Here is a 72,089-nt window from a genome sequence, read left to right as displayed (position 1 = left end):
AACATAGTTCAGAAAATTCACATATCAATAGGTCATGGTGGTAAAAACAAAATGGTATTAAAAGTACGCATATAGAAGGTGTGCAAATGTTTTATACAAAGCGTTAGAACTTTACAAGGAACTTTGAGAGGAATGCCAACTAAAAAAACGTAGAACTGCTAGGACAGGTTGATTTGATACAGAGATTCATCGAAAAGCAGGGCAATTATATAACAGTAACTGTCACCCAAACTTGCCATGCAAAACAAATAAATTCACAGTGATCTAAATATCCGTTTATATGCCTTTTGGTCATTATCATTATACACAAGTTTTAGCTCATAGTGTTTATTAAAAATCATTTGCGATCATTTTGTGTATTTCTTATTAAGAAAAACACATTTTTAATAGCAAGTTATACTTAATTGTAATCAGGGATTTTACAAAATCCCTAGCTCTATTTTCAGTGATTTTGTCAAATCCCTAACAATTTCAGGGATTTAACAAAACCACTGAAACTGTTATTGATTTTACAAAATCACTGATTAGTCCAGTGATTTTACAAAATCCCTGATTTTACAAATTCCCTGTAACATATATACCGAGTCACGAAAAAGGATATTACCAACAATGGACTACATAAAAAAGGTTAAAAAAAATCAAAGACACTTTAACACGTTATTAAGATGATCACTAATGTGAGTATATGGAATTTGTACTTCAAGACCATCATGAATCATTTTTAAAGTTGATACTGAATATTTATCGACATGGGCTTGGTATATTCTGATCCGACAGTAGTCGTTTTTGTACTTTTTTGTTTATTCCTTATGATAATGGAATTAGTTCATCATGATAACCGGAAATAATCATATGCTTTTTTTATACAAACATATCTTATAACCATTTATCTCTAATTCAGTTAATTATTTTCTTTTGACACCAAAAAAGTCTTTATTTGAACCCACTATTAAGACCTAAAGTATTAATGTGTCCATATTTGATAACAAAATTACAAGTTACTATGCCAAAAATCGGGACATATAGTTTAATTCATTGCAATGGCGAAACGTTAAGGAATTTCCACCACGCCTTGGTTTCATAAAAAGTAAATACCAAAAGTACTGAACTCCGAGAAAAATTCAATCGAAAAGCCCCTAATCACATGGTTAAATCAAATGACAAAACACATAAAAAACGAATGGACAACAACTGTCATATTCCTGACTTGGTATAGGTATTTTCAAATGTAGAAAATGGTGGATTGAACCTGGTTTTATAGCTCTAAACCTCTCACTTGTACGACAGTCTCGTCAAATTCCGTTATATTTACAACGATGCGCGAACAAAGTCACATAACACCACTACTCATCATGTATTTAAAAAATTACACGGTATCCAAGTGTTCAATATTAGCCAATGATATTCCTGTACAAATATCAAGCAGGTAAGATAAAGTTGATTCAGTCCAATCTAATGAATATCTTTCGGTTTACGCGTTGAATGTAATCCGCAAAATATAAATTTGAAATAGGAATCAGTTGTTTTCTTCTTTTTACTTTTTAACGTCATGCAAAATAATAAAATTCTGTGTTTTAAAAAACCAGTTTGCGTATCAATTTTGGGTTATTAAATAATGAAACGTTTGAAGTTTCTTTTAAAAATTAAACGTAATGAGTAAACCATGATCTTAAAAACAAGAAACAAAGGTATATGTTTACAACATCGTATGGTTAACATATCAATGAATAAAATTTACGACTTGTTGAAAGAGTTTCGAAAAGCTTGTCATTTACAATAAAAAAAATATGTTAGTTGCCAGTAAATATGTTGATCACTTATTAGCTTATGACCTAAAGGAATTCTAAATTTTGTTGCTACATTGTTGTAAATCATAGAAAATGTTAACATTTTTTTTATCAACAGACGATCGTAAAGTACAACAAAATTTAGAGAGGAAACTGTCACCAACTATGTTACCAAATCTCCCCGAAAGCCAGTTTTGTCACATTATTCTTTGTTTGTAAGCGGAATACAGTGAAATGCAGTGAAGTTTAGCATTTGATAGTTCATTGATAACATTCTGGCGTATCATAAACAAACAACTTGTGACGTCTCATTTCATTGGCCGAAAGATTCAAATACAAAAACATGTAGTCAGTGTGCACGTGAATTGACACAGGTGACCGACAATGGAATGTACTATGTTACTACGAACGTAAAAACAAGGATTTGTTTAATTTACAAACCTTTGGTCAAAAGAATTAAATAAATCTTTTGTTAACTTCAAATAGTGGGGTCGAAATATTATACTGGTATTTTGTATTAAGTAATATTCTAAGTTCTTTATGCATGCAGCAACTCAATTATCGTGTACCGCATAATGAGAAATATAAGGATAAAATAAATGCATGTGCCACTTTTATACAAATGAATATATGAACCACTTTTAATTTCTTTCATACTGACGTTAGGTTATAACCCTAACAATGTCGTAGTCACTTATAATAAGTATCTCATAATACTGATCCATTACAATAATTAATGATGGGTTGCACTGACATTCCTCTTTTATTATTTTCATGCTATAAAACATACACACAGTAGCTAAGCGTACCATAAACGGAGGAAATTGTCCCCCAAAATAGAAACAAAGTAACTTTAATCGTATCATTTGTGCACCTGAATGAATTCAGTGAAGACATGTTGTTGTAATAAATTATAAAGTGACATCGGCGAAGATTATTCAGTTCTTTTGTATGTGTTGAAAAAAATAATGAATAAATACTTGTGAGAAATGTCGTAGTTTACAAGGAACAATTCCCGTTTGATTTATTTTACATTGTCATTTCGGGGCCTTTTATGGCTGACTTTGCGGTATGGGCTTTGCTCATTATTAAAAGCCGTACGGTGATTTATTATAGCTGTTAATTTTTGTGTTATTTTGTTCTCTTGTGGAGAGTTTTCTCATTGGCAATCATACCACATCTTCTTTAATATATGTATTTATAGTATACAAGGTATTATCCCGCAGTTAAGATTTGTCCACTTTTTAAGAACACATCCGTAAAAAACGGACGCCCACCGGACAGAAGGGGTCAGAAGGGCAATCTTACCACATCTTCTTTTTTTAAATATAAATGTGCTGTTTTCGATTTTAAATGGATGAATATTTATTTTTTAATTTTATACTGTAAGAATAGAGCTACATAACATTGTTGAACTATTCGCTAAAGTACATGTAGTATGTATTCGTCTTTAAAATGAAATACAAAACGAAAGATGTATGATAAACTGATAAACAAAATATCAAGAAATTAACCTTTTTCATCAAAAATTTTTATGAATAAACACTTTTTTTTAAAAAACTGATTGTTTCTATTTACATGTACATATTTACAATTATTATATACAATTTACGTTCGTTTTTCAACCGAGAATAGCAAAACCTCATGAAGTATATCGTTGGAGTTTATAAACTACATTTAATTCCCCTGTGCCATGGTTTGCCATCTGCGTTATTTAACAAAGCATGATTGGTTACATGTTATGAATTTACTTACAGTTTCGGAATTTTTTTTCTCAAGTAAACGGAATCAGAAAAAAAAAAAATCACTATCCTGTGTCGAATACCTAAAACTTGTCAAAGAATATGAAGAGTGTTTGTAGAAAAGTACGGTTTCATTTTTCAAGTACAACGCTAATTCATCGAGTCCATTGAGTGAAAGAAAAGGCAGGTTGAGCAACTTTTGGGGGGGGGGGAGTCAATGAAAAAAATATGTGGATTGAGTTTTTCTAGTTTTTCATTGAACTTTTGATGTCGTCCCTTGATCCAGAGGACAAATTTGAATTAAATGTTTGCATGTGAAAACTGTTAAGATTTTAAAGTTTAAAATTTTACTATCAATTGCAGAAAATTATAAAACCAATGAATTTCATATGCACATTTATAGAAGCTAGAATTGTGATTGCTTAATCAAGAACACAATCATGTACGCAAATACGACGATGGAAGCTTTAAACGACCTTGACCAGCTACGTGAATATTGATCAGTCCATTCAACGTTATAGTACGTGTGTTCTATTTCCGCAGGTGTGAGGTTGAAGGTTTGAATTGACCAATGAAAACGATCGTTCCTTAAAGAGTTAATGTAATAAAGTTTGTTTGACTGATTACGTCGCAATACCTTTCGCTAAGCTTTACCGCATATGAGTATAACTTTTAAAAAATATATGAAAATGAAAAATTCAAGTATTTTGTTAAGTCTTCACTTGCAGACTATTTGTATTAATTCAAACAAGTGTAATACGCTAGCATGGCTGTACAATAAGTACCTGTCAATGAGATCTATTGCATTTATAAATCACCCAAAGTAAAAAAATGTGAAAAACGGCGATCAACAAAGTCCAGACATTGCAAAATATTACATTGGTGTATAAGATTTTGGCAAGAGAATATGAATAATAATGGTTGCTAGCAAAAAAATTCTATCCGACTTAAAAAATGAAAAGAAGCAGAAACATTGTTGCGGTAATTCTGATTGCACGCAGAATTATTATTTTAAATGGATTTCATCGACTTGTACATCAAAGAAATATATCAAATGGTGATTAAAACATTTAAAAAATTTAAATACGTAAAACTCGTAATACAATTCAGTTTTATGAATATATGTTCTCCTTCTGTCAATGAATGGCCACACATTCATTTAGATAAAGTGACTTGTTATAATATCTCTTGTTTCAACCATTTTTCTTAGTTTATTCACAGGGTTGCTATAATTGAAACGTTTGACTATCATTATTAAAAGTGCATTTCATCTGTGATATAAAGCCGGAGAACTATAATATCAACACTTTTAAAAATATTGTTAATGATTATTGACGATGCAATTTCTAATAATTCAAATGTGTTGTGTGCCTCATATTGAATCTTATTAAATATACATTTACAAGGTAGTTTTAGTAGACATGTTAATTGACTGGAAAATTTCCCAATACTTGTTAGCACGAAAGTCGAGTAACTGTCCGTCCTTAGTTAAAAGTCAGCTGACCAATAGTTAACTGTTTACTAGCTCAATGTGTGCAGTTAAGAAAATCATTTTGCAATTAAAACAAAATGACGTCAAAAAAGTATAACGATAGAAGTATACCATATTTGAAAGCAATTTGGGTCTTAATTGATCATCATATTGATCCCGAGCGTGTACCACCCTAATTGTAAGGGTATGTCTATATCTTATAAAGTTATTTTGAGTACTCTCTTTACGTGCAAGATCTCATGTTTATATGTATTCTACATTCAAAAGAAATTCGTGTTGCCTTCTGGTTGTTCATAATTGTCAATATTAGACGATCCCATCTAAATATACGACTACACAAACTAATAAATGGGCTTGATTCTCATATTTAATATATAATCACGGCTATGGGAAACAAACATCTGCAATAATGAGGATATTTAATGATACATTCTTTTCATGAGGTAATTTGCTCAAATAGTTGAAGAGAGATGAACTTGAAATTAATTATTTTCTTTTATAATAAGTTAAACAGACGGGTATATTTCAGGTACTTAGTATAAATATCTATTAGTATTATTTCGCTTTTGTTTGATCTTATTTTGTATTTGTGTCAGCTTATTTTGTCTTTATGTCATCTTATTTTTTTTTTATTTATGACATTTTAAAAAAGTATTTAATTAACTCTCTTGTGAGGTAAAGTATGTCGTCTGCCAGATGACACAGAACATTGAGTAAAATCTAAACTATATATATATATATATGAACGACTTTTCAAAATCGATACCTCGTGTTTCCCTTTTGTCTGACTAGTATTCAAAGGATAAAATGATAGTTATAATCAGATGTTCGATACCTTGCTGATTTTTTTGCAAAAGAATGGAAGAGCAAATTGAATCATTTATTTGACTATGAAACTTAACATGTTCCTATATATTTATCGAAACAAAAAGTCTTCAAATTTACAAAATTATTCCATTTGGTCAAGAACTCAGAGACAGATCTAGAACTTGAAATAAAAAAAATCATTGAAACTCTTAACGCAGGTTACAACCCAAAACTAAATGAAACTATAAAAAGCTTATAAGATTAAAATAAAACTACTTTAACCATTTAAGTACAGAGGGGAACCAGTTGGAGTTGTCATTCACAAGGATATTGTCACCAGTCCGTATGACCCTAATAAGGCATGTCATTGCCTCATATACTATACCTCCACAACAGAAAGAGCCAAGCGCCTTATGATCGATTTTGATGAAGGGTTTGACATCAATGACCCTGACCTACTAACCAAACCACCGCATACGTCGCCCTAAAACATCGAATTTAAAGAGGCAATGTAAGCAGTCATCCTGTCAGAACGGCTTAATACTCCGTATCAGCAACATCACCGCAGTCAGAGTTAGGTGAAAGCGGAAACACAGACAGATCCAAATCTGTAACCTTAGTACATTAGTCTGCAATACCCAGAAGGACAGATGAACAGTAAAACCTAGCAGCATCATACTCATCAATGAAGCTAACACTTTATGAATTCTGTGCTTGCGAAGCACTTTCATAGATTTACCTTCCTCGGGCAGACTCAAACCACGAATCAGGTATGTATAATTACACATTTGCGTGATACGCTATTTCAATAAAAAATACATCATAGATAACTTATGCACGATTAGAATTTGAACGCCAGACGCGCAAAAGGGATATAAAAGAATTGAAACTATTTAAGTTTAACTATGCCTGGGGTAGGTGTGGTCTTTGTGTCTTCAATTCTCTAAATATATCATCGGGAAATTAACAACACGTATGAAATAATGAATACTGTTTTATCGAAGCAGATGATGCCAATCGGAGTGGTATAACTGTATAGAACTATTATGAATAGTTCATTATCTACAGCTGTGTAGTCTTTAATTAATAAGATACATGCATTGTAAATTATACATTTTTAAAATTAAATTTTTATCATATTTGTCATATTGAACGTCTGGAAAATTCTGGTTTTCTAATTTTTCTTATTTCTTCAAAATGAGTTTAATCCTACTGGGCCTCTGAATGCCAGACGTTTTAAATGATTATTTATCCATCTTGTATGCAATTATCTTGGTTACCCCTATTACGTGCAAACTCTCGGATAAAATGTATGCATCTTTAAAAGGAAAAGGGTTTTCCATTTATAATTTTATGAGGAACAACTAAATGAATTAGGGACTACTTTCCTCTGTTTATATGAAAAAAGAAAATGGACAAGGTGAACAGACAGTTGTCAATCTCCAAGCGCAGTTTGTTTTAAAATATAATTTCCTATGGAATGAAAGCACATTCTAGCCGTACTCAAAAACATATGCCCTTTTTTATTTATTTTTTTTCAGTTATTGGCTGACCTAGTTTTATAAAATTGCATATTAAATTATCATCAATAAATTGAGCAAGCTGTCTTTTTACAGGTCTGTTTCCAATTATTGATAATAGATCTATACAAGATTTAAAGTCAAATACAAAAACAAGTTCATATTTATTTAGTATATTTGTTAACAAAATTTAAAATATCAATCATATTCGGAAAATCGTCCGACTTTAAGTTTTTAAACCGTTCACACGTACAAACTGATCCAAATAATGATAATACATTCGTTGAACTCTGTTTTACAATACATTGAGGGTAAAGCAAATAAATAATGTGTATAGTATGCTAGAAATGAATTGAAATTGTTCAATACAAGTCAAACTATTCAAGTCATAAGAAACCTCAAATTAAAAAAAAATAATGCATATGTTTTTTTTTATAACTCAATGGATAGTTTTCATTATAAAACTTATGTACCTATACTTTTTTCTGAAGAAAATTCTTTAATTTATTCATATTTAAAAGAAGTTTACTTTATTTTAAATTGCTTCTTTCCAGGAAGCAATTCCCCCGACATATTTTCTGTATGCAAAGTGACCTCTGTGTGACCCATATCGTAAAAATCCGGTGATCGCAATACGCATGGATGTCCTTAAAATAAACTATTATCTGAATTTACATGTCAAACACATGCTCAATTTCCATGCTTTTTTGTTGATTTTTTGTTGATTGTTGACAAACAGGTGACAATAGTTAAACTTCGGCTTCAAAACACGAACTTTAATTGCCTGCCATATTTTCACAACAACACTGACTGATTGAAAAAAAAAATTGACGATTATACGAAATTTATGCGAAAAAAATGATAAATTCGTGCACATAAGACTAAGTTTAAGACAATGTTTGTATGCATTGGTTCAAGAGTTGGAAGAAAATTATTTTTCACCGGTCACTCGTTTCTTATGACTTTAAAATATGTTGAAATACATGTATGCTATTACATTTACAAAACTTATCAACTCCAATGAGAATAATACGTTTCCTTAAATAGCGATTACTATTCCCTTAAACATGCATCAATCTGTTCCAGTTTTAATACTTATGAATCGCCTAAGCTATATTTAATGTTGATCTTTTATCAATTTTGCACTAAAAGAAATTTAATTAGCGTATTGTTGTGATCGTATATTTAAAATATAACAACTATAGAATGAAAAGTTACATAGTTTCCATGTAAAAGGGCAAGAAATCAAGAGAATACATAATTTTCAACATATGCAGAAATTTTTTTTTTAAAATTCAGTCCTTGATCTTTTGTCTTTGATAGATAATTCCGCACGTGCATGTTCCATGTTAGAAAAGGATTCAATTGTAAAACAGAAGAAACAAATAATGCTTAAGATAAATCATAAAATCAAAACAAATTTAAACTTTTTGGTAGGTAATTTTGCAAATACATATATAAAGAATTTAATCTCAAAGAAAACGTTAAAGCTTACGTTGTATTATATACACTTCTTATTGTAGACATGACTTGCGAGAGTAATTTTGCAAAATATAAAAAAATCTATCTCACGTAATAATTTACGAAATATACAAGGACAACTAAAACTATTCAGTTCGGTTTCCACACGAGTAAAATTGTCCAAACCCTAAAAATAATCAAATTGTTTCGCCTTTATATGTGTCAACATTTAATTTCAATATGAACTTATGCCTGTAGTTTTAACATTTTGTTATTCTGTTTTCCAGCCTGTAATGCTACTCTTTTTCTAATATTTTGTAGTTATCATTCAATTTTTTCTACTCGTGAGTCTTTAAAATCCTGCATTTAATTTTTGTTCTGCAAGATATCGAATAAACATTTGATATGCGTTCGAAATTTACAACTCTCTTCAAGCCGTTTTACCTCTTTATCTATATCTTTTATTTTCCCGAACACTTCTTTTCTTATTATGTAAACTCTATCTTCTTTTTGTACTATTTGTTTATGCGGTAATCGGTGTAGTTTCTCCAAAACGCAGGCGTCACTTCCGGTAACAATTGTACATAAACAAAAAAAGAACTAGACTTGCAAGGTTATGTTAAATAGACATATTTAAAAATCAAGTACCGGTAGAAGAAAAAACGTGTAGCCGTATCGGATGAATATTCATTGTGACAACGGTAGTAAATTATCATGATAACCGGAAATGCTCATTCGATATAATGTTTTGATATAAACATATTTAACCTGAAGCCATTTCTTTCAGATTAAGTGAATTATTTTCTTCTAGGTCAAGAAATTTCTTGATTAAAACCTAAAGCAGTATCGTGTTCAAATTTAGGAGACAAAACTACAAGTCACTAAACCAAAAGAAATTGTGAATAAAATATCAGTTACACAAGTACAGTAAACTAGTGACCACACATGATTTTTAATGACCACGTATGTATTGTTTTAGCATTTTTCATGTTGGCGACTATCTAAGCATGTAGAATTCATACAAGTGACATATTAATGTACTCAAATGATGTAACCTTATATCATTAGTCCATATACGAACTCTTATAATTTGTTTGCATTTTATGTGTTTTCTGCATATGTTTTCAATAGTTTATCATTAATTTTATCATATGTTGGCTATGCGATACGTTTTAGATTCTTCATCGTCATATTGATTTGCTTTGCCATAGTCAACAAGATTGATGCAAGATGTGGAAAAGGATCTTTTTACTTTGTCGGATACCCAGTATTGGTGGGGTTCGTTGTTTTCTATGCTGTACTTTTGTGTGTCGGTTTGCCATTTTTTGTTTTAGCCATCGCGTTTTCATTTTATTTTCGACTTGTGCGTTTGATTGCTATTTGGTTTCATTTGCCTTTCTTACAAAAGGGATGTAACACTACTACTACTACCAGGAAAGCTCGTCGGACGCATATAATTATTGAACGTGTTGTGTTAAATTTTTTTACAACAGGGTAAATAAATAATTACCCAATATTGAGTATACAGGGTCTTCGCATATAGGCGTTTATAAAGTAATATTTCTAGAAATGTTTAAGAGGTATAATGAAGTTTAATTCAGTACAACTAATGAATATGTTTGTGACATCATACGTGTTAAATATATTGAACAAAAATGATTTGTGAATTTGAAATAAGAAATGAATACTATTTGTTTTTTTTATTTTTTTTTTCTATTTCGTCTTCTTGTTCTTTCTTTTTTTTACTTCTTCTTTATACATTTCTTATTCTTAAAATGTGGATTTTATCTGTAATTAGTGAACGTACACGCAAACACGTTTTTGGCTTAGAAAAGGGGGTCATTTCCGCCATGAATGTACGTACATGCAAACGACGGTCAGTAAGATAGAAAAATATGAATTTTATATTTTGTAATTCCAATATCATATTTCAAATGTTTAATGTCACTCTGTATTATACACGATTCAGATATATATATTTAAAGAATGGAAGTGTCCGCATGGTTCATAAGCTATTGAACCAAGTGGAACAATTATAAGTAATGTTTGAAAATTTTGTTTGACTTTATTGGATTTTGTTTAAAGTGAAAAACAGAAATGTGAATCACCGACCTCACTTTCTTGCTTACGAGCTAAATATAGGATTTCTGTTATGAATACGAAAACATTTAGCTTATAAATTTAGGAATAAGACTTATTTTTAATTCATGACCAATGAATAAAGCTGGACCGTATTAACAGAAAACAAAGATGTATTTATTAGTAAATTATTAGTATTAGACTATTTCCTCTCAAAATTTGCATATGCTAAAAATTGGTTTTTAATGTGGAAACGACAAATTAGAAAGTTTCAAAAAGGGCCATTATCATTTACAATAAAAAATGTTATATGACAGTTATTGTGTTAATCCCATTTTAACTCAAGACATCAAGGACGTTTGAGTATTGTCGCTACTTTTGTCTAATTTATAAAAAATGACTACATTATTCTAAACAACAGATGATTGTAAAAAAAGAGAAATCTACTACCAATCTCCTTGAAAATCAAGATTTGTTTTAGATTAGTCAAAGTGTAACGTGAAGAACATGTTTTTTTTGCTTGAGGGTAAGAAATCGACAAAGCAGGCGGATATATCAAGAAAGGTCTGTTTGTATAATAAAGTGAATACAGACCATAAGCCTTGTCTTATTTTTACACATAAATTCAGCGAGAGACCGACGGTGCAGCTATTACTTATTTCAGTAAAGCATTAAAACCAGGTAACAAGTCTGTTTAACTAAAATTGACTCTTATGTACATTATTGTAAACCATATCATTATTTATCGTAACTATACACATTTTTTTTATTTATGAAATAAATTTGAACTGGATTGTTCATCGTCTCGCTTCATGAAAAAAATGTTGATTAGCAATCAATAGTTATCAAAGGTACCAGGATTATAATTTATTATGCCAGACGCGCGTTTTGTCTACATAAGACTCATCAGTGACGCTCATATCAAAATATTTATAAAGCCAAATAGTTATCTAAGGTACCAGGATTATAATTTAGTACGCCAGACGCGCGTTTCGTCTACCTAAGACTCATCAGTGACGCTGAAGAGAATTGAGGATCCAAAATTCCAAAAAGTTGTGCCGAAAACGGCTGAGGTAATCTATGCCTGGTATAAATAAAATTCATAGTTTTTCGAAAAATTCAAAGTTTTGTAGACAGGAAATTTATAAAAATGACAACATTTTTTATATTCATGTCAACATCGAAGTGTTGACTACTGGACTGGTGATACCCTCGGGGACGAAACGTCCACCAGCAGTGGCATCGACCCAGTAATGTAAATAGTTATCAAAGGTACCAGGAGGTCCGAGACCACAATTGTCGTCCCTTGATTTTCGTTGTTCCGTTGTTCACGAATATAGTCCCTAGTGTTGACAGTGGGTTACTTGTCATTTATTTTTATACCCCTTCCAAATTTATTTCTCCATTTTTAATGCTCAAATTGAAAGTAGGGGGTGAAATTACACTGTAAAAAAAATTGGGTCCAGAATTTTAAAGGAAAGTAGTGATTTGGTCCAGCTGAAAGGTTAAAAATTAGCACTTCGGAAGCTGTCAAAAGATTTCAAGACGCCCCAAACATAAAATAGTCCATATTTTGAGTTAGAGCCGATGAATTTTTCTATAATTTTGATATAATTTGTCCCAAAAGTAGTACAACACACTGTAAAAATTTCATTGAGAAAGCGTATGTGGGATTTTTTAAATTTTAATTTATGTTCAAAAAGAAATGCACTACGAAATAATTGTGGTCTCGGACCAGGATTATAATTTAGTACGCCAGACGTGCGTTTCGTCTACAAAGGACTCATCAGTGACGCTCAAATCAAAATATTTATAAAGCCAAACAAGTAAAAAATTGAAGAGCATTGAGTATCCAAAATTGACATCAACATATTTATGGCAGAAACGTTATGACAATTCCCGGGGCAATTATCAATATCATGAAAATGTGTAGCTGCGCGTAGGGAGAAGTCAGATGAGAAATATTTTCATTGTTTACTAGTTCAGTGTTTGTAGTTTAGAAATTGATTTTATAATTATAAAAAAATGACGTTAACAATTAAATTAAATGGTAAATCATTCTATATTTATTGTCTACACACTCAATTTCAATATCTAATGGCATATTTATTCTTAATTGAGCGTCATGTTAATCCTAGTGGGATTTTAAACGCGTTTTTTTCCTAGTTGTAAAGGTATGTTTATCCTTCGTAAAGTTATATTGAGTACTACAATTACGTGCAAAATCTCAGATTAGTTACATTTATCATTTATAAGGATTTCTATGTATTGCTCTTTATAAATGCCAATAACAGACTGACTCTGTAAATAATCAAGAACATGAACGTAATACTGGGCTTTATTCTTTATATTTGATATTAACTATGGGTGTGGGAAACACACAGCTGTTATTCTTAAGGTGACAACTGTAGGTCATCGTTCGGCCTTCAACAATGAGCAAAGCCTATATCGCATAATCAGCTATATCCATTTATATCAATTCTTTTTTTGACGTATTATTTTGTATTTTTATCATACCAGTTTGTATTTGTGTTATTTTATTTTGCATTTGTGTCATTTTGTTTTGTATTTGTGTGATGTAATTTTTTTATTTGAAAATTTGTGTCATCTTGAAAAAGTACGACCACTCAAAACCGACACCTTATGTTTTTCTTGTGTCTGATAAAATATACTAATATACAAAGGATACAAACAAAGTACAGACCAACCCAAAATATATCTGACATGCCTGATATCCTGCTGATGTTTGGTTAAAGAGTGGAGCAGTAATATGTATTCATAGTTTTGACAATGAAAAGTAAGAGGTCATACTATTCCTTGAATTCATTAAAACGAAATGCCGAGAACATTTACCAAATTTTGGCATTCGAAAAGGATCTTAGAGAAAAACATTTAAAACAAGATAAACAAATGTTAACACTTATTACAATAAAAAAGAAATAAAAGTATAGTTAGTTGTAATTATCAAAATGAAAATGACTCTTAAAATTATCTGCTTCAAAAGTGCTTAACTGGTTTAACCTTTTTAACGCCAACATTACAAAACCTTAAGTTAAGTACCTACAAGTACACATTCGCCTGAAATGTATAGGATCCAAAAGTACCTACACATTTACATATTCTCTTGAGTTAAATTTTGAAGGAGGAAATTGGAGCCTTTGTATTCTTGTTTATAATTTCTCTCTATATATTAAATACAAAATTCACTGAAGTTATGTTATAAAGGATGTTTGTACTATCAAAGCACTAACTACAGAGCTTCTGATACCCTCGGTGACTAGCAGGCCTATAATTTAAACCAAGAGTTCATAATGATGAAGTTAAAATCATCCTTTCGTTAATTTTATGGACGCCATCACGAGTTCATTGACCATTATGGATTATTCGTTTCACAGAAAATAGCTGACATATTCCTAATGTCTTAACTACAATCCGAGGAGTTCTGGATTTATCTTATCGTTTTCTTATCCATTTTTACATGCGTTTAGTTCTTACAGGCTGTTGAATGCTACACCTCGAAAATATTTGTTTATCCTGTGTGAAATTATCTTGGTTACCCGTATTACGTGCAAACTATCAGATAAAACGGATTGATCTTCAATAGGAAATGCTTTTTGCGTCATGGTTCTTCATAAATGTCCATAATAAAAGCAATTTTATAGTAAACAACAATATGAACTATATACCGCTTTATTCTGTTTAGATGAAATAAGTCATGGTAAAGAGACAGCTGTCATTCTTTAAGGCGCAGTTAGTTCTAAAATAAACATTAAAGGATGCTACTTATTAATGAGATATTTGACTTAAAATTAATATGGCAAAATCTGGACTTTTGAATTTTGTTTGTTTTATTTAAACAAACAGAATGTCATTTGTTTTGGTATTGATTTCAGATACTAGTACTAATATTAAGCACAAAAACCAACTTTAATGAAATAATATGATAATACGATATTCACATTTATACCGTACTAAGAACCAACATGATGATATATTGCTTTTCCAATAAAAACGAGCGAACATGTATGGTCATTCCAATTCAAGTATAAATTCTCATGAACTGAAACGTAATTCCGACAGAAAAAATATATCTATTGCTCGCAAAAAGATAAAAAAAAAAACAAACAACAATACATCAAAACATTTTATGCATCCCAAGTACTTTTATATTTGTTGGAAATTTACACATGGTCTGGGCCGTGATATTCGAATTTTATCTTGAGCGTTAGCGAATCGAAATAATTCATGGAAGCCATATATTTGTTGGAAATTTACACATGACTTGGGCCGTGATATTCGAATTTTATCCTGAGCGTTAGCAGGCCATGTGTAAATTTACAACAAATATATGGCTTCCATGAATTATTTTGATTCTTATAGGACAAATAAGTTCATTCAAATACTGAAGCGAGGGTGGGTATGCCGTGTGTGTAGCTGTTCTGTTTTACTCCTTGTTAGATAAAGCTCAAATATTCTCATAAATCTTTAGCTTGCATTGATTATTTCGTAAATAACCTCTAGAAAACATTTGTTTAATTGTCAAACCCAATATTTCCGATTTTTAATTTACATGTTTTCTCGTAAGCTACCGTCAAATCGAAAATCAAAATTTCGTAACGAAGGAGCTGCCATGTTGACTCGCTGAAATCAAATGCAATAGAATAGAAAACAAAACAAAACCTTCCTCAGAATTCCATTTTAATACAATCTTATACGAACTTCGATGGTTACAAAAAAGTTTATATTTTTGTGACATTGACTAAATATTGTTTTTATACTGCAATTTAAATTAGTATATTGATAGTTTTAAAAATCTTAACATAAATATCAAGCTTATTTGCATCCCTTAATGGACCCCTCATTGTAGAGAAAGTGTTCCATGATGAAATTGACATTTCACAAAATATAGCTGTGTTACTTTATTTAAGAATTGAATGCTTCTTTTTGTAAATTTATTGGGGTGTAAAAGCGTTGACCGAAGTACATTTTGTTTCCGCGCTTCATTCTAAAAATGTGCGCACGGTCAACGCTTTTACAACCCTATAAAGTTACAAAAAGAAGCATTCAATACTTATAATTACATTATTTAGCTATGATCATGAAAACACGAATTTTATATATTTTTTTGTTTAATTCACCTGTGCACTTTATTGTTTGTCCACGTGTTATCATGAATGAAAAGTTGTATTGAGCAATGCAGAATAAAGTATTATAATGAAACATACATCTAATGTAATTATTTAGGAAATAAACAAAACTAGTTGCAATATATTAATTCTTTTTATGATGCATCCGAACAAGAATAAAAGTTCTTTTGTCTTATGGTTTATTACAATTTCTAATACAATAAAATTAGCAAAGCGTTTGCAAAGTAGGTTCAAATAAATGTGGATTTACGCGGGAGATATATTGTAACATCCATTATTATGTATATCTCTGAGTCTGCGCTAAGTATAGATATATCGAGAATTTTCACAGTGTTGTTTACAAAGCGACAGAAGCACGTCATATTAAAATAAGTAATAGAAATTACGTTTTTAACGATTAACTGCGTCTATTAAATTTGTTTAACTCTAATCAAATAACGAATATGAATCATGAATACGCATAAGTCGTTGATTTATATGAATAACTGGATACCAGATATTTCTCTGTTTACTTTAAAATCTGATTACTTAATGAAGGTGTGAGGAAATAATCGTTTTGCATGACACGGCATTAATTGATTTATATTCATATTACTTAGCTGTATATCCGGATATCTATGTATAGTAATATTGTTTTTTTTTTTTGCTTCTTCATGGTCGTTACCTTGACATTAATAAGCAATATACAGCAATAAAAAATGTTTTAACAAAATATGTCAATACACTGTTGGATTCTGGATCACGAGGCCACTACCCTAATTTGAAAAGCAAAAGACAAAATAGGGCAACAATACAAAGAGATAATAATCGTTTGTTTACAATCTTTTAATTTAAACATTTCGAGAAACCTTTTGTTTAGTTTTGTATAACTTTTGATATCAAACAAACATCGTTGGTAACATGAATGTTAATATGTACAGCTGCAATTCTATCACGACACGATTGAAAACATCACAGGGTATAATCAAACATCAAATTATGTTCAAATTTGACATCCGGAACATAAAAAAAGTGTTCGATTCATTTTTTCTTTGTGTTGTTACAGTTTTGTCGTTCTACGTCTTTGTGCTGCTTTATATTGATACCAATTTATGTTCATAGTTGCATTGTATTGTATTGCTGTTTGATTAGATGTGTCGAATGTGGAACGTTATATTGCACGTGTTAACAAAACAACCTTATTTAGAATAAAATACTCAAACAAACAAAAATACCAACTACAAATATTGGACATAAATACGAGAAGATAATTGTCAATAATAAGAAAGCTACGTAATTTGTGTGCATATGAATTGACAAATATTATCAATAAAGACTTTCAAAACATTAATTGTTGTTTTATGTAGCTACTAGTATGATGAGTTTAATAATATTTACTTTTTCGACTACACGGATAAAGGACTATTACGATTATTGAAGAAAACTTTTGTAATCTGGAACCCTGATTTTGGTTTACGGTTTCGAAGGTTAAAGCAGCCCAGTAGTCAGCATGTCTGTGGTGTTAGCGTGAATTAGCATTGTCATGGTAATGATTATAAATTAACTGTTTACAAAACTACTTTTTTTCGAAATTGGATGTTCTTCCCCAGGAATATATCACATTAGCTGTACTTTGAAAAACCTTCCTGAATTATAGGTCTTCATATGGACCTTTTTCTTTAAGCGTCACTGGTGAGTCTTTTGTCAACAAAACCCGCGCCTAACGTATACATTTTGATTTTGGTATCTATGATGATCAAATCAATAATGACGTCAGCGAAAGGGTTAGTTAACCATCAAACATATGCCATTCTAACCGCAATAAAGTTTATTTCAAACAACGTAATAATGTTTATTTAAACCAACGACAAAACTTATTCTTTTAATATTTTCTAACTGTCTTCTCCTCATAATAACAACACAATAATTAAAGCAAATTGACAGTGCTTCTCATCATGCAAAGATGACTGCAGAAAACGAACAAGTCATGCAGTGGCAGATTCAATGTACTAAGTCTTACCTTTATTTTTTATTGAAAACATAATTCTCTTTTCTATCATCTGTCCTAATTTAAAACAATAAGTAAGCGTATTGTGAACATAAATGACATATGAAAGTGTAATACATTTTTTTTATATCGAATTTTCATGAGTCTATAATTGTGAAATCATTATGAATATGCCTATGCAAATCAAATTATGTCATTTCTGCATTTGTAAATTATATAGAAATAAGAAGATGTGGTATTGGTGCCAATGAGACAACCCGTCATTAAAGTCAAAATGCGTAAAACGTTAAAAACTATATGTAAAAATACCACATTATACACGGAGCTTTTGCTCACACCAAACAGTTAACTATAAAGATTCCCAAAATGACTAGTTCATGTAGTGTTAAACAATTCTAAAAGTAATCTTAACTCCACTCGAACTCAATCAAAAATTCATATTAACAAAAAACAAGTCAATTTACACTGAAAGAATTAGTTTTATCTATGGCATAATATAAATACAATATTAATTAAAAAAGGGGGAGATGTAAAACAATATCAGAAAGACAACTTTAACCTCAGACAAAATAGCGTTAGATAAAATAAAGTACACACGGCAGGTAAATGTAATAATTTTGTTGTAAGGAGTACACGTAGAACGGAAATATTCATAATTAAATACAGAAATGTGTTGTTCATAGTACGATATTAGAATTGAAAATTTATCAACACGTATACATGGATAGTCGATCCTAATCTGGATTTGTTAAATGTTATGCTTATTTTACTGAAACAGGTTATCCTGAAGTAAAGAACCAATACGCATGGCGTTCTAATACATTTTAAAAACTGACTACATCTCTTCTTTGCGCAAATTGACATGAAAGTTATAATTACCAATTATTGATTAAAAGTATTATGCTGGAGAATTGATGAAACATTAGGCAAACTATTCAATATACACAATTATGTTTTATTGAAATAAAGACCACGAATTTAAGACTAAATGACAAGCTTGCATGTGCAATTGATACGAAGGAAAAAATCAATATTCGTGCAATTAACTTTTATTGTATGACAAAAAATATATATGAACGTACGAAAACACAATATTTTCTTAACTTCATAATTCTTGCGTGATGTTGTATTGGCTGCATAGCCGGGGAAAATTTGGTTACCGTCCTAATATTTAGTTGCAATACATTGAATTGGTATACAAACATACATGTTTATATACTGTTCATTGTAACATAGGTTTTGATATTGCATGATTTCCTGTTTATTGCAAATTCGATTGCCTATTTGACCTTCTGTATGAGTTTATCCCTACGAACTATTGCCTTTTTCTAATTCATTAACCAAAGTGATAATAGTTAGTTCATTAAAATCACATGTACTGTAACAATGAAATCACACAAAATTAATATAATGAACTTTTTTTTCAAAGGAACAAGGAGCTATTGTCAGTGTTATATTGCAAGTTTTTTTTACCATATAATTATTAATTAACTAAGTAGGTAAGCACGACTATCAATCATCTTGATCTTCATAAGTATTAATAAAAAATTCTTTATTTTTACGCTAAAACATAAAAAAAATTACTTCTACAGTGTTCATAAAAGTGGATTATCAATAATTGATTTAGGATTATGTTTGAAAAATAAATCAAACACTACGCAATCTATTAAAGAAGTACAAGACTCAATTTAATTGAAATAACAACCATGAATTCACGCCTTAATGACAATCCTTTAACGTTATCCAATATTAGAACTAAGTTAACTGTAGCACTTTCTCTTAACAACATGTTTTCGTATCCTTTATTTCCTTTATCCTGCTTCTTGTTGTTGATCAATAATATTTTAATTAATTTCGTCTGAATTTAACGGAAGGTGCAATTTTGTTCAGAAATAAAGTTTGCATGTTTTGGTTTACTTAAAGGTTTTTGTAATGTTATACCGAAAGGGATCATATTGAAGTCTGTTCCGTACCAAAAATAAGATGACGAACAGAAAAGGAATAGAAACTTTTAACCGTTACGTATATCATGACTCCCCAAATGCTGGCAAACTGATGACAATTAAGAGTCATTTTAATTCTGATTAATTTACTTATTAGGCTATTACTTGATATGAACATCAATTATAGTGTCAAGGCATTTTTTTCAATGAACATGTATTTAACAACTCTCAATTAATAATTATACTCCCATAGTTTAACACATTTTTTTTCATTGCTTAAATTTTACCATCAAATTTACAATTGACATTTAACTTAGATTATGCTGCCTTATTGAATTGTAGGAGTCTAAAAATTATCCAGTGATACAATTTAATATGAAATAAATCATCTCATTTGTTTACATGACCCAAACTTGTGATACAGTTACAGGGGAGGTGATGACGTGGCTTACGTAAAATGTTGTTTTTCGCCAATTCAAACTTTGACATATCGAGAACAAATGCATATTCGACTGATTTTTATCACTGAGACATAATTAACTTGGAAACGAGTTCATGGACCCTTTAATAAACAGAATTGTTAGTACATGTATAAGTTTCGACCCCAGTTACATTGTTAAATAACACATGCAGGTTAATTTAATTACATTTCTGATTTGCTTCGGTGTAAAATAGCTTGTATGCAAAATTTTCGGAAAAAAATCACCGTGATATCAGAACTGTACCGTATGCCCTTAAATCACGCAAGTTACAGAATAACCTTTAGTTTAAGAGGTTGCATATGAATGTAATTTTGCCGTCATGCTGTTTATGAGTTTATTTATATTATGAAATTATCCAAAAATGGTCGTCGCAGATATCTATATTAATGTATCCGCTACGCGCCGCCGATAAAATTGTATTTGCAAACGTAAATGTCCAATTGATCGTCAAAGCAGAACTTTTATCTTTAAATTTGGTCCTTTTGTGTTTAGATGTGAAAATGAAGGGCAATTGTCAATATTTAGATCTCTCTGACACCACATTCACTTCTTTCAAATCATACGAGCAATTCATAACAATTTCACCAAATACATTACTGTTATCAAAAAAAAAAATGATGAAGAACATTTTGAAAAGAATACACAAGTTTTGTATTTTTTTTTTATTAATTTATTCCTTTTATTGCAATGAACTGACCTACATTATCTCATATTTACACAATGTTGCGGTTTCATTTAGCACAATTATATTTCTATTATACTTATAGTATTGCTTATAAAAAGACCTATCACTCCTTATTTCAATTAAATCGATGTCTATATTGTGACAATTATACAAACATATTGCTTTGCACCAGGAAGAGGGCCACATATAAACATTCTTACATTACAAGGAGCGGTTCATAATTATTTAACTGTTTTTTTTACAATTATTTAAACATCTTTATTAGTTGAAAGATAATAAATCACCTTATTGAAGTGTCTTATAAGTGATCTTCATTTGATGTATTTATTTATTTTCTTTTTCCACATTTTATCCAAAGTTCTAGATTAAGAAATAGTTTAATAAACTGAGCCTGTAGCTGAAAAATAAATATTATATAATCCTTTTAAATGTGAGAAATAGGTTGTCTGCTCCCTTTGCTTGTTATTCAAGGACACTTCATATACATTGTACCCATATTATAGCAAAATAGTTATATTTTATCTTTAGTTAAATCATTCGTGGCCTTCTAAAAGAGATTCAAGTAATGTTTTTGGTGTGATGAGTCTGTGTCTCATTGACAATACTGGTAATGATACCAAACTCCAAGCATGTTCGTTCAAAAGGGATAAGTCCATAAACACTACCAATGCCAAAATAAAACTCTATCAATTAACAGAAGAAGTAAAAAACAGCTGCCGTTACTGTCATGGTTATAGGTATTTTCCGAAATGAATGGTTATTAATCTAGTGAAACCTACTGCCTGTTTCCCATTCGTTTGGTGTGTATGAGCTGTCGATTTTGCCGTTTGATAAAGTACTTTCTGATTAGAATTTTCTTTACAGTTCGTTATTTTTTGTAATTTACTTGGTGTAGGACAGTTGTTTATAGTTTCGATTTATTGACCAAGTTTGGTGACCGAACCAAACATGTATACAATGTTAATATGAAAATAATTGGGATTTAGCATCAAAAACAGGGTAAACATACATCATAGACATACAACACAGCGGACCAAAAATTTCAAACAAAAACATACAATGTAATAAAACAATGGCGTGAAGCAAGTATTTATCCCTAAGTTTACGATTATATCATATAGATGTAACTTTTCAAAGAAAGGTCCTTATTCATTATTGTTGTTTAATAGAATTATTTGAAAGACTACTTTAATGTTGTTCAATTATTGTGTCTTTAATGCGAGAAGTATCAAATTGCCTACTAATATTATCACTCTGCTTAAACGGCTGTGGGTAACTCAAGTTACCCAGTTACCCACAGCCAAAGATGGAGCCGCCTTGCGTCGGTTAGAGACTTCTCTTCTATAGAATAACAATACCATTAATACATCAATTAAACCACTGAATTGAAAAGTTGTATTTATCGTTTAGGGAAACCCCTCAACTTAACAGTTCATTAAATTCTACAAAATAAACGATCACAGCACGATTTGAAAAAAAAACCACTTAGGCCGTCCGTAACTTCAATATAACTTGTCCGTAACTTTTTCATTATACCAGTAGGGATGTCCGAAACATTCAAAGATCGACATACGAGGATGTTATGTTTTAACTTATGATAGAGATTGCATCGAATACATAATCAGAAATGAAGTAGATTTTTAGTCTGATATAATTCATTGTATCGATGGAAGACATATCGTTCGTTATATTGTATAAAAATTCCTATGACAATTATAAAAGGTTCAACCAAAAACGAGTATATTCAAATTCCATTAATTTGAAAAAAAGATCACTTAATTTTTAAGTCCAAAGATTTGAAAGGAATTTAGTGGCCTGTTGCCTTTGATGCTCGAACTTTAAAGATTTGCAGTAAATGAGAAAACTTGAAGAAAGGACATTTTGTAAAAATGGATAAACCTAGTTTTACAGCTAGCTGCCTATTTCACTGATATGTAAGTTGCATTAAATTTCATTAAATTGAACAAAACTAAAAGACACAATAGGTAAAAGTCTCTGACAATAAAAAGAATAGAACAGTCAACATAGTGTAACAATTAAAAATAGTATATGAGAATATAAATAACTAAGACATCAGGGTAGTTTAATAGCATACCAATCCCTGATAACTTATAAACATAATAAAACATACTATGAAACATATCAAAAGAGTGTGCATCAAAGAGTATTCATCAAAATACATATAAAAAAGAAACAGAGGTGAAAGTAAACCGTAAACAGATAATTAAACTCAAACATTTAAAGAGTATGACAAAGCCATGGTCCGAAGCGAAAAAACGTCGAGAAGAGCCACATTAGTTAATAAAAGTTCAATCCATAACCAGGATTGAGTACCACAAACCCAACATAAAACTTCCGTTGTGTAAGTATGATGCGTTAATAAAATCACATTTGGTGGTGAATGAGCAATATAAACGGCCGTATAGGTTACAAATAAGGGGTTTTATGATGTTTATTGTCCTTTAATTGTTGTTCAAAATGATAACTCTTAAAATTTTAAATCAAAAGTTACCCACATCTGAAAATAAAGTTACAGACAGTCTGCTTAGTTTCGATCCAGAAGTTACGGACGTCTTATGCTTTTTTTTTTTAAGTTGGCCTTGCACTTAGGTGAACTCTTAATTAACAAACTTCTGGTAACTGTTAGTGATTTCTTTATTCAAGAATCCTATAAATATTTACATTCTGCATGAAAAACGTCGCAAAAGGTAGATTTTGTTTGAATTAAATATCAACGAGTTTAGAATCCGCCATCCTGGGCTGTGGGTTACTTAAGTTACCAACAGCCGTTTAAGCACAGTGATTATGGAGCAGACTGTAAATGTTTTTTTTTTTGCATTTAAGATCTCTATAATGTGTTTTGGTCATTGCAAACGTGAATTTTCTTTTCTTATTTTTTCGACAAACTATACACAATCGTTGCAATCAAGGACGACATGATACCATTTCAGAAAGTTTCGAACCTACAGTATCTTTTCGGTAAATGCAATGGTTATTTATATGGTATTGATTATCAATGCTTTGTTTGTTATTCCGGTATTTTTTTTATCTTTTATAGCGGTATCATAAAATTAAATGTTCTTCCTGTACCGAGTTTTGTTACACAACTTTTAATGTGTGTCTTTTTTTTTATTATTCCAATTATTTTTGACGCACTATATTAGTATTGAAGGCAAAACTATTTAATGGATAAATAATCTTATTCGTTGAAAACGAACTGCCAAAATAAGGAAATCAACACAACCAAAAGACACGCAAGAAGGCTCTCCATTCCAGGCTATCGTCAGTCGTTGCGTTTTGTGATTCGCGATGGTATTTTGCCATTTCGTTGTCCATTCATTCCATGTGTTTGAGCTTTTGATTAGGCCATTTGATGAGGGACTTGTGGTTTCTCTTCAAAGTTTTGTGACATCCCTTTATGATCATATATTTGGTATATGTAATAACATAAAATCAACACTTTATGATTTACATACGTCCAAACCGCTCACTAAGTCGAAAAAGATATTGAACACCACTGATATAGAGAGCCAAACAGTCAACTTTGTTAGATGGGGGTTGACACCTTCTTTTTTTTTTCATCATTTCTCAATTTTTCAACGAATAAATTTAGAAAATTTTGTTATAAATGCCACTACTGATGTAGTTTTAATTCCCCGAGGGTGTCACCAGCCCAGTAATCAGCTTTTGTGCTGACATGAATTATCATTGATATGGTCAAATTTATAAATTAACTGTATACAAAACTTTTGAATTTTTGAAATACCAAGGTTTTTCTTCCTCAGGAGTAGATTACTTAAGCTGTAATTGGTAAAATTTTAGGAATTTTGGTCCCCATTGCTGTTCACTTCGTACTTTACTTAGCATTTTTACCTCTTTTGGATTCGAGCGTCACTAATTAGTCTTTTGTAAACGAAATGCGCGTCTGGCGTAAATAACATATTTAATCCTAGTATCTATAATGAGTTTATTTATGTTACTTCGACTCAGAGGCTGATTGTCCACAATCATTGTATCGTTCGTGTAAATAAGAGAAAACAAAACTCTATAAATTTGATGCGTCCGAAGCGCTAGAGGTATGTAGTCTTCTTGAATTTGCATTTAATTTTGCTACTGCGTGTCGTTGATCTGTAAATTTTACTAAAGTATAAATATTTGCAATACCCTTTATATAACCATCTGAAATTTCAATAATGCTTTACTTCCTATCAACATGTTTCATATCAGAAAGGAGGAAATGAAACAATCGTGCATCCGAAACTTTAAGTGTAGCGGTAATAGAATTTACTAAAATATGTACAATATCATGATAACGGAAACGTTTTGATGTTACACAATTGTCATAGGGAATTCCCGTAATTGTGTAATGAAATTTATAAAGGAAGAAAACAAATTAAATACAACGAACATGATTCCCCGCAAATCCTTAGTTTTAAGTAATGATTACGAATCATTTTTTCTTCAAAGAAATGTCTGATATATTTTGAACGCTTCCAAAACAAACTCACTTTACAGATTTGCACGAAAAAGGTCTCAAAAATAGTGAGGGATAGTCACAATTTTTTTAAATCGACTAATCTATATCAAGAGTCAATAAAATTAAATGACAAAAAGTCAAACAACAAGTTGAAAATCAATTTTACATCCTAATTATTTATGAAAAGTAAAACAAGGTGACGAACGAATTATGTAATTTCAACAACTCGGTAATGAAAAGTGGTTGCCACTAAGTAAATGTAACATGTGATTTCAACAGTCAAATCACGAAAATACAAAATATCATCACAATTACCATTTCTCTCTCTCAAAAGATTAGTACCCTCTGACATAGATTAATCCACATTATGATAATACATATACATGGACACCTTCCTATTGATTTTGGTTGGACGCCAATCTACATGCAATTCTAATTATGTTGTAAATTTGTATGCACATAACATAAACTTGACAATCAAAATTGATAATTGGTTGATGAATACGAGGTGTCCATTTAAACTCACAAGAAATGTATTTTCGTGGTCTGAAATCGGAAGATACCAAATCAAGAGTTGTCCTTATATCGACAAGTTCACTTACCCTGTCAACGCGGCTGTTTTTGCTTTGTTAGGATTTCATATGGTTCCATCAGGTCTTTCACGCTTATAAAAGATGAGAGAAAAATACCAGAGGGATAGTCTTACTCATAGATCGCAAATAAACTGACAACGCCATGGCCAAAATGAAAAAGACAAACAGACAAATAATAGGCACTCGTCGTGTTTATCATATTGATACAAACCTGGTAAATAGTCTAATTCGGTAGGTCATATCTTAGGATCACTATTACAAATAGAACATCTGGATGTGACAGACAACCGGGCCTATTTGGTAATGGCTTGAATGTTAAATAAAAAAAATGGTGGCATCGACCCAGTGGTTGTTAAATGGTATTTCTGGCATACGGGCATAGATATATATATAAAAAAAGAATATGTGGTATGATTGCCAATGAGAGAACTCTCCACAAGAGACCAAAATGACACCGTACGGCCTTCAACAATGAGCAAAGCCCATACCGCATAGTCAGCTATAACAGGCCTCGAAATGACAATGTAAAACAATTCAAACAAGAAAACTAACGGCCTTGTTTATGTACAAAAATTGCACCAAAAACAAATATGTAACACATAAACAAACGACAACCACTGAATAACAGGCTCCTGACTTGGGACAGGCACTTACATAAATAATGTTGCGGGGTATAACATGTTAACGGGATCCCAACACTCCCCCTAAACTGGGACAGTGGTATAACAGTACAACATACGAACAAACTATAAAAATCAGTTGAAAAGGGCTTAACTCATCAGATGGACTAAAATACAAGTGGACGTGGCCGGTTACTTGTATATCATAACAACAAAAAGACACTAGGTACATATCTGACAGTACTCGCAGTTAACTGACAGCTTAGCTAGCTTAAAGCCACTAACAACTAATTTAAAAAAATCATGCATCGAAGACTAAATTATCAATCCGTACACATCCAACATCCAATGGATTAGTGTAAAGACGTCATAAACAGTCAGAGAAAAACATGCCCTTGTGCAATACCAAGATACAGGTATCGACAGATTGTATGTCCATTTCATGTGTATATGTATATAACATACTAGTAATATTTTTAGTTTGCTTTAAATTTTCTGATTACACCATCAATATGTATACCAATAAAAACAATATTCAATGATCTTATTACAGTGTTGATTTGGAAACTTTTTAGAATAAATGTATTTAAAGGAGCGATAAGTTTACCAGAATCTTTTCTAAATTTCCTTTCACGGTTGACAACATTTCCGTAAAAATGAGGATGTGCTATCCCGTTTAACATAAGTTTTCTACAGGTACATCCAAACTTTAAAACCAAATCTTTATATCTATGGAAATATTTAGTAAAGGTTGTAAGTAATTTATGGTAATGAAATCCCTGGTTTAATAATTGACCAGTAATAAATAAATAGAACACATTTTGAAATATGCACTCCAGAGGAAACCTATAAGATAAAAAAAAATTCTCTTTTGTTGTCATGTTTTGTATAGAGTGTACCATGTTAAATGACTTAAACAAATCTAGATATCTGGTCAGCCCACCGGAATTGTCCTTTTAACATTTCAAATATTAAGCTAACACTAACTTCTATTGAAATAATATTTGTGTGTAAAAAAATCCTAACCTTGAATTATTCAAGATTGTTCAGATATTTAAATTATAAGGCGGCATTAATTTATAATAAGGCGGCATTAAACAATACAGAAGATAGCAGCGAGCTGTGATATTTTAAAGACGATGATTTTTTTCTAAAAAATCTGCTGTTTTGTAAACAGCGTTCTATAGTACTCGTTATGAAACATTAACACATTAATCTTTCATCACTAGAGGTAGGGTTAACCTATACTAACAGAAGACTTATTTAAGTAGTAATATTACAATTCCTGTTCAAAGAAAGTCTGACATTGAAAATGTATTTCCTTCAGTATGTTTTACTATTATTATGAGGCTGATTTCATACAGGAACTTCTTAGGAAGAAGGATAAGAAGTTAGTAATATCCTTTAACTTTACTTTCCGCTATATAGATGATGTTCTCTCACTAAATAATTCAAAATGTGGTGACTATGTTGAACGCATCTATCCCATCGAACAAGAGATAAAGGATACTACAGATACAGTTAAGTCGGCGGCTGCATATCTTGACTTACATCTAGAAATTGACCATGAGGGTCGGTTGAAAACAAAACTTTACGACACAAGAGATGATTTCAGCTTTTCAATTGTGAACTTTCCATTTCTAAGTAGCAACTTTATAGCAGAATCTGCATGCGGAGTATATACATGTATCTTCCAATTGATACGATATTCCTGTGCTTTTATTTCCTATTATGATTTTCTTGATAGAGGGTTGCTGCTCATAAGAAAGCTATTAAACAAAGAGTTCAAAATAGTGAAACTGAAATCATCACTTCGTAAATTTTACGGACGCCATCACGAGGGGGTTCCCCGTTATGGAATTACCGTTTCACAGATGGTATCGGATATGTTCCTTACGTCGTAATAACAATCCCTTCCCTTCCATGAATGTGACCTATCGAATTATACTATTAATCGGATTTGTTATAACATGAGCAACACGACGGGTGCCACATGTGCAGCAGGATCTGCTTACCTTTCGGGAGCCCTTGAGATCAGCTCTAGTTTTTGGTGAGATTTGTGTTGCTTATTCTTTAGTTTTCTATGTTTGTCATGTGTACTATTGTTTGTCTGTTTGTCTTTTTTAATTTTTAGCCATAGCGTTGTCAGTTTATTTTCGATTTATGAATTTGACTCTCCCTCTGGTATCTTTCGTCCTTCTTTTATACTGTATACAGTAATATGGTCAACAACATACCTTTACAATTAAGATGTTGTAGGGCTGTTCCAGAAGATACACATTGAAAACCAAAACTAACTAAAAAAAGCGAGAAAATCGTACGCACTTCCGAAACAAACACAACCAGGTGCGCCGATAAAGTGTCTCCCGGTATAATGCATCATCCGCCATACGAATCTATACTCAGACAAATGGTAAATGTATGGTTTTTAAAGGTACCAGGCTTATGATTTAATACGCTAGACGCTTGTTTGATCTACATAAGACTCATCAGTGACGCTCAGATCAGAATAGTTGTAAAGCTAAAACGTACAAAGCGAAGGGGCATTGAGAACATTCTTGTATCTAAAGATTTAAGACCACAAAAACATGTTAGTGAGTTACGATAATTTTCTTCTTCTTTTTTAAAAAGTAATTGACATTGTACCATGATATCCTATGCTAGAACTACCTACTGACATTCAAAATGTAATCTTGTCGATGACAAACGCATTTAACCACTGTGTAGAAATGTTATTAAAAACTGGTGAAAAACTTGACTCTCGTGTATATCGTGTAGGTAGGCGGGAATCATTTATCTGTCAAAACCATATCTATAGATCTCGAGGGATTATTATCCCGAATTAAGCAGAAGATAAGTTAATTGGGATAAGCAAGCATTGAAAAATGTAGAATTTAAATTTATTTCTAAATTATTTGAATAGCTACCAAAACCTCAATACTTACATGGCAATACCATATTGTATAATTGAATTTTGTTGTTATAAATTTTGGAAATTTTCAGATTCAAATTTTGTTAAGTCTTTTTTTTTGTCTTATCCGCTCTCCAACGTGCGGAATATGTTTTGTATTTTAAAATAGGTTAGCCTCGTGCATCAATGACGACACCCGACACGTCAAAATAGTCAAAACATGTATCTGATGCAATATTATTGGAAACGACCTTCATGATATAAAAAAGAGTGGACAGTATTTCATTAATGTCCATATATACATCTAATGCACAAAATATGATAAAAATATGATAAAAACCTGAGGGAATTGCATTAACTTCAAACAGAGGAGCAGGTATTAGTGTGTCGATACGGTTCTGCTATACATGTACATATACCGTATACATATTCGGTATGAGATAGAACACCGCTAGTATTGGTACTTGACTGATTACACGGTTTTCACGATATATAGATGTGGCATGAGTGCCAATGACACATGTACAACTCTCCATCCGAGTAACAATTTGTAAAAGTAAACCATTATTGTTTATTTTATTAAGTTTTAATCTGTAGCATTATACCCCAAATATACACAGAAAAAAGTTCCATAAAATCTTACTTGAGGAAGATTGAAAAATCACCATTGTTTAAAAAATTCCTATGGAGATTTGCATTGAAAAGGGAGATAACTCTTGCAAAAAAGGCAGAAATTTCAATAAAAATTGATACAAAATTATAACTTTACTGCTTCTATTCATCAGAATGATTGATTCTTGTTTTTTTAACCGTCTTTAGAGTATAACAAACAACTCTAAAGGTGTTTTCATATCTTTTATCAAGCTATAATCTAGATTTCTTATTCAATAAATGACCATTTTATTGAATTTTTCAACATGTCAAGGTAAGGAATCTCAAATTGAATAAAAATAATTAAGCATGTATTCTTCTTTTTGTGGTTCAAAGTTTCTTTAGACAAGTGAGATGCTGAAAAAAAAATATAATATACAGATATAAACATGCACATACAATACCAAAATTTCACATTATTTTTTCAAAATGGTCACAAAGCCGCAAATTTGCAATTTCTTTAATGAAAAATGCAAAAAAAAGAATTAAACTACCCATAACACTTCGGTTTTGTACATTTCATGAGCAGAAGATTATATAATTTAGTCAAATATAAACTTATAACCCCATCAAAATATAATACTTTACATAAATTTCAAGAAAATCAACCAAAAACTGACCCATAAAAGACTCATTTGTGCGGAGTTATCCCCCTTCCAATATTAGTTTCCATAGAAAATTAGAAATGCTGATTTTGAGTTTTCCTCAAGTTAGATTTAATGGGACTTTTTTTCTGTGTATTTTAAGGGCTTAATGCTATAGATTAGAACTAAAACATTTTCTGTTGCAATTAATTTGAGGTTAAATCTTAGTTTGACTGGACTATACTTGATCTAACAAACACGATGAAAAAGGGAATTGCAAATATACATACATTATATGTAAACTTTGCTTCCAGAATGATAGATGCATTTTATACTTTTCTAGTTGATTATTTTTTTGTCTTCATATTTGCAACACGAAGCACGCACAATTTATCAACTGACAACAATAGCAGATGGAAATTGATATGATATCCTTACAGTTAAGTAAAGGTTAATCGTAATTGCGTCAGCTTGAGATGTCCCAGTTTAACTAATAATGCCGATTTTCGGAAATTATATACCTACGAAAATAATTGTCAACGGATATTTGTTGTATATTTTTATAAGATATAATTTTTTTTCTGCGATGATTAGGATTGTAAGAAGAAATCTTAATTGTATTTTTTCCTTTAATTAGCTTCCAATACTATCTGAATAAAAATAAACGAACTTCCTTAAATTTTCCCACGTTATTTTTTAATTGGCCAATAAATCAATTGACCTGAGTCATTAATTAGAATAAATTGATTTCAATGAATGTTATTTATGAAATACGTATAAGGGTGGGAAAGGATGGTCATTTGATTATTAAATCTTTAATGAGTATGATAACAATAATGCCTTATCGATGTTTCATCCTGTCGTTAAAATTCTCTTCACAATAATTATTTTCTTCTTTTAGGAATGATTTAGAATTTAAAACATGCAACAATACGTGACCATATGTATATGCTTATAGATTATGAAGATGAAAAAGACATCTTCCCGTTAAAAATAATTTTTGATTGAGTTGCACAATGACTGGGTTGAAAAATTAAGAATCAAACGATTTTTGAAATCTTGTAATTTATGAACTACCATGTGTTATTGAATGGAAACCGTATGACGTTGTAGTACTACACCTACGGTTAAAGGCCATGTGGAAAAGAGAAATAATTTGTAAACTTTTCAAACGGTAGACTCACAAGGGTCAAAGGAAAAGAAACACATTCTGAGGTAAGACGATTTTTTGTTATGTAAAAGGATGTTTGCAGTTTTTGCTGTTTAATCCAATGCAATAAAAAAATAGTTGTGAACTTTAAATGAAGGGTTCAAAAAGTTTTTATGTACAGGAAAAGCGAAAATATATGGCTTTAACTAATGCAGAACCCACCTAAATATTTTGCCCATAACGCAAATGAAATCAAGTTATAATCAGAATAGGAACATTTCTTAGAATATATGCAAATGAAACTTCATGTTTTCGTTAATCGGTAGAGGGTTAAATTCGTCTTTGTTTTTTCTCGCAAAAATAATGACCACTTAATTTATATTTGAATTATTACTTACTTTTAGGAAATGAACAAATTTATAAAACTCATTGATAAACTTGGGTAGTTATTAAAGGATTGAATACAAAATTTATAACTCAAATTTAAAAACATGCCTGAATATTATTATCGTTTACTGTATAAACGTATAGTAGATGAAATTTAATTAATCACACACACACACTTAAATACAATTAAAATAAAAAATCTATCTTTAAAAATCGTGCATTAAAACATAAAGATTAAACAACGGTTGCAATTTGAGTATACATACAAAAGGGATAGAATATTTATAAAAGGGAAACCTTTACTGAAATTGTTCCGTTATCACAACACATACAATGACAAGTGGTTACCGTTTTAGTTTTAATAAGCTGCCTACATCACAAAAAAAAAAACATTACGACATATTTTATATTACAATTAGAGCCTTTGAGTAACCTTCGTAATAAATACAAAACTTAATTGTTACTGTCTGTCATATTTGTTAATACATCACGTATGTCTGCGTTTTTTAGTATCAATATAAAACTACCGTATGATAAAAAAAATCATTTGAAAACAGATCATTACCTTTTCAGCTAGTCTTATAAATGCTTGGCTTTTAAAAGTTTGAGTATTTCCAGATTTATATTAATACAGAAAAGCCCACGAAATTATTATATTATATATGCAAGAAGTAAGAAATATAGTAAGATTGCTAATGAGCTTCAACAGAGACCAACTTACGCACAAATTAGTTATCCGTACGGCCTTCGACAACGAGCAAAACATACTAAAAAGCAAGCTTTCAAATGCCCCGCAATGAAATATGTATAACATTTTATACGAGTAAACTAACGTCTTGATTTATGTACAAAAAAAAAAGCAATTATGCGATAGAATTGCGATACAATTACAAACGCATATTTTAAAGTAATGATGTTCATCATGTACAGCCGAAGTTCCCGAAAATATATGTTTGTATCTAGGCATGACTTTATGAAAGGTTTTGAGTAATTTGTTTGAACGACATCCTTGACTTAACGATTTACCAGTAATAGATGTGTAACGCTCATTTAAATCTTATTATCACTACAGACACGAACATAGTGAACTAGTTTGGGTGTATAGACAACATAAGCTACCGCCAAAGCAATATCAACGTAAAACATTTAACAATAAGAAACGAACATTTGTTACATTTATTGCTGTTTTTATTTAATATATTGAAAGTAAGACTCTTTGGATAAATTTTGAAAGTGTATTTTGTGCATTCTTGATAATTTTAGGAATTCATTTCCTCAAGGTAGCGGTAAGTGTTTGTGAATATATCAGTCAAATGGAATTAAGGTTGTCTTTTTCTGAGATCCAGTTTGGTCAAAAACTGTCAATCATAACAAAACGGGAACAAAAATGCTTTTAAAGGAACTCACTTTGTGCCCTTGGGATACCCAACATCTTGTCAAAATTTATCGAATTTCAAATAAAACAGTTTATTTTGTCATCTTATCAACCTTTCAGTGTATCTAGCATACCGGTTTTTACTTTTTCCCCATTTATATAGGCTTTTAATGACTTGTGATAAACAATTTTGAAATGAACAATTAATCAAATAGGAAAACTTTTGTTTGATAAAATTGTGCGTTATGTTTATTCAAATCAGAATTGAAAAAAAAAAATAGCATTGTATTGCATTCCATAACTTGGAACGGAACGTAGGTAAGTTTTCTTTTGTATATTCCGTTTTCACTCATTGTATAAATGCATCTGATGAGATGAGCCTTTTTCAACTGATTTTTATAGTTCGTTCTTATGCTGTACTGTTTTAAGACTGTCCCATGTCAGGGGGAGGGTTGGAATCCCGCTAACATGTTTAACCCCGCCACATTATTTATGTATGTGAATGTCCCAAGTCAGGAGCCTGTAATTCAGTGGTTGTCGCTTGTTTATGTGATACATATTTGTTTTTCGTTCATTTTTTGTACATAAATAAGGCCGTTAGTTTTCTTGTTTGAATTGTTTTACTTTGTCATATCGGGGCCTTTTTATAGCTGACTATGCGGTATCGGCTTTGCTCATTGTTGAAGGCCGTACAATGACCTATAGTTGTTAATTTCTGTGTCATGTTGGTCTCTTGTGGACAGTAATCTCATTGGCAATCATACCACATCTTCGTTTTTATATCTATGTTTTAAATGAGATTCACGTGATTTTGACCCCTGAAATACATCAAACTATAGTTTACCCTTTGATTTTTGTGCATGTTTTGTAATTATAAAGAAAATCAATGGGCAGTGTGTTTGTATTTTTCTTTTAAACGGTCGGTTTTCATACCCTTTTCATCATCATTGTTATTTTCTAAATTTATTTAAAAACAGTAACACCCAATGTCAATTACTTAAAAGGCGTACCATTTTCGAGTTAAATTTCCCCACTTAACACACACCTAAATTATCAATATCTTTTCACCCTACTTGAATTAAAAGCAGGTAAGATTTAGCCCATAGTGATATCAAAGGTTATTCCCACGAAGTATACAAATCTAAATTTTTGTTTTTAGACTGACATTGGATATTTCAGTTCAAACCCAATGCCTATTTATATGTAGAGTATAAAGTGCAATAACTAGTACGGCACCTAATGATATTTCAATTAAGGTTTCGTGAATCTTGTATCTTGTCGCACCTTAGTTGATAAAAATATTTTGACGTCAAATAGACGTTAATCAGTTATAAATGAAGATATGGTCAATTTGGTTTGAAAAAAGTAATTTCGTTTAGCATGTCTAGACCTCTAAGTAATGTTCATCGACTTTAATTATAATACTTGGTTTTCGGCAATACATTTAACTTTTTAGTATTTTGTAATGCCCGCGTCACACTGTCCCGATTTTTACGCCGATGGCAACACGATTATGGAAATTTTCAAAATCGGGACTGATCGTATCCAGATCGGGCTATTCGTAGTGTCATCTTTAACCATCGTAGAACCATCGGCCACTTTTTCTAGCCTTCGGGGACAACTTCGGGAAGGGTTCTAAATCTTTTAACATGTTAAAAAATCCCCGAAGGTGCGTCCGATGTTTATGGTTCGTATTGAGTTCGTATCACCATCCTCACCATCGTAATGTCACCGGGAATGCATCTTTGAACATCGTATTGCATTCGTGTTTCCATCGTTTCCATCGGGCAGTTTTGACATTACGATGTCTACACGAATGAATCACGAAGCTAACCGAAGGTCTTACGATGGCAACACGACTTCGTGAAGACCTCGTAATCCCGTCATGATGCCATCGAATAAAAGTACGAAGGTGACAAGATGGAACTACGACGGCAATAAATCCAGCTAAATGTAAGTTAATTTTCGCGCTTAAATTCATTTAAAGTGCCATGCGCGATATGCACTGGTCAGTCTAATACGACAGTTAAGAAAGACGTTCACAAAACATGGACCTCATATCATATGATTCTATGAGAACAAGAAAGGCGACAGCGTTGTTTCTATTAATTCAAATGGAACAAGAAGAGCAGCTATTACAGGCTCAGGATTTACTTTTACAAATAAAATATTATTTTTTGTCAATTTTTCATATCAAATAACATAATAAAAATCATAAACGCGCCTCGTATACCAACACTGCAGGTACACGTATATAGGGTAACCAACTTTTTCTTCATTATTCTGATTTTTTATGTATCGTCTGAGTTGTTGTCCCACGACTGTTTACTCCATAAACATTTTGTTTTCTATATGTCATATTTTGCCGCATTTGTTGCTTTCCCCACATCCTTCCTTTAGTCTATATTATTATGATATTCTCCTGGAAAGAGCTCTTTTTGAATAAAAGGGATCAACGAACCCATTACCTTACCTTTAAGATAGATCAGTAAACATGGGCATAATTATGGGTGATTATTCAGACTAGTGCACACATTTTACAGTTCAAACAAGGCAATGCCGAGCGTGGCATCCCCTCGTATGTAACATATTGGGGACAAATATGGACACTATATTTGTATATGACACATGCAGAAAATGGTAAATTGAATACGCATATTTGATACATAAACATTTTTTTAGAAATCAACCAACTTATTCAGTAACTGGAAATACCCACGGTCTTGCGTCTTATGATTAAACCAAAAATTAAATGTACAATATAATATATATTCAATACTGATCAAACAATTTAAAACGCGTGATGCCTTCGGCATATAATTTAAATGCATCGTAAGCTGTACACGACGTCTTTTAGAAATCGTATGGCCATCGCGCCATCATCGTAATCCATCGTGTAGCCTTCGTGATCCATCTTGTAGGCTTCGGCTGAGATATGAAGCTCAAATACCGTCTTCGGTTAACCTTCGTATGTCCATCTTTTGCTATCGTATATACTTTCGGCACCCTCGTATATACTTCGTTATTCATCGTACTTGCTTCGGTCACTTTTGGGTATTTTAACGAGATCGGGACCAACTTCGTACGAACTTACAATTTTCGCATTCGGGTGTCCATCGTATATAAAAATCGGGACAGTGTGACGCGGGCATTCGAGAACACATTACATTTACTTTTAGGTTCTTTCTTATCGACATTCACATCTCGCATGGAACTTAAAGGGATAGTTATGCCCTTGTCGTTATGCTGCAAGCACTTAAATATCATTAATTAACTTTTTTTTAAATAATAAAAACGTTTAAAAATTGTGCTTGCTTTGAGACAGAACTTTTATTAGCGCGTATGTTATTAGCACTGTGAAATTGTCAATACAGCTCTGTGATAAATGGAGAAAAAAAACAGTGAAAGAAATAGTTGTGAATCATATAATCAAACATTGTTTCAAAGAATACTAGACAACATAAAGTTTACTAAAGAATCATCACATCATATCCGGTCTATGTCCAATCGTCATGTGCGAGCGTCAAGTCTTTTCTGATCGACAAAAAACCCATCTCTCAGTCTTACTTGACTACACAAATGTTGAAACCTTTGATGCTACTGTCATTACAACCATGTAACATATGTTTCAGTTATCTACATGAATGTACAATTTAAAATGTTGAAGGTTGTCACGAAATATCTCTTATCATGATATCAAGCATATACTGGAATTACATTAAGACATATAAAATTGATTTAAATTTATGTGTGCTAAATTGAACAATTATTACATTCAATCTCCCATGGCAGGAATCGTTTCCGAATGTATTTGTCTAGGTAAGTTTTTTTCAAAATAATCTTAACAAGAATGAAGGGTTGGTCAATGAGTAATGGTGATTTTTCAGTTCGTTATAAATGTCATAACACTTTTTGGTTTGATTTAATCTTCTTGAAATGTGTTAATGTTTCAAACATATCCGCTTTATTATAATACATTTTAGACTATAAGAAAAGTAATAATCCTTCAAAATGCCATTCAAGTGCTGAAATGTGAAGACAGCAGGTGTTAATATTGTTTAACTATGGATTAAACAGTGCAATTAATGGACTTTTACATTGACTGCAACTAATTTAAGGATAAAGCGTCTGAAAAAGATATTACGTAACGTGTTTAATGCATAAAATGTTATGAAAATTAATTATCAATCTTACATTTTGAACACATAAATGAAAGTGATACACTACTTATAAGAGAAAGTGATACACTACTTATAACAATTCAATAAAACAATTGCAATAAAATATTCCCTTAGCTGACAGATTTAACACCTACAATGAAATATAATCGAGAGATAGTAAATAGAGAAGTACGTTGCAATGATTAAGATGTGAAGCAACAAAAGATAAAACATACTTCAAACAAAAGAGAATGTCAGACGTCATCGGTTATAAAGGGTTACTTACAAATGTAAGCGTAATATTAACTTAATTGTCCAAAACTAAAAAAACTGGTTAAGATAAACACAGACTAAGCATCAACTCTTCTTTTTAAAGAAACTAAAGTAGGAGTATGATTCCAGTTTCACTGATGAAGTATTTGTAGAAGAAACGCAAATCTTTACTACTGGTATATCGGGTGAGTCTATATACAGCAGCTGTAAAATACAAAAGCCAAACAACAACAAAGTTCTGTTGCTTCATTGTTTATAGGTTCAGACTAACTCTGCTCTTTACAAGAGTGTTATATATCACTATGGGTCAAATTGTAGCTAATTGGTCATGTTTGTTAAAATATATAACACGGCGATTATCTAATATAAGGGTTTTACAAATGATGCAATTATTTGTTCATTCGATTGACAACAATTCAGTCCGCAGTAAAGAGGGTCTTCAGAAATATCGCGAAACTGTTTAATCTCGTAGTGGTATTAAACTTGTTCTAAGAAACTAAGAAAGAACCTCCAGTTAATTTTAAATATCGATCTTTCTTAGAACTATGTTCTATCAAAACATTTGATTTTGCAATCCTGAATACCACCATTCCCCATGTGGTATATTGAAAAATCGTCAAAGTGAAATAATCTTCAATGCTTTTCAACATAATAGAGGTAGCATACGCCATACATTTATCACTGGTCTTAATAGTGAACAACAATTTAAAACATGCTACACAGAGGTAGCAGTGATCAGTATGCTCATTATCATAAATGTTAGAGCTATTGTTTAAGATAAAATTGAGAATGGAAATGGAGAATGTGCCAAAGAGACAACAACCCGACCATAGAAAAAAACAACAGCAGAAGGTCACCAACAGGTCTTCGATGTAGCGAGAAATTCCCGCACCCGGAGGCGTCCTTCAGCTGGCCCCTAAACAAATATACACTAGTTCAGTGATAATGAACGCCATACTAATTTCCAAATTGTACACAAGAAACTAAAATTAAAATAATACAAGAGTAACAAAGGCAAGAGGCTCCTGGCTTGGAACAGGCGCAAAAATGCGGCGGGGTTAAACATGTTTGTGAGATCTCAACCCTCCCCTATACCTCTAGCCAATGTAGAAAAGTAAACGCATAACAATACGCACATTAAAATTCAGTTCAAGAGAAGTCCGAGTCTGATGTCAGAAGATGTAACCAAAGAAAATAAACAAAATGACAATAATACATAAATAACAACAGACTACTAGCAGTTAACTGACATGCCAGCTCCAGACTTCAATTAAACTGACTGAAATTATGATTTCATCTTAGAACATCAGGCACAATCCTTCCCGTTAGGGGTTTAGTATCATAACATCATAACATATATGAGAAGAACATAACCCGTGTCATGCCAACAACTGGTTTTTGAATAAATGTGTTTAGTTCCGATGCAAAGACCGTATAAGTGAATCAATATTAACGCCAAAATATGCAATCTTTAATGACCTGACAACAGTATCGTAACTATATCCCTTCTTAATAAGTCGATTCAAAAGTTTTGTTAGTTTTTTAGGTGAATACTGACACCTTTGTGCTTTATAAAGAATATTTCCATAAAAAATTGGATGTGAAATACCTGAACGTATAAGAAGTCTGCATGTTGAGCTATATTTATGAATGATGTCCTTATACCGATGATAAAATTTAGTTAATGTTTTGACTAGTTTGTGATATCGAAAACCCTGGTGTAATAATTTTTCAGTAATACATAAATTTCTCTCGTTAAAATCTAAAACATTGTTACATACACGAGCGAATCGTACAAGTTGAGATATATAAACACCGTAAGATGGTGACAAGGGAACGTCACCATCTAAAAATGGATAATTAACGATAGGAAATGAAAAATCATCTCTTTTATCATAAATTTTAGTATTCAGCTTTCCATTAGTGATATAGATATCAAGATCGAGGAAAGGGCAGTGGTCATTGTTAGTATTAGCTTTATTTAAAGTAAGTTCAACAGGATAAATTTCTTTAATATACATACTGAAGTCGTCATTATTGAGAGCCAAAATATCATCCAAATATCTAAAAGTATTATTAAATTTGTTTATCAGATGTTGTTTCGATGGGTCTTTGCTTATTTTTGTCATAAATTGTAACTCATAGTAATACAAAAACAGGTCCGCAATAAGTGGTGCACAGTTAGTCCCCATTGAAATTCTGATAATCTTACGATATACGGAATCCCCAAAGCGAACAAAAATGTTATCTAGTTAAAATGCAAGGGCATATATAGTTCAAAGCATGTCCAATTGACATAGTTTTTTTGTTTATTGCTACTAAAAAATGACCTAAAAGAGTTTGAACATATATATACATATATAAAATCCAATATTATTATTATATAAAGTACCGTTTTGGATTTTATCCAATAAAAAGATACCCCTTATATAGTCAAAGCGTATGGTTGGAGGCGAACTCATTGGAAAGTCCTTATCTAATGTTTAATAAGGTCGATATACCTTATTTGATGTCATAAATTGAGTCGTTAATGTTGTTAAAGAACCCTGTTCAAGCTTACGTTTACCTAGAGCTGTATTTTGTAAAACAAAATGGATTCTTGGGTCTCCATAGTCTTTAACCTTGTACTTTTTTTTAACTCTTTTAACGATTTTGATTCTGGCGTCACTTGTAATATTTTGTAGACGAAACGCGCGTGTGGCAGACTTCATTTCACGCCTGGTATCTACAAAAAGCGAGGTCATTAACACTGTTTGTGGATGTTTCCACACGGAAGGTATCCCTTACAAAGTAGTCAGCACTTATGGTTGACATGAATTAACATTGATATTGTCATAATTATAAATAAAACTGTTCACATAACTTTTAATTTTTCAAAATTCAAATCATTTCAAACCCAGGAATAGATATAAATGATCGTAGATGTATTTTGTGAATCATTTGGTTCTCAATGCTCGTCAACTTCGTACTTTATTGGGCCTTTTTAACTTATTTGATTAGAGTTTCCCTCATAATCCCTGATGAGTCTTTTATAGACGAAACTAGCGTCTGACGTACTAACCTGTACACCTGTATACCTGTATGTATGACGTGAATATTCTATCAACTTCATTAAACAGATAAGACCATCTAACGATTTAACACTATATTAAAAGATATATGTAATATATATGAAAAGCCAGCGAAGTCAAAAGTAAAATCACGAAAATATTGAACTCCAAGGAAAATTCAAAATGGAAAGTCCCTAATCAAATGGCAAAATCAAATGATGAAACACATCAAACGAATGGACAACAACTGTCATATTCCTAACTTGGTACAGGCATTTACAAATTTAGAAAAATAGTGGATTGAACCTGTTTTTTTTTATCTAAACCTCTCACTTGTATTACAGTCTGATCAAATTCCATTATATTTACAACGCGTTAACAAAACATACATATGGTCGGGTTGTTGTCTCTTTAACACATTCCCCATTTCCATTCTCAATTTTATAATAGGTAACATTGCCAAAATATGGGTACAGCAGACATCACTGTGTCACAATCTCAAAACAAACAAATATTTAACAAAGAAGCACAAAAACATCTTTCAAATTTAACAACCACATTCATTACTTATATATGTATTTTAAATAAAAAAAACTCCAACTTTTTAATTCTTAAATTGTAAGTAATAAATTTCTTAAACTGACCATCTGTGTTTACTATACATTTTGTGGGAAAATGTCGCTTAGCTCTAAATAGCAAGGACAATATATCAAAATTAAGGCTACACTCTAAACTTTTTAGGTGTTTAAAGGTTAATCGTAATGCCTAGATGTGATACAAAATTAAAAATGTAAGCACTGATGTCTGTCTCATGAATGAGGGTGTTATTTGTTGGATTGCTATTCTTTTTTATTTCACAAAGCCATACAATATTGCACTTAATGTACTTGGAAATAAAAGCGTTTTATATACAATTACTACAGTTCCTTATTCAACGCAAATTTAGAAAAATAATGATATCAAATGAATAAATCAATGTGGTATAAATATAAAAAAATCAGGCTTAAAAATTTTCTAATTATTATTTTCTATAATTCGTTCTTGTAAATCTTCAGTATAGGGCGATAAATTAAATGCAAATAAATAGCACGCAAGTCAATAAATTGATATTCTCTTGTTTGTTATTAGTCACTTAAAGATGTTTGTTTCATTTATTTTGTTTGAATTTAATTAATAATAAGAGCTGTAAAATAATGAACAGTATTGTTTGTGATAGTCGATTGTTAATGCTGTATACATAAGTTTCATATACAATGTATTTTAGCACTCTATGACCTGATATATTGCATTACCTCAGCATCAGCTGATTCGTGTTCAATGATCATTAAATAATAGTTATGGGTTAGTCATCATTAATTGATAAGAAACATCGTAATTCATTAAACCAATAAGTTCACTTATAAACGTTTATGATTTCGCAATTGTTTACTGTAGATTACTGTATATCTATTCCCAGATAGAGACTACTAAACCAACTGTTCTACAACGGAAATAAAAAAAAAACACATTAATTTAGATGAAATCTTTGTTTATGAGATTAAAATTTGCACTTGTTTTGAATGAATATTGGTTTTTTTATTAAGTTTTTTTCCTTTTTTTATTTCGCAAGTTATCATATAGCTATCTCTTTTGTTGGCTAAGTTAACTTGTTCTCAGTAAATAAAAAAAAGACTTTCAATTATATAGGTTTGGGTATTGGAAACAAATAAACAACATTCAAAGATGCAATATTTGGCGAAACAAATCAAAGGATGGCAAATTTTTAAAAAATCAGGATTGAAAAACTATATGAACTATGTAAGAAAAGATATGAATTGGCGCTATATACTTATTAAAACATTTGTAATTGATTACAAGTCCTTTATTTTTACCGGTTCTTATCCGAATCGGAAATAATTCAAACTGCACAGTCTCTAACAATTGTTTAGCTCCTGTAGAATTTTAAGTTAAAGTCGTCTACAAAACTTAATAAAAACATATGATATTAAACCAACTGGTTAATATATTCTGCAACTGTAGACACATGACTTCTTTTGAACTGAGTTTTTCTGTACGTATTGTTGTGTGTTTTTCTACATTGGCTAGATGTAAAGGGGGAGGGTTGAGATTTCAAAAAACATTGTTCAACCCCGACGCATTTTTCGCCTGTCCCAATTTAGGAGCCTCTGGCCTTTGTTAGTTTTGTATGATTTTTAATTTTAGTTTCTTGTGTGTATTTCGGAGTTAAGTGCGGCCTCCATTATCACTGAAATAGTATAAAATTTTGTTTAGAGTCCAGCTGAAGCATGCCTCCCTCTCCAATGCAGACCCATTGGTGGCCTTCAGCTGTTGTCTGCTTTATGGTCGGATTGTTGTCTCTTTGACACATTGCCCATTTCTATTCTTAATTTTATATTTTCAATTGATGTTTTCTGCACAATTCCATTGAAAGTTTGTACCGTAATGTTTCATTGCCTTTGTGATAAATTCTCGGTTGGTTAACCATTCTTGGAAAGAATTCTGCAAAATCTTGAGAATCTTCATGAAAAAAATGTATTCTTAAAATCAAGGTTTTATGATAATTTCAATATCTACGAATCAATTTTAAATGCAAACTATCTCTAGACACATTTCTACAAATAGACATAGACGTCTTGGTTATAAGAGGATTATTATCATGAGGAGGTATCTGGCGACAAGGGTGTAAAATTCTCTCTTAATTACCCATTTAACTGCTGTTATTAAAACATTTATTGTATGTCATACCAAAAAAAAAAAAACGAATTTTACACACTAGCGTTATTGCTTAATTTACGACTGTAATGGCGTTGAGTTTATCATTTTATTGGTCTGATATAAATATTCTGGAACTGACATGATTTATAGTGAAACTTTTTAAAATTGTCCTTTTATTGATTTTGAAAGTATCAAAAACCAAGCCTTTCAACTCCTTAGACAGATTCATTAAATAAAGCATTTGTCATTTTTGTCATTTTGAACAATGAAATATGTTTAAACTATTAAATAATAATAATAAAAAAACACTTTATATTTTTCAAATGAAGAAACTTTGTCCTTGATAAATTTACTGAACGCATTTTTCATATTTATATTTATATTAGGCAATTTCATACATTATAGATCATTTGCAGAAATACTATACACTTGGCAGTAGTGAAAGTAATTTATCTATAATTGGTAGATAAATTTTTCTGAGATTTACGTATCCCAAATTACATAAAACTTTACCAGATTTCGTTAATATAAACAGGTATTTGGGTTATAAGGTTGGATGAAACTAAAAATTCTGATCAAAACAGGATATAACAGATTGATGTTTATGAGAATGATTTAAAACTTATTACAATTCATCGAAAGTAGCAACAATTATTTTTAAACGATAGAAACAAAACTAAAAAAGGTATTGTTATAGATATATACATTCAATTTGCTTCCACCTACAGTTGATACTTTATATTCATATGTTTGTACTGCAAAAGGTCTTTTTTTATATTTTCGTAGAATGTTTATGACGTCTTTACACTAAATGCGTTGGATGTGTACTCTTAATATGAGAGAAGATGATTTAGTACTTGTACTCGGCTTTAACAATTTATCATGGTTTCAGTCACAGCAGTTTTAGATCGTTACTTTTTGTGTGTTTTGTTTTATGTTTTTTTTTTTATTTCAATCTGATTAATACTGGTATTTCCAACTGATTTGGGAATTGTTATCAAGTTGTACTATTATACCAATCACGTTGATTAAAGTATTCCACATTCCAAACTAAGACAAATCAAAAGAGTTGGTATTGCTTTGTTTCATAAAAAAGAATGGTCAACGTAGATACAGGTATCTTATCTTATGGAGGAAAAATCCTACTTTGTAAAAGATCACTCTGATTCAAACAAAAAAATTCTCTGAAACTGACATTATCAAGATGCTTGATTCCTTGAGTGACAACCCATTTGTTACGTTCGGAGGACGTGTTTTTCAAGAGACTGTCGGCGTTCTAATGGGAACAAATTGTGCCCTCTTATTGTCGACTTGTTTCTTTATTATTGTGAGGCTCACTACACAAAGGAACTTCTTAGAAAGAAAGATGAGTTAGCGATATCCTTTAACTCTACTTGCCGCAATAGAGATGATGTTCTTTCACTAAATAATTCAAAATTTGGTGACTTTGTGGAACGCATCTTTCCCATCGAACTAGAGATAAAGGATACTACAGATACAGTTAAGTCGGCCTCATATCTTGACTTACATTTAGAAATTGACAATGAGGGTCGATTGAAAACAAAACTTTACGACAAAAGAGATGATTTCAGCTTTCCAATTGTGAACTTTCCATTTCTAAGTAGCAACATTCCGGCAGCACCTGAATACGGGGTATATATCTCCCAATTGATACGATATTTCCATGCTTGCATTTCCTATCATGCTTTTCTTGATAGAGGGTTGCTGCTCACAAGGAAGTTAGTAAACCAAGAGTTCAAAATGGTGAAGTTGAAATCATCCCTTCGTAAATTTTACGGACGCCATGACGAGTTGGTTGACCGTTATGAAATAAAGGTTACAATAGTATACCGCTGTTCAAATTCATAAATCAATAAAGAAAAAACAAATCCGGGTTACAAACCAAAACTGAGGGAAACGTATTAAATATAACAAAACTACGACACAACAGAGACAATACACCGAAATGTAATACACACAGAAACAAACTATAATGTAACAATGGCCATTTTCCTGACTCGTCACAGGGCATTTTATGAAAAAATGGTGGGTTGAACCTGGTTTGGTGGCATGCCAAAGCTCCCGCGTTAATGGCAGTGTTAATTATAACATTTAAATAAACTCATCATAGATACCAGCACTAAATTTAGTATATACGCCGACGCGCGTTTCGTCTTCAAAAGACTCATCAGTGACGCTTGAATCCAAAAAAGTTAAAAAGGCCAAATAAAGTACGAAGTTGAAGAGCATTGAGGACCGAAGTTCCTAAAATTTTTGCCAAATACAGCTAAGGTAATCTATGCCTGAGGTAGAAAATCCTTAGTATTTCAAATGACAACATTACACGACAGGGTTACAATAAATAAACAAATAAATGGGAGAAAATATAGGACAGAGAAACACACAAATAATAGCCATCAAAAGGTAACAGGTTAAAAAATATTTTTAAACATCAGACGCGCGCTACGTGCAAACAAAACTATGTTCAAATGTCAAAAGTTTGAAAGCCATAACAACTACAAAATTGAAGATCGCCGAGGACCAAAAGTTCCAAAAAGTTATGAGGCCAGGGTTGTCCGCCTGGGACAAAAACATCATTATTATCAAGAAAAATACATAGTTTTGCAAACAATAAATTTTATAAAATGACTATATAATAGATATACATGATTAAAAGTGGAGACTAGCTATAGAATTAAAACGAATACATTACAAAATCACAGCCCTGTTAGCATAGTCAATGCAACACCCAAAGTGACGTCCCATTTAAATTTCTAAAACGTGTTCCGAAAATTAAGAAAGAATTTGGATGAAATTCAAGATTAGATTTGTATGAAATTCAAGATTAGATTTGTATGACTTATCTAACTTATATAAATAACAGTGAAAATTATAATACTGATTAATATGTAATTGTAGTAGTTATAAGATAATTGATTGTATTATCTAGCTTTGTGGGTGTTTCTTCTGATCAAACTGCAAACCAAATATACCGTGTAAATTTCGTTGATCTAAAATTAAATATACCAAATGAAGTGGACGAGTAGTTTTCCCCAACACAACACACGAATACAACAGAAAAAAATACAATTTACAACTACAAACGTTAAGACATTTGACAAAATCCAATGCCAAAAACAAACACATCATCAAAACCCAACAAATTAATTTGAGATGGAAAAGTACCGTGCCACGTCTAAAAGCAACACCAATTTACGCTCAGCAAAACAGTCAAAATCGGGAATAAGTCACGTTCGGTAATAAAAAGATCAGACGACTTAATGACAAACCACAATCTAACATGTGGTTAAAATGTCCATAGTTAGTTGGACAAAGATACATCGTATGGATCATCCAATTTGTGATGGTGTCCGTAAAATTTACAGAGTGTCATTTTTAATTTGTCCTCCTCATAACCGTTTCACAAATGATATCGGATATGTTCCTTACGTCGTAACTACAATCCCCTTCCCTTTCATGAATGTGACCTACCGAATTAGACTATTTTATGGATTTGTTATCACATAAGCAACACGACGGGTGCCACACGTAGAGCAGGATCTGTTTACCCTACCGGAGCGCCTGAGATAACCCCTAGTTATTGTTGGGTTCGGGTTGCTTATTTTTTTAGTTTTCTATGTTGTGTCCTGTGTACTATTGTTTGTCTATTTGTCTTTTTCATTTTTAGCCATGGCGTTGTCAGTCTATTTTCGATTTATGGGTTTGACTGTCCCTCTGTTGTTGTGTTATGATTACTGTGAACATCTGATTTTCATATGTTATATTATGGTCATTTTTGCTCATAGTTAAAGGCCTCACGGTGGGTGACCCATACATGCTATAGTTGTTTATTACCATATCAAATGGACATCTACTCATTTTAATGTGTACTTATTTGTATATGAGGCGAAAGATATCAGACATACGTTGTCGTTTTTTTTTTATGTTATTTATACGTGTTTCTCGTTTCTCGTTTTTTTTTATATAGATTAGACTGTTGGGTTTCCCGTTTGAATGGTTTTACACTAGAAATTTTGGGGCTCTTTATAGCTTTTTGTTTGGTGTGACCCAAGGCTCCGTGTTAAAGGCCGTACATTGAACTATAATGGTTTACTTTATAAATTGTTATTTGGATGGAGAGTTGTCTCATTGGCACTCACACCACATCTTTCTATACCTATATAAGAAATCATATTGAAAACAAACTGACAACACCATTGCTAAAAATGACAAAAACAAACAGACAAACGAAAGTACACACACCACAACCTAGAAACTAAAGACTAAGCGATACGAACCCCACTTAAAACTTAAGGTGATATCAGATGCTCCGGAATGGTTACCAGATCCTGCTCCACATCTTTCACACAAGATAAAAACTATAACTACGTTATTTGTAATTGTAATTTTTTTAATACATGTTTATTCATAGCTGGTGTACTAGGGACAATTTATAGTTTAAAAGTCAATACCTGGTTGTTTAGATCTGCCTAATTATACAGACGACATTTCTGAAAGCTTTATATCGAATTATTTGTTATTTATTATGAAATTGTCTTATTGAATTTTATTTTTCTTTAAAAAGAGAAAAAAAAACACTGATGAATGATTTAAAATAAACAAATACATACTTATTTCAACTTATTCGGTTTTATTTGGATGACATCATGGAAGATAGTACTGCAACATTTTTCATAATAAATAACATTAATTATAATTTCTAATTCTATCATTCATATAGATCACTACTTAAAACAATCAAACGCATGCTGCAAAATGATGATTGCTTTACTAATGTCACGCATCATTGTAGCCCTTCCTAATTCAATGGATTATTTTCTTTTCGAAATGACATTCTTTTCTAATGATTTATTAATACTAGCTTATAGAGACCGAAACCACAATTTGGCATTTCAGGGAAAAACACCCATAGGTAATCTTTTAAAAGGCGTGTAAGAAAAATTCTCTGATTGGCTCAGTAGGTTAAAACAAAGAAAATTTAATCAATGACATTGCATCATTCATTTTGGTGAAGAAAAATGAATCAGAAACAACCGATAGATTCGTGTATTTAGTAGTGAATAGTAATCAGTAGCCAGTCTTTTGAAATATTTTTTCGAATGTAAAGGATATACAAATAGGATGAAAGGTTGTTGTAGTTTATACATTTAAGGTAAGATCCTTTTAGAAAAATAGCCTTTTGCAAAAGGTAATGCATTTCGTATGGCATAAAAAAATAGGACACAAATAAATACATATAAAAGAGGGGCGAAAGATACCACAGGGACATTCAAACTTATAAATCGAAGATAAACTGACAACGCCATTACTAAAAATGAAAACACAATAGTACATAAGACACAACATAGACTACTTAAGACTAAGCCACACGAACCCCACTCAAACAGGGGCAGATATCATATATAACTGTGTTTATATGCCACTCACTTATGTGTGTGTTCTCTTTAGATTGTTTATTGGCTATTTTATAGGTTCTTTTAAAGTTTGATTCTTAATTTTTCATGATCGGTTTTGCAGTTAACATCTATAATTCAGTACTTATAATGGTCATTGACACACCATTCTACCCTCCATATGTTACTGATCAATTGATTATCTACTCTATTGTAATAGCAGTCCTTTTTTCATATTAAATAATGACATTTGTCTTTGTGATACCGACTCTACCTGTTTGGACTTATGAAGTTGTTGAAACAAAATATATCTATAACACTTTAGTGAAACCTGTATTCTTAATTGAAATGTTATGACCCTATTACAGTCAGTACAGATTATTTGGATGATAATATTAAGAAAATATAACCAGAAATCATACAACAGGGTAAGTTTGTATGACAGAAAAATATTCGATAACATTTCTTTATCATTTTGTTTTTTTTAAAGCACTTTTGTTTTTGTTTTTTTCTAGACATTGTCGGCCACACATTCAAATCTACTTTAAGAAATCCTTGGTTATATAGGTTCCTTAGAAATCAAAATAAATACGATAATAAAGCTTCGAAAATCGCACGATGTGTTTGATTTATTCATATAGACTCAAGTGTGCTGTTTTAATGGAATTACATAGAACACAATAAATGATTATTTTCAATGTTAAATTGAGACATGTTTTAATCCTAAAAATTAGTTCTCACCCAACGGCGTATTCCATATTCATATTAGGACAGAAATATCGTTCAATATTAATATATCTATACTTATCTTAGTTTCAAGTTTACTATAATATATATACTAACCATATCGGTACAAATTTACTATAAAACCAGGTTCAATCCACCATTTTCTATATTCGAGAATAACTTTACCAAGTCAGGAATATGACAGTTGTTGTCCATTCGTTTGATGTATTTTATCATTTGATTTTGCCATTTGATTAGGGACTGTTCGTTTTGGAATTTTCCTTGCAGTTCAGAATTTTGGTTATTTTATTTCTTACTTCACCAGATTATTATTCGTTGGATACCAATTTTTGTGGATTTCGAGGGTAGAGGTGAACCATATAAATAAATGGTCAACGAATTACAAAGTTTCTTTAGGGTTGTATCTAGATTTTGACGAAAACACGAAATTTCCAAGAACATGTTAGTTTTCCTAATCCACGAAAATTGGTACCCATGAAAATAAAGAAATCCACAGTAATTACACAGTTTTGAAATATTAGAAACCTATTTCAAACCATGAAATCCTGGTAAGACCACACGACACAAAAATGTACGGCCATGTTTGAATAAAAAGTCAGAACTATATATGAAGAAAATACCATACCTGATTTACAATGATTTACAAACTTTTAATTACAACAACGTAATATTTCCATGCCAGTACTCATGAAATCGATACAGAATGGTGATAACTATGGGAAATAACAGCCCATCAGCTAAGTATCGACAAAGACGAACCAACATCGTCTGCACAACGAAATATCAAGTTAAATGATTGGATAGCACATTTCAATTCTTATTGAGAAGCCCCTTGTAAAGGGAAAATTTAATGAGTAGGAACAGAGAGTGTGTGCAAACGAAACATGAACTTTAATCACTATATTTCGACGATAGAATTGTCTGTTCAATCAGCATAAATCTTTGAGTAAAAAAAAAGAGTTAGTCGGTATAAACATAATGAACAATATTGTTACAAAAAGGCTGGGAAAAGAACAGGTTACGAACTACATGTTTCAACAAAAACAAATAACGGATATGTGAAAAACACAAAAACAACTGTTTACACTCAATAGAAATTAAAAAAAGGTAACGATTGCTAGATAAATAGATATAACTTTTCATTTTGTTTTATCGCATGCTTAATCAGTAGAAATTTCCAGCTTGAGACAATAGTAATTATCGTTGAACAAGTCTTTAAAATCCACAAAGAGTAAAAATTTCCAAATAAAATGCCAAAATTAAGAATTAAAATGAAATAAAAAACACAAGACTGGGGGAATCGACAGGGTTAGCGTCTCGCACGTTGTATGCATTACCCGACATACGAATCTGCGAAACCAAGCTTAACCGAAATGTTACAATCACGATAGAAACCAACTCAATTGGTAAATTTTCTCCTTTTCTTGCCTCGTGTTTATGTTTATGTTGTTTTGTTCTGAGGCAGATTTCATACTTTCATCTTTTAAAAATAATAAAAATAAACTAGAGTTTTTATTGTACTTCACTCTCCACTAAACATGTGATGTAATTTAATTAGATATTTCAAATTTGAGAAAATTGAACGCACCTAAAACATCGAAATTCAAATATTTTATTTTAAGATTATCCCACAATGTTGAACGCTGTACCCTTATTTTGAAATTTTATCTGTATTGTCTTTTAGTTTTGTTCACATTTTGTATGCGACTGTCATACAAGTGAGGGGTTAGCTAGCAATGAAAACAGGTTTGAACTATCATTTTCTACATCAGAAATGTCTGTATCAAGTTAGGAATATGACAGTTGTTTTTCATTCGTTTAATGTGTTTAAGCTTGTGTCATACAGTATAAAACTATTATTTTTAAGATTCTAATATAATTTCAAAAATCAGGTAATATAAAACTAGTACAACAATTTTTTATTTACAGCAATCAGATTGACGTCATTAAATTTTACTTTTAAATTTTTACATGTCAATGTATAACATTTGTGAGAAACAGTTCGTATGCATGATGGCTATGATCATGTATCCTGCATATAAACCTTCTGAAACCCAAGTACTAGTTGTCTTCAAATAAACATACGGATACGGTCAATTATCCGAAAGGAATGTGATCTGAGCTGTTGGTTTGAAAAGACGTAAATGAAGGGGTTATTTTGTTTGTAAATGGCAATTTTGACTTAAACAAATCGGGGCAAATCCAATAAAAGTCGAATAAAAGTAATGCTGAACTCAAAGGAAAATTCAAAACGGAAAGTCCGTAAGCAAATGACAAAATTAAACGCTCAAACACATCAAACGGACGGATAACTGTTATATTCCTGACTTGGTACAGACAAATCAAAAATAAAAGATTTTCATTGCCAGATTATATTAATCAAATGATGTAACAAATCATAGAGTTCGAAGTAGATTGTTATTGAATATTGCTTGTATGTTGAGTGATACGATAATAACGAAATCCATCGATCAATAAATATTTGATTGACTTAAATATTAGGTTTAACATATCGCATATGCCTGCGAAACAAAAGTCTGAGACTAAATTTTCTTTAGTATATTTCTGTATAAATTAAGATATATTTTAGTATATGGATGAACTGTTTTTGTTATTCGGATGTTTCCATTTCCGATTATTTTGATTACTCCCAATTCGTTCTCTAAGTAAAAAAGAAGTGAAATATACAACTGAGGAGACTACTTTATGCCATAATCATTATTATTCTATATTAAGGAATTGTTCAAACCTTCGTAGGCTATGTGGGTTTCAAAAATTTTGTCCTTTAATGTTTGCGGAAGAAATTAAAGACACTAACTAACATTATGAATAATGACAATCTATACCCATTATTTTGATATTTTCCTGAAAGAAAAATGTAATCCATTATGGTCGTGTGGTTTGCATTTGTAAGGCATGCAGTGACCACCATTTTGACATACACTAAAATATTTAATCGTCAGAAAGGTATTACCGTACAAAGAGAACGCGAAGCTCTCGCAGCGTACTCTTTATCTAGTTTGATATCTACCTTTTCAAATTTTTTTATGATTTTTAATTTTACTTTCTTGTGTATAATTCGGAGTTTAGTATGACGTCCATTATCACTGTATTAGTATACATATTTTTAAGGGTCCAGCTGAAGACCGCCTTCGGGTGTGGGAGTTTCTCGCTACATTGAAGACCCTTTGGTGGCCTTCGGCTGTTTTCTACTCTATTGTCGGGTTGTTGTCGCTTTGACATATTCCCCATTTCCTTTCTCAATTTTATTAACATTGAATGAATATGATTAATAAAATAGGGTTTCATGGCAGAAAGATAATAAAACGAATCGAGTTCAGCATTGCCAATAATACCAGTGATACCTTAGCTCATCGTGTCCTAAATTTTGCTACACATTCACTATATCAGTTTGAAAGTATACAAATCGAAGAAAGGGGAACTAGGAAAAGACTCACAAACGTTTTCAAACCATTGAATAAAGTACCTCCCTTACCAGTATCAATGAAGTTGTTATTAACTATTGTAATAAAGCTTATGAAAATAATGGTATAAATTAGTTTCGGAGTGTTAAAAAATCTTTAACGGTTTTAGATAAAAATACGTGCTTTTGATGGTCCTTTTAATTTCACAGAAGAACCTTCTCTGAAAAACCATTATGACACACTAGTCAAAATATCAGTTTTAGTGCAGTAACTCTGATGTTTTGAGTCATGCACTTATATAGATTTATTTGAACTTTTCAGATATTGTTTAAACATCAGGCCAATTTATTATTACCGCCTACAATTGATATTGTTTCACATCTGGCGTAAAAATATCTATCTTACTTTTATTACGTTGAACGCGGTTTTATAGTTGTTTGTTTGACAATTCGGTCGCTTTATTTTCAATTTGTACTTCTTTTAAGCTAAACAAACAAACATTACTACTTAATAAAAGAACGATAAAAAATAATGTTAATGTCATTTTGTTTGTTAGTTAAAAGGATATAAATTAACAGAAAATAAGAATAAAAACTCTAAATTTGGCGGTTTAAACTTGAGAATGCTTTTAACGGTTCTAGTAATAAGTACGTGGGATAATCTACGTCATATTGATGTCCATTTGTATAATAGTCTTAAGACCAAAAAAAGGAAAATGTAATCAATCGTTCTTTCCATCGTCTTTTTTCTTTTTTTATGAATATATTATTTCTATACAATTAAAGTCGCAATTTAACTGCAACTAATCTTCACCCATAGTTTATACTTTTCAACTACTTTCTATCACATTGCACTTCTGGCAATGGGAGTTTCTCCTAAAAACTGAATCAGTTTAGGTGTTATACCCAAAACTTATATACTTCTCGTGGTCCAATCATTCAAACAAAGACAATTTTGCAGAATTGGTAAAGTTAACTAAGATCAAAGTTTACTTCTGATACAACCTAAAGTAAATATAATATTCTTATATCTGAAGTTTGCAAATGATTGCACTTTTTAAATCAGCTTTTAAGATTTACATGACTGTGTTACTTTTTTCATCATCGTTCTTTCCATCGTCCAATTTCGTCTGTACCACCTTGAAAACTAATTATTCACTTTAGACAATCTTTATGAATATATTATTTCTTTACAACTAAAGTCGGATTTAAACTGCTTTACCAAGAGTTATACTTTTCAAATACTTTTTTCACTTTGAATTTCTACCAATAGGAGTTTGAATCGCTTCAGGTGTAATACCACCAACTCATAGTATGTCACATCCGGATGCCTACGAAAAGGGGCTGAAAAATATTCCCTTGAATTCAACAGTGGTAGGAAATTAGTCCTACATTTATTTACAGTTAAAAGATTCTGTGTCATAAAAATATATCTTAGGTGTTTCAAAGCACCATTATTTTTATTTGGTGTTTCTATAGAATATTTTGGAAACCTGAGATTTCATGGTAATTAAAGCTAGTACACAGGAAACAAAAAGGGATGAAAAATTGATTGGTTAACCTGCAGTGATCGTTATTGTTTTATATGAAATCAAATGGTATATACAATTTTGTCTGTAATACTGGACAGGTTTAACTTAACTTATGCCAATAATTTTCCTTGTTTCAAATCAAGATACATTCTACATAATTTATTTAAAAGTGCAAATTTAACAAAAATTAATAAAGGGAAAACAATGGTGGTATTGTACCTTAAAACAATAATCGATATGTTGTTTTGCACAGTGAGTATAGTGAGACTCTACTTAGATAAAAATAAAAATATTTTCTCCATTGATAGGAACACTTAAGCAAACATGTCAACAATAATAACTAACAATATTGTTAATAAGGAGTGATGCGACTATTTACGAGAAGCAAAGTATTTAATCACGGATAAAAAATGGTATATAAACCTCGGAAATCATGCAAACTGGTATTGTTTTATGTTAATTAAGATTTGATTTAGGTATTTAATTTCATCTACATTTCTAAGTTATTGATGATTTTATGGATAATAAAACGAAATTGATTTTTTACCACTATAAGCAACATTTATTGCTGGTTTTATATTTTTTGTAGTTTAATCTAAAGATAAATAGTTCTTATTTTCTCCTAATCTGTCAATTAAATCTTGTGCTGATTAAAGAGTTGTGGGAGAAGTAATAATTGACACCGTTAATCGCCAGAGGAATTGGTATAGACAGAAATGTACAAGATTACAAATATTAATTTACAATTTTTCAAGCCAATCTAACGTTATTCATCCTCAGTGCCTTGTTTCAAAAACCAGGTAGGTTTAATTTTGAAGAAGCACAGACAGTGTCTGGACTGGTAAAAAGTCCGAAAGCAGAATGTTATAAAAGATATTTACTTGGGGAAAATATGTCCGAAGTCTAATAATCAATAAAATTTCAAACTAAATAAATTTTAAAATATTATTGAAATGAACGCTCTTTTTTATTTATATTTTCTACGTATTAGACATACCTTTTTCATACTACAAGGCATTCGGTTTCCCAATTGTAGTAAATCCTTCATCGTCTCGGATTTTTTTTTTAATGTCTGCTTACTATTGCTTTATATTTCCTTAATTTCATGTGCTAAATAACTGTTGTTATTATATTTTAGGCCTTAGGACCAGATATTATATACCGTCTTGATGATTCTGTCTCCGGTAATTATATCAGCGCTGGTTCAATTCTGCCTGGGATTAGGGTGGTATGATGGATCTGGTTACCATATATTTACAACTAAATACCTGAAGAAACACATACCAAGGACATATCACTCATCAAATTCTCCATTATGGAAAAAACATTTTTTCTGGAGAAGGCGACGGATGGCTGAGACGGGAAGTAATTATAAACGAAGTGATGTTTTTCTTTTCAACAGAATACCAGCCAGGAAAAGATTTTTTCAATTTTCACCTTATTTTCCAAGTCATTCGGAAAAGTTAAGAAGCAAAACAAATTCTGATGTTCGCAAAGATAAATCTAGAGTGAGATTTAATGACTTAAAATTCTATAGCAATGACTATGCTAGTAATGCATTTGTTCGTCGTAACTTTATTCGTCCACCTTATTACCTGTTTCATTTAAAGTCTCCCCTTATGTATTTAACACATCTAAATGACGTAGGTCATATGCATTCAGGCACGTCCGAAAATCAACAAACAAATGTAAACAAAGCAAGAGAGTTATCCAGAAAGCCTCTTGTAGAAGATAGCTTTGGATTACTTAGTAGTAGAGATAGTACTAGCTTAGATAAAAATTATGATTCTGCTGATCATATGTTAGTTCTAGAAAACAGTAATAAAAATATTGTAGATACAGTAGCTGATTTTGGAGGAAAACACCATTCACAAATTCATAATCCTGTTTCGAAACCGTCGACCAAACAAGATAAATTTGAAGATAGACCGAACAAGGTTCCACAGCAACAATTTCAAACTTCACGATCCGTATTTGAGAATTTACATGAAATTACAAATGACAGGATATTGAGACCTTATCTGAAAAGCACAGATATCAAAGAATTAGAAGTACCTGGCTTTGGATATTTTGACCAATCAAAATCAGACAACTCTAATAAAAATGCTGAAACTTCACTTTATTCAAACACTGGTTTTATAAAAGGGCATAATAATGATAAAAATGTTGAAAATTATGTTTCCAACAATAACAATGGTTTTCAAGGTAAAAATGATAACCCAATTGACACCTTTGTTTTAGAAAATCAAGATGTGTACTTTGAAAATGAACATAGTAAAAATGCTGGTGTTTTAAAAATGGATATTTATGATGGTTATGATAAAGATTACCCACAAGAGCCTACTATTGAAACATATCTTCCGTCGAGTAATTCAGGCTATTTCAAAATGAATACAGGATTTGAAACTTTTCCCGAAGAACATCCAAGACCTACAAGTTTTTCGGATAATGATAACTTATTAAAACCATCATTAAAAGAAAATCCAGGAACGCTAACAGAATCAAGTTTCGGTGAATTAAAGGACTATCCATATTTTCCAATAACTTTTCACTCGTCTAACCTGGCAAAACCAACAGCGCAGTATAAAAACCAACACTCTGAACACATGTTGAACAGTTTTGGAGATATCGACAAAGAACAAAAATTACCAAGAAAAAATGATGAATCCTTCTTGAAATCATTATATAATAATACTAATTCCGTATCCAGATCGAACCAATTAGGTTTTCGATCTTCTATCCCAACAGATAGAACATTATTTAATCCAAGCAACATACATTTCCATAATAAGCCTCTAGAATTTCCAAATCAAGGATCAAGAACATCTCATCCGATGGATGGATTTGATACTGGTACCGGATTTCAAGATAATACAGGTGGGATGTTCTTAAACATGGCAGAAGAAGGTTCCTTTAATTATGATAATGTAAGTATAACTCGCGTAATCCTTATTGATTGTTTTGAACTAAACGACAAGCAACAAAATGGCTTCAGTGGCCATGTGGTCTAAATATGCCAATCATTGTATCAGTTCAAAAACACCTGAGGTGCACTCGACTCGACAATATGATTAAAAAAGAATTGTCTGTTTCCTTGCCGAAGGTCGCTGGTATCTCCGGAGATTTCGACGCCTTCCAACTATTAAGATTAGCCACCTCTAAATAGCATAAAAGTGCTGAAAAATAGCAAAGCATCAACCAATCAATCAATTAAGAAACAAGACTGCTAATTTGTATATCCCCTTGGTACCATACCTTTTAATATTTTATATTACAACTCAAAAATTGTTTTTGTTTAGTTTATGTTTTCCATTGATATTTACCGATTTCACCAACATTTTGATTTAAATGTGAAATAAAGTTTGTTTTGTTTTCACGGAAAATGTGGCTTTAAAGATAGAATTATTTAGTTTTTTTTTTTACCTTGAGAATCTCATTCAACTTTATTTATCAATAAATATGGTTAATAGTAAATAAAATATTATTATGACTATTGTTAAAAAGAAATACTACTAAAACAATTTGTTGAAAAACGGAACACAATGACAAATATTATTACAAAACACGGAAAATCGTATAAATTTTTAAAAGGTTATTTCATGTTACAATATAAAATGTATATTAAAAATATATCTTATGCACAATGAAATGAGGGGCAACAAATGAAACCGGAAGTGAATATCCAGTATTTCCGTTTCATTCATTGTTTTTGATATATATAATTTGTTAAGAACTTCAATAGGACATGTAAAATTGTTTTATAAATTATTTCAGAACCCATTTTTTGTTGAACGAAAAATAAATGATACTTTATTATAAATTCTCACAGACTGTTAAACCTATAAACCGTAAGCCTTAGGAAGCGGATTTCTTCATCAAAAATCGACAATTAAGGTGACCTTCAACAGATTGTAGGGTTGAATGTCATCAATTGTGTATCACTGCGTTAAAAAGTATCATACTATTAAGTTAATAAATAAGGATTGCACAAGGCAAGCATGTTGTTTTCATCTACTGTTTGCTTGTTATTGTTTTACATTGTTTCTTCTATTTTAGAGTGAAAAGATTAACATTTGTTTTGTAACGTAAAAAAAGTGACTTAGTATTAGACTTTCTAACTTAAACACATTATTTTATGATGTCAAGTCGTCAAGTACAATTTCTACAATGTTTTTTCCCAATCTTTTTTTTTAACTTTCTAATTTATAATGTAATACATTCTTAGAGACAGGAAATTGATTACGCTCATAACTTTATTTTTCAGAGTGGATGTGAAGGTATTACCACACGGACATGCAATGAGGACAAGGAATGTAACTGTTATGGAAGCTTCTTTTGCATAGAAAGAAAGTGCTCAATGATGACAGCATCAAATAGCGGTACGAAATAAGCCCATAAATAATTTTAGGTTTGATTATTAGAAATTTGATAACATAATATAGTCAAATTTAAAAAATTCTAAGATCAATTAAAAACAAAATAGGTAGTCAATTAATCTGTTAAAATCAAACTCTTGGTTATATCAACCAACAGAATGGATGGAACAAAACTGTCCTATTCCGAACTTGGTACGGGCAGATTTATTTGAAAAACTTGTTGTTATAGCCAGGTTAACCTACTAACCATATACATGTACATAAATTCATAAACAACTATTTTTTTTCTCTTTGACTATGCATTTTAAAATGCCAAGCGCGATTAGATTTCTGAATTCGTTTTCTAGTTCATTATATATGCTTAGTTCTTTCAATTTAAACGAAATAATGATAAATATCAAGGAAAAATAAATCATATTTGTATGTATTCTAGCTTGTTTGCTACGTCTAAGTTTTTTCAACAGAAGTTAAAATTGTTTTATTGAAAATTTCATTAGAAACGTCTGTTATAGTGTGTGATAACATTTTGTGAGGGAATTCGATGTTTGCTATACCACTGTTCATTTCAACGCACTTTATGACGATACTACTTTATCAATATGAATGAAAATTTTTGCAGTGTTTTAAGAAATAATTTTACTTTAAAATCATGTACCATTTGTGAACTATTAAATGTTTCACAAGGACGTATTTTCTGTATAAAGTCAATAATTGTGTGAACTTTTGAAGCTCAAACTTTTTATAGCTTTAAATATCCCAATGAAAAGTCCGAAAACTATACCAATACAGAACGATATATTTTTGATTGTAGCAAAACTTTTGGTCGACAAATTTAAATTCGTTATTGCATTAATATCAACTTGAAATATCTGTCATTTTCTCCCTACCCAGTTTACCCCTATTTATTATTATAATGTGGACTGGACATTGTTATTGAATCTTATGCAATTTGATTGGATTAAGTTCTTTTTGATTAGCTTCAAAATGTTCATGCTTTTCGTACGAGTATATTGATTAAATCAGACCGTGCGTGAATAAGTACAGTAAATAAAATGACCTGCATACTGGACACTGGAGCAGTCCATATTACGTGTTATCAATGAAACTTAAGGTATGAAAGGTAACAGTTGCCACTTTTTAATATTTTCACATAATTTTCCGAATTCACATTAGATAAAATATTTTTGAAAGACTATTGCGGAGAAAAAAGGGAAAGTTTACTGTTTTTACGTTCTATTCCATAAAAAACGCCATTTTTCGAAGATAAATGCAGAAAAACATTTTACGCACGGCTACGCCAGGTAAAATTATTGTTTATCCTAACGAAAAAATACATTTTTCAGTTTCATTCAAATATTTTAATAATAATAAATCCCAAATTTATGTAGTCATTAGATAAAGTCGTTATATGTACGATCTGCCTATTTTGGACATCAAAAGACAATACGGTCGTTTTAAGGTCAATTTCGTCTACCTCACACAATCTTGTTAGGCACTATAAATTTTAAAGTTTCTAATTAAAACAAAATAAGCAACATAAAGTAAATAATTTCCTGACATTTGATGTAAAAAAAATGTATTATTTGAACTATAATAATTGCAATAATTTGTGAAGGGTTTAACATTTACCACCCAAAAGCACATACCGAATCATATTCAAATGTATGCCGGCCGCTCCTTTGTTCACACTATTCAATGGTTGTGGTTAGGATAACAACTATTGCTTAATACTTTAAGAATCAAACAAAAACCTTAAATAAAGTTACAAAAATTATTGAAATAACAAATATCAAAATATATCGACTGGACAATCCAAAAACTTTCAATTTACGTTTTCTGTCTTTCGCATTTGGTTTTAAATGAATAGTTTCCCTAAGTAGTATAAAAATGGCTACGATTCCGGTTTCTGATTTAATCATAAAGAAAAATAAGATTCATTGCAATTTTGTTTACATTGAAAATGGAAATTATGCCAGTTTTTATATCATTTACATTTATTTAGTACTTACTCTCTGAACGCTTCCCATTTTCTTGTTACACAAATTATAATGTGATTTTTTTTATTTTAATTTACAATTTGGCAAAACAAATTGGGTATTGTATGACGCGGAATTAGGGTCATAAACATCGAATTTAAAATATGCTTAAATCATTTTAGCATATGCTATATTATAATTTAGATTACGCTAAAATGATTTTAGCCTATGCTTTAATAAATTAAGCTCATGCTTTAATGAATTTAGCTTATGCTAAAATGAAATTTAGCTTATGTTAAAATGATTTGAGCTTATGCCAAAATGAATTCAGATTATGCTTAATTAATTGTTTTATCAAATCAAAATCTCGCTTTCTTAATTACTTTTATACTTTGCTCTGGTATAAATAAATAACCACTTTTCTCAAATTAATAAATGTTTTTCTTACATACAAACAAAGGGGGACTATGGCCCTCTGCCATCCCGCTAAATCCGACCTGCTACTAATAAAGTCGATTTTGTATAAAAATTGAGTTCTCGCATGTATTTCAAATTCTTGACACGAGTTTGTTGTTTAAATAAAATTCTATGTGTAATTTGTATACATTATATTCGATCTTTTAACCCTTAAATGTGCTACAGATATACAATGTGTACACTTGTTGCCGATTGCATGAATGCAAATTTCACTCTGTGTTGAGTTAACAGTTTTCGAGTAGTTCTATTTTTTATCTTTCTTAACTTTTGTCTATCCTGGAGGGGTCATGCAGTGCCACACCTCCGGGGACTTCGACCCACCCCATCGGGTTTCGACCATCTGTATATTAATTTCAGATTTCAAAGTCACAATGTACCAAAATCAATTAAAACATAGTGATATAAGAAAATCTCCAAAAAATAACATTTAAAACTTTATACAAAATCGAAATTAGACAGCAACCATTTGATTTTCTGGGGGGGGGAGGGGGGAGCTATTGTTTCAACCTCAGCTAATGCTAAAATTGCTTTCTACTTGTCGCCAAAAAAAAAAAGATTGTTAAAAAAAACTTTGTCCGGAAAAAAATCCATAGCACCGAAGTTCCCGGAGATGTAGCACTGACCCCTCCTGTTACAGATAAGAAGGATTGGCTAAAGTTAAGAACGATTAAAAACAGAACTACTCGAAAACTACAAATAGGATTGTACTGCAAATAAAAATTGACCTGTATTTCTGATAGTGCTAAATCATTGTACAGGATTGAAAAACATCATTTGTTCAAATCTCAACTTGTCAACTATTTTAATGTATACATTGTATTCGACCATATAACCCACACAGAAGTGAAATTTTCATTTATGCAATCGGCAACAAATGTACACATTGTATACTAGTCAACAAACGAAACGATACACGACTTGTTTTTAAATTTAAGATGAAGTTTTCCGTTTATATGACCAATAATGAAGGAAGTTATACTTAATGACCATGGAAATATAAATCTGTTTTAAAAAAAATAGTTTTTGCTTTCTTGGCCTCATTTGGCGTTATTTAGTTTTTTTGACAAAATTTACATAAAACGACAATTTTAAAAACAGAAGTTCCAACTAATGATGCCAACCTCTCATTTAAAGGTAAAGACAATGTTTGCCATCAATTTTTTTTTTAAGAAAGTTTCTTCATTTGTAAAGCAAAGTTCGGCACCACAAGAAATTGTTGAAATGTTTACATTATCACTTGATTTACCATAGACAGTTTGTGCAAAGTAAAATTAAAAAAAAAACGGTAACAATCTTAAAACTTACCAGAAAGGCTCCAAATTTTTTGTGTGTTGTTTTTATATTGTAAGCATTGATTTGAGACGAAATTTTTTTTTTTTTTTTTTTTTCCATTTTTTGAGATTTCAAAAAACACTTTTTTCCAAAAATTAAAAAAAAAACAATATTTCAACCCATTATGTATAACATGAACATAAATTGATTAGCAAATTGAATATTTTTAAACAAATTTGAAAATTCATTTAGTACTTAGAAAATTGAGTGTCGATTTTTAATCCAATTTTCCGCAACAAAAATGCACCTTATTATCGTTTACACGGATTTTGTTATTTTCCGACAAGTTTTGTTTTTCATTATCATATGTGACTACATTGCAAATGAAACCTTTTAAAATAGTGCATCTCATTTTGTTTTAAATTAAATACTTTTTGATAAACTTTATTCAAAGTCGTGTATCATTTCTTATTTTTGCTAAATTCAATGATTATGACCCTAATTCCGCGTCATAGTATTGACTAGATCTCAATTATGACACCAATGACGTAGGATGTCCTGATATGTTGGAAACATAAATCACATCGGACATGCAGAGTCTATTTTAAAAAGATTATATTTGTTTTGTATTTTCATTGAAATATGTAAAACTTAATAAGGGTCTAAAAAATTGAACATCATCGTGTGTTAGTTTTGATTATGCGAAATGAACGAGGCACTTTTAGAAATAAGTTTATATTTGAACTTCGTCTTCTTAAAATGTTACACCTGACGAGTGTAAATTGTGTTTTCGATCTTGTCTAAACAGAATAACGTCACAGCAATCAGAGAAATACAAATAATTAGATATGGTATAAGTGTAAATAAAGGCAACAGTAGTATACCGCTGTTCAAAACTCATAAATCCAGGGACAAAAAAACAAAATCGGGGTAACAAACTAAAACCGAGGGAAACGCATTAAATATAAGAGGAGAACAACGACATAACACCGAAACGTAACACACACAGAAACGGACCAAGCATCAGACAAAACACCACGAGAATAACAAATATAACAAGAAAACCAAATACATGAATTTGGGATAGACAAGTACCGTGCCACGTCTGATCTCAATATCTCAAAAATAAGAGAAAACACAAACGACTCAACGTTAAAATGCACACACAGAAACGAAGAATAATATAACAATGGCCATCTTCCTGACTTGGTACAGGACACTTTTAAAGGGGAATAAAAGTTGTGGGTTGAACCTGGTTTTGTGGCATGCCAAACCTCGCACTTTAATGGCAAAGTTAAATATAACATTGAAATGACAACATAATATTACAGGACTACAATACAAATAAATAGGAGAACATATTAGACAAAGAAAAACATGATTAATAGATAACAAAAAGCATCAGGTTTAAAATTCAATACGCCAAAAACGCGCCTTGTCCACACAGGACTTACAAGTGACGCCCAGATATAAAAGATCGAAAGTGAAAAAAGTACAAAGTTGTACAGCACTGGAGATAAAAAGATGAAAAGGTTTCGCCAAATACGGCATTGTTTTTATGCCCGGGATAAGAACATTCTTATTATATAGAACAATTCATGCTATTGCAAACAGTAAATTTTATCAAATGAATATGAAAGAGATATACATAAAGAAACTGAAGTATTAACTAATTACAGAAAACTAAACCCTAATACATAACGCCCAGATATAAAAGATCGAAAGTGAAAAAGGTACAAAGTTGTACAGCACTGAAGATCAAAAGTTGAAAAGGTTTTGCCAAATACGGCATTGTTTTTATGCCCGGGATAAGAACATCCTTATTATATAGAACAATTCATGCTATTGCAAACAGTAAATTTTAACAAATGAATATGAAAGAGATATACATAATGAAACTGAAGTATTAACTAATTACAGAAAACTAAACCCGAATACATAATGCTATTAAAGTTTAACACAGAATAGACACACCCGAATCAGTCAAGGCGTCAACGTAATTACAAAAATGTGACGTCACATACGATGGCGAAAAGGTACAAACGTTATGCCACATTTAAATTTATGAAATTTAGAAACAGCATGACGTCACATATGAAAAACTATCAAAGTGAGATAGAATAAGGATTGATTTAAGATTATATCAGAACTAAACACTGACAATTAATTTAAACAAAATGCATATTGCAATACTTATTAATAGCAATTAACTGTAATATATATATGTCCAGTTTGTTATGAATCCAACTTCAAACGTAAATAATCGTACAAAATTTAATATAATTAATAAAGGCGGTGATTAATTTTTCTATCCGTAACACCTAAATATAAAAAAAAGACGTCAACACATTTGACAAAATCCGATGTAAACAAGACAACTCTCCGCCAAAGTCACAATGTATAACAAGTTAACAATTGTAGATCAAAACAACAAGGTATTACGGACCCTAAAAGTGACTAGTGTAATACAATTTATACAGAAAAACCAACGGTCTAATATATGTAAAAAAAAAGAGAGAAACAGTTATGAACCCCACCAGCAAACGACAACCACTGAAGAACATGCTCTTGACTTAATACCGGTGAATACAATTTACAGGGTGTTAAACGTTTTAAACTTCTATTACAACCGTTATCTCATAGTGGAACAATAACTTGTCTTTATGGTTGGTCCCGATTGGAACAATAAAGAAGCATCTTTGTCTGGTGGTTGTAGTTTATGACATGGGTATCTGGTTACATCATTTACATTCAATTTGTTTCTTGCAGATGATACAGCAAATAGTGGGCAGTTTTGGGAGTGACAATGTGCAGTACAGAGCATTTGTTATTAAATTGTTTTAAAAATTTACTGTTTGAAATAAATATAAAAACCTGTTAAATTGTAACAAGAACAGTTACATTCTGCAAAAACGTGTTTATGAATTTTAATAAATCTTTTCCGACGGTATTTGAATATCATTGCAATTATATGTAGCTACACATGCCTTGGTGAAACGAGGTTGAAACTATCACCAGAAAAGGATTCAAGTATAAGTTCATAATATTACAACATAAATCTACAACAGACAAACGATGTTCAAATTGTGTCAATCAAATTAGGAATCTACATATCAAGATACAAATTATACACAGTTGTTAATTGCGGTATATTGTCTGTTGTGAAGAGATGTCTCATTGGCAATAATACCACATCTTCTATTTTATACAAAATGAATAACATGAACCCTTTTCTGAACGCGCCCAAGCGCGTTGAAAGTATGACTTCTTCTTCTATGTATATATCAATCGATATGCGATTTATCGATCAGTCAAGATATCTTATATTTTCTATCTATGAGTTTGACTGTCCTTCTGGTATCTTTCGCCCTTGTCTTATATCACAAAACGGAGGGACAACTGAATTGAAAAATCAGTCGACTGTTTTGGTATAAAAATAGTATATAACAGTTTAACAAAAATACCGAGCTCCATAAAATCTGCCAAATCAACCATTATGAATCAACGGATCGTGTGAAAAACAACTGCCATATTCCTGACTTGGTACAGGTATTTTCGGAATATTGTTGGTTAAAATTGTTTATTTAGGTGAAAAAACACTAACTTGTATGACAGTTGTTATAGTGAAGTGAAATGCAGACATGTCATATCGGACAACCAATTTATTATTTATTCAGTGTCGATTTCAGTTGTGCCTATATTTTTTGTTCGGAAAACACTGATATTAAAGAATTTCATAATATCTGAACATGCAATAAAGAAGTAAAATCACAAAAATACTGAACTCAGAGGAAACTTAAAACGGAGAGTCCCCAATCAAATGGAAAATCAAATGATAAAATACCACAAACGAATGGACAACAACTGTCATATTCCTGAAAAGGTACATGTACATGCATTTTCAAATGTAGAAAATGGTGGATTGAACCTGGTTTTATAGCGCTAATCCTCTTACTTGTATGACAGTCGTATCGATACATCATATAAAAGGGTAGAACGTATACAGTTTACTAAACAAATTTTAACTATCTTTCAAATGAGAATGAAAAATAGAGGTCAAGAACGCAAACAACGTTTTGATAACATCTGACTGGGACCGCTAAAAGATCATACCTCATCACAATACTTTTCAGTGCTAAAGTTAATCACTTTTTAAAATCAAATATCTATACATACGACCAGTTGGTAAGGGGTTTCTGAAATATAGTGTAAAGAAATGATATTTAAGAATGGTTTACATTAGAACCAAATACTTTATCATTTTCTATAATCACTAACGATAAACAATCTCTTTGATCTACTCAAAGTATACAAATCAAAATACGAAACTTAGAATGAGACTATCCATATGCAAAAAAAATACTGATTTAGGTATCAATACATAGTTAAAAGTTTAGTTTCGCATTTTGGTCGCGGTGAAATTTTTAAATAAGAAAGTTTTTGTACAATAAAATTGATTTATTTAAAGTTGAAGCATAGTTTAGCCTCATAAGTGGGGTTTTATAAACATTTATATTGCTTTTAGCATGTTTATGGGTCATTTTTATGTTTGGTATAGAAATTAATGAGGTATTTTCAATATAGATTTTGACCCTCGATCTTTTCAATTCAATTTTATGGGAAAACGAGCAGAAATGCATATGATTTTTTTTTGTTGTTGATTTTTTGAAAGATGAATGTCTATGGTTTTTAGAAAGATATCACTCTAATGAATTGAATTTTCTTTTGGGCAAACTATGGAGGTTTTTGTTACATTTTCACACCTTTTTGCAATATCTTGTCTGAAATAAAAGCAGATTGTTGCCATTTTTCACCAAAAAGAGATCAAATCTATGGACGATGCCCTTTCGAAAGTTGTACACAGCATAACACAAATATAAAGTCTTACTTGTTAGAAAGGAAGAGACAGAGGGTGGTTAAAACCTATAAGTGTTATTTTTAAGGTTTTTTTCCTAACTGTGTACTGCTACCTTTAACACTATTTATGAAAAAATAAGAGAAATAAAAGAACGTTCAGTAAGTCCTTGCAAGACAACGTGTACAAAATAAATACATTTTGACGTTGAACACAAAATGTATCCATTCTGCGATGGTGAATGTGGGTGTACGACAATAAGACAGTAATTTTTCAACACACACGAAACTAATTATATGAACACGAAAAGGTCAACAGATGGTCTTCAAGAAAAAACTGATATCTGGATAAATTGTGATTAATTAAATGACCTTATGGATCTTTCCGCCAATAACATTGAAGAAAGTCGGAGACACTGGAGTTATTATTTCGTCCTCGAAAGTATCACTAGTCAAGGCGTCAGCACATCGATGTTGACATGAATATCTGAGCGGCACTGATGACTTGTATGTTGACGAAAAGCGCGTCTGGAGTATCAAATTATAAGCCTGCTATCTTTGAAATCTAAAGGACACAAAATCTTTTTAAAACTTCTACAAGTAATCTTCAAATAACGGGGAAATATAAAAGACCAGATTCACAATGATGTATAGTCGCTAAAGCAAAGATAGAGTAAAATATAAAGATCTATGAAATATACAGATAGTTAAATGCAGAATTGGGTCCATATGTACCCTGTAGAAATATAACCTTCAACACACAACAAAAAGCAATTGTTAAGAGAAGCTTTCTGATAGCTTTTTTATACCGGTGAAGAATATTCCATCCTTGATCTAACAATGTTTACTTACATTTTTGATATCTAGTAATGTATGACAATTACACTTACAATTTCTTGTACCAAGGTCTGAAAATTGATACCACTATTAACTTTGAACTTAGTTAGGTTCACTTAAGTTTGCTAGTACATCTATGAACATAGATTTGTTCAAAAGAAAACTCGACTTGAAATCGTTGTTTTTTTTTTTTGTTTTTTTTTTTTTGTTGTTAAATTACAGATCTCGATGCGTTTCGTCAGGTTTTCTGTAATGAACTATGATTCATAATAGTACATGCGTAAAGGCTGTTGATCTTCAATCAAGTCGTCAATTTTCTTATATATTGCAGTACGCATTATACGTTTGATGTCACAACATATGTATTATCTTGTGACAAAACAAAAATCTTCAATTTTTCAAACTTTTTATCCAACATCGTAAATAACACTACATGTAAAATTCTTATTCTGACTAACCATCTTGCTTCTATTTTTATTTCTGGTAAATCCGTTGGCTTTACGTACATTTGAAGATTTTAAAAACATTGTTAGACGTTGATCTTTTAGATTTTCCTTAATTTGTAGTTTTAGTTGTTCGTTCTTTTTATAGATGGAACGACACCTTTCATTGCTACTTTTATTAAAATCAGCAAATTTTAAATGGCGCTTTAACTGCACCATCGATCGGTGATGAATTAAGTTACACATTCATTGAAAATTTTCTTCAAATTGCATTCTAATTAACCGTTTTTCTCAAATTCTTACTACAAAGTTACGAGCTTTACTACAAATTAACCTTATGTAAAAAACGAATTTGTGAATGAAATCCGATAATTATTACGACATTGCTGCCATTTGATATAACATTATTTCCATTTAAGTTTGACAGCTGTTAATTTGAAATTATTAGTTCACAATACAATTAAATACCAATTATAACAGCAGATGCAAGTATCCGGTAAATGTCAATGTACACATTCAAAGCTATAAATTACAATATAAAACATTTAATTACAGATCGTCTTAACGCCAAATATGTTTTGCACTTTACAATTTGTTGATTTATTCATCGCTTTGAAATCAATTTAGTGAAACATCTACTGGCAATTGCCACTAACAATACTTTTCAATGTAACACGAACAAATTAAGAATGCATTTTTTGTTTGCAGTACAAGAATTAGAATAGCAAATGCTTTTCGATTCTAAGCAAATATACAGGCAAACAGACTTGATTATGTATTTATAAATCCCGCAATGATTTCGACTACTGTTAAATAAGAAATTCTTGTATGCGTTTATTACTGTGATTATTCCAGGATAGAAAGAATTGAGAGGTTTCGGATTCGAAAAAAAAACTACCTACAGGTCTATGTTGCAGTAATCAGAATGGAAGTTTTTATTGCTTTGATACTCATCCAGTCGCATTATTCACATTAATAAATACCTCGCAATATTATTGTGAAGTTAACAGCATCAACTTAACAAAACGATAATTTTGTTCTTTCTTTAAAGGTTACATTAGTTCCCTTGACTAAGTCATGCCTTATCGGCCAAGAATGCAACTATCCGTATTTGTATTTTGTACAATTGTAAATACTATAAATAAATCAAAACCCTATTGGTTTCAAGATTATAAACAACAATCTAATAAAGGTTTCCTACACTTAACTTTACCAGACTAGTCTATAATGGCATTTCACACTTACATTGCTGGAGATTATGCTAGGTTTTTTAAAAGAAAGTTTTTGGATTCGAGCGTCACTGATGAGTCTTTTGTAGACGAAACGCGCGTCTGGCGTATATACAAAATTTAGTCCTGGTATCTATGATGAGTTTATTTATGGTACATAGCTCTTCCTGATCCCTAAAACTCATTTTGTCCCTTTTAAGGTCTCAGATCAAATAATAGTTGTGTTTGGTTACAATTATTAATCCAGACAATATCTTAAATTGGTCTCTCTGGTAAACCTCAACCTTCTTGTATCCAATAAAGTTTATTAAGAATTCTTAACGTAAACTATATTTTCACTGTTAACATAACATATGCTAAACAAATCTTAAGTAAATCTGAATTGCTGTACCTGAAAATATTTACCCACTTTTATAATAATACATAAGTTTAGAGATGTATCTTTCTTGTCTATAGCTCTGTGTCCTTGTCAAGGATTGACTATTATTTTTGCATTTTTTGGTATTATCAACTTTTGTATCAGTTTTAAGATTTGTATAAAATGTTTTTAATAAACATGTCATCGAGCATATATGAAGGGACATTGCTTGTACTAGCTATTTCAACCGACAGTAATAGATTGTTAACAAAACACAATGTTTTAATGTCGTAGCACATTGTTTTGGGATTAAATTGATTGTAATTAAAATTGCAAAAATATCATACAGAAGCCGATAAGGTATTGATATTTTGTGATACGTTGTATAATGTGATTGGAAGATTTAAGTTGTAAGAAAAATTTTTAACATTCTCAAGACAAAATTGTATTTTTATTATCATTTCTTCCGCTATTATATGTTTTATTCGAAAAAAATGAGATCTTGACAGATTATGTTTTAAAGGCTATAAAAAGTAAAGGTCAATATAATACATATATAAAGAAATAACAAAACATATATTTGATCCATTTTTATGGTTAGAAAATGTTTGGATTAAAAATACAAATGAAAGTAAACACAAGTTTACAGAATTTAAAAACTGGTAACAACATTTTGACATATATGTTACTAACCAATAGGATAATCAAATATTTGCTTTATGAAGTTTAAATATCCAGTTAATGTATTAAATTTTTAATAAAGAACAATATGTAGCAGTAGTAGTGGCTATGTTAAATTAAGGATCTTACTACCATTCTTTTTCTAATATAAAAATTAGTAATGTTATCATGTGGCGTATTCAACTAGTGTTGTCAGTCTAATATTAATTTATAAAACTCCTTCTATGAACAACTGCAATCCAAATGTTTTCAATGTCATATTTTCAATGTCGCATTGATATATAAACTTCTATTTTTTAAAGTATTATATTACTGGTCCTCATGCTCCATCAAATACAAAATCTCATTCTGTGGACTTTTTGCTACAAAGATAGTTTTCTAAAATAAAAAT

The 72,089-nt window shown here is 31.0% G+C and overlaps 1 protein-coding gene across 3 annotated transcripts; it reads left to right on the top strand.

Annotated features, from left to right (window-relative positions):
- The first annotated feature begins 31,932 nt into the window (after window positions 1-31,932).
- On the top strand, window positions 31,933-66,246 carry LOC143085212 (uncharacterized). 3 transcript variants are annotated; one of them, XM_076261441.1, is made up of 5 exons: window positions 37,580-37,699; window positions 38,417-38,498; window positions 56,334-58,122; window positions 59,460-59,574; window positions 66,066-66,246. In XM_076261441.1, exons 3-5 carry the CDS (start codon window positions 56,365-56,367, stop codon window positions 66,098-66,100), a joined length of 1,908 nt encoding a protein of 635 aa, XP_076117556.1. In that variant the 5' UTR covers window positions 37,580-37,699; window positions 38,417-38,498; window positions 56,334-56,364; the 3' UTR covers window positions 66,101-66,246. The 3 variants fall into 3 exon arrangements, with proteins under 3 accessions (XP_076117573.1, XP_076117556.1, XP_076117564.1); XM_076261458.1 differs by lacking the exons at window positions 37,580-37,699; window positions 38,417-38,498 and adding an exon at window positions 31,933-32,183; XM_076261449.1 differs by lacking the exons at window positions 37,580-37,699; window positions 38,417-38,498 and adding an exon at window positions 49,103-49,251.
- The last annotated feature ends 5,843 nt before the right edge of the window (window positions 66,247-72,089 follow it).

This window comes from Mytilus galloprovincialis, chromosome 1 (assembly GCF_965363235.1).
Source record: "Mytilus galloprovincialis chromosome 1, xbMytGall1.hap1.1, whole genome shotgun sequence".
NCBI classification, from domain to species: Eukaryota; Metazoa; Mollusca; class Bivalvia; order Mytilida; family Mytilidae; genus Mytilus; species Mytilus galloprovincialis.
The sequence above is the reverse complement of the archived record's forward strand: the minus strand, read 5'-3'. Positions and strand labels throughout refer to the sequence as shown.

Excerpts from the sequence above, each read along its gene's own strand:
- LOC143085212 (XM_076261458.1), top strand. The coding sequence starts at position 56,365 with ATGATTCTGTCTCCGGTAATTATATCAGCGCTGGTTCAATTCTGCCTG. Across the intron at positions 58,123-59,459 it reads GTTCCTTTAATTATGATAAT|AGTGGATGTGAAGGTATTAC; the intron begins GTAAGTATAACT and ends TTTATTTTTCAG. Across the intron at positions 59,575-66,065 it reads GATGACAGCATCAAATAGCG|ATGATACAGCAAATAGTGGG; the intron begins GTACGAAATAAG and ends TGTTTCTTGCAG.